We start from the raw sequence: 72,089 nt of genomic DNA, 5'->3' as shown, positions 1-72,089 counted from the left end.
TTCAATGAGTGTCCTGTAAGGTCCAGCAGCAGTTTAGCAGGCCTCCGTCCGTAGCTTATAAAACAAGGGTGAAGCACAAAGCTTCTCCTGCTCTCGAGTTCCCTGAAAATCTCGTTGGCTCCAGTGTGCTTCCCTGTGTCATATGAGGAATAACACTCTGCAGGCAGTGCCTCTTTTTACATAAATGTTTCATTTGTAACATCTCAGAGGAAAGCTACTTATCTTCCTCCTTAATTTCCTTTGGAGCAATTAAAATCAGAGACACATTCTGCATTACCACAGGCTGGATGAGCAGAGTGGGATTAGAGAAAAACAGTAAAATGACAAGAGATTCATATCTCCCTTGGAAAGTTTCTTTGCCAACAGAGCTTAGAAACTTAAGGAATATTTAAGAGACCCTCTGGTGTGACAGTTCCGAAGAAGGCCGAATCTGAAATGGGGAATGGGGCCGAAGTAAGACAAGAGCATCCTCTGGGTGGGTGCTTCTCCAGGTGTGGTCCAGAGAATCCCAGAGGTCTCTGAAACCCTTCCCAAGGATCTACAGATTCAAAATTGGTTTTTATTTCTGTCATGGTAAATATCTATCAACATAACCTATGTAAACAAAAGATTCTTGGGATAGATCCTTAATGATGTTTAATAGTCTAAGGGGATACTGAGAAGAAAAGTTTGAGAACCACTGAACTAGGCCGACTCTGAGTTCCTGGACTTGATAGGCTGTGGATGGAGGATGAGAGGAAAAAAGAGACAAAGAAGGAATGGTCGGGCAGGTAGAAGGAGGGCCAAAATGGAGCAGTATGACCAAGGGAGGACAGGAGGAGAGGAAGAGAGGGCAGTCTATAGAGAGGTGAAGTTGAATGAGGTGTAAGAACTAAACAGAAAGCATAAAGACAACTAAAGTCACTGAAAGAGACAAAGAACACTGGCTTTGGAGGAAAGGAATCGGCAAGAGGGTGGGTGACAGCAAAGGTTACATGTGGGAGAAATTAATCCCATTCTTTTCTTCAGTTAGTTGGTTTCCTTCCTTGCTATTGCAGAGAACAAAGCCCATCTCTTCTGCCTTCAAATGTCTTTAGACATCTTCACAGTTTCTGGAAACCTGTATTTCATAGAACTTTTGCAAAACTGCCTGAGAAACATATCCCCAAACGCTGGAAGACCCGGTCTCTTCCATTCTCTTCTCAAAGCCTCCCTTTCCACCTGGAGCCTTTTGGGAGTTACAAGGTACCATTCCACTTGGGAGCAAATGTCAAAGTGACAGTAAGGGGAGGAGGTATTTCATATTTTAAATGGATCCTGTAGGCTTGTAGTGATATCTCATTCTGTCGCCTACAAAGATGGCAGGAGGAGAAAAGTCAGTAACACTTTTGTTGCTGGGAATTCTGCCCTTCATGTGACAAAGAATACTGCTTTAAGAGTAGAACAGATTATGGACCAATGTCTAAATGTGCCTGGATTTTTGAGATTGCCATGACTTATTGCAATTACCTATCAGATCAGCTTTGGTCTTCACCCACACACAGAACACTCAAAGGAATACTGGCAGCACAAAGTCGGCCTTAACCAGTTAACATGTACTGGAAAATGGAATTTGTATTGTTTCTCTGGAAATTGTTGCCAAGTAACAAATGTCTGAGTGGTTTTGTTTTTACCACGTTATGGCACGAAGATAACCCTGGGTTCAGAAAGGCTGCCCCAGCTGTCTAAAAGGGTCAACCTAGCTGGAAAGGCTGTGTCTAGTGTCTGAGGACTCACCTAATTAAGCAAGGAGATGTCCTGTTTTGTTTTGTTTTTTTTGTTATGGTTCTTTTGCTTGTTTTTACCAAAGTAACCCCCAAAGCATGTAACCCGAAATGGTCCTCAGTTCTCATGGTCCCTCTCTCCTATCTCAGTGTTAGACGAGTAATGGCAAGAAAGAAGGCAGATGTCCAGTTCTTGGCTTATGTCCAACCACTGATTTAACGTTTCATGCACTTAATTTGCCATCTCTTTGCAATGAGCAACTCTCCTGGTGGAGGTGAACCACAGCCCAATGAAATGGAAGACAAAGAGAAGATCCAGTTAAATGGAAGGAAGACAGCTCTCCAAAAATCCTTGGAAGAGCAGATGGAGATGTAGGTTTCTTGGCGGACTCAAAAGCCACAAGCAACATCATCTTGCGGAACACTTGGGCCATCTCACCTTTCAGTGCCCACAACGAGCATACATGAAAAGACCACCATGAAAAAGAACAGCTGAAGACAGCTTAAGAAGCAACAGCTGCTGTCCTCTCAGGCGCTCTCTTGGGCTCTTTTTTCTCTTTCTCAGTGATCTCATCAGCTCCCATAGGTTCAATTATCACGCCTAGCAAGAGGACTCTCAAGTCTCATGTGCCACCCGGCCCTCTTGCCCAGATTCCATTCTCATATCACCAAGTGCTGGCCGGACATCGCCAGCTGGATATGCCCATGGCTTCTCACACTCAACAGCTCCCAGAGTGGGAGTAGGGATAGGGAATCCATATTTTGCACTTCCAGGAATATTCAGAACTGAAACAGAAGAGCCATATGGAGCTTCCTATCCTTTATGGAAATTTGTGTGGGAAACCATTTCAACCAAAGAATGTGGTTAATTCATACGCAAATACACAATGGGTCTGTAATTTCCTGGGGCGGGGTGGGGGTGGGGCTTCTGGTTTGGAAACTCCCATGACTGCCAATAACAATGTGTTTGGCTAAATCCTGGGGCATTTACTGAGGGTCAGGAAGACTAAGTGAGCTGCACAGGGTTATGAAACGAGTCAATATTAGAGGCAGAATCAAACCCAGGTCTCCCTGAATCCAACACCAGCGCTCCATCCAGTATGATAATACAGCCTGGAAAGTTAAATGGTAAACTGGCATTGTCAGGATCCCAAAACACACCTGTAAAGCAAAGCTCTTGGGAAAAACCAGGAATAACTATGATCTGCCAAACTTATTCTTAAACCCCAGGTCTGAATGTCTCTCACACACACATATATACATACAAACACTTCCCAAAGAGGCTTGAGTGGTTCCTTATTTTCGCCTCTAGGGTCAAACAGAGACTCCTCTCTTTGGCTATATTACCTTCCACAATCTGGCTCCAATGTGTCCTTCAAATCTGATTTCCAAACACTCCTCATCCCACTTTTGATGCTCCAGACAAGCTGGAACTGATGCCCACAAACAGCATCTTATCTCCTGCTTTCATGCCTTTGTATGAACTGCCCTCCATACTGGGATGTACCCCCTTCTCGCCCATATCTCTTGGCATTTCTGACTCTATTCAGGACTGACATCCCCTCCTTCAGAAGACTTCTAATCATTTTCTTTATTAGCACAACCCTCCACTGTTCCCCTTCCGCCCCCCCCCCAATTATTTAGTATTTACTTGCCATATATTTGGAATTCATTTATCTATGCACCTGCTCTTTCTCCTCAGCAAAACAGAAGTTCCTTGAAGACAGGGACTTGTGACTTTTGCTTTTATATAACTAGTACCTAGAATAGGCCCACACAAGACAATGAATAAATTAGACTCAAAATTAGACCTATCAACTGGTCCCATATTTTATCTCAAAATTCTACTTTTTCTTAAAAGAAAATTGGACCAAATGCTATGAACTGTTGATCATTTCCACTGAATAATGGGGACCACAAAGGTCTAGCCTTCCAGGATGGAGGATCGGGTGACCACCTAGATGAGGTAGTACACCTTAGCAGAAGCGAGAAGAAAGAGCACAACAGAACCATTGTGGCTTTTCTGACTATTGAAAAGAGAAACTGATTTTCCATTGTACCAGGCAATAATCACCAGGCCAGCTAACCCATATATTCTGATAATAGCCATAATCAATAACAGGAAGGGGAAAATGAATATAGTGGCTACACCAACCATCAGCTACAAAGGAAGAAGCGACATGCTCAGAAACCAAAGGTTATATGTAACTAGAGGTGAGATTATGAACTCTGGCTCCTCTGAGATAAAGCATTTCAGGTAGGAAAAGACTTTCTAAGACATAAACAATATAATCTCTTTCGTGAAAATGATTCCCCATTCCCAAATCCCTTGATGATTTCCCACCAACACTCTGAGGATACCTAGAACTGGTCAAGGACCATATATATCAGTTTCTATTTCAATACTGAGTTACATGAGGAGGGCTGAGTAGTAATATAAAACATGGGACTTATGATGATTGAGTGCATGAATGGATATAAGAATAAATGGATGAGTGAATAAATTAATAAAATTAAGAAATATCATTTACTATGCATTTACCAGAGACCAAACATTATGCTAAGTACTAGAGATATATTTTAAAAATCATCAAGGAGCTTCTATTCTAAAAGATAAAAATGACACAGAAAAAGAAAGAGTAACAAGAGAAGGAAATTTTGTTCTGGGGAAATAGAAAGGAACGTGAAGAGGAGGTAGCAGGCATATGGTCGGCTGACTGAATGGGAGATGGAAATGAAGCCCAGTCTGACAGTGAGGGCCAATCGCCTTCAGCAGCTTACGTTTTCTTTTCCTAGCATCTCATGAAGCCGTGCCATTAAATTCAGAATGACGTAGCGGGAATACCTTTTCCAGTATAGTTTGGACCAGATGGACATGGAGATTTCTTCCAACTCTCAAATTCTGGAATCACCAATCTAGATCTAAAAGGGATTACATAGATCATCTAAGCCAATATTTTCATTTTTCCAAATGAGGAAGTTGTCTCTATGAATTGAAATGGCTTATCATGTAGGGTCACAAAGGCTATTAAGAGGGCAGAGCTATGGTTTGACTTCAGGTCCTCTAAGAAACCAGTATGTTTTCCATCATATAATACCATCTCCTAGATTTTCACTATGTAGACAAATGAACATATGTTTCCTTGCAAGGGGAGGTTTACTTACATGTACCTAACTGATCATGATGCTACTGGGATAAGTTGTGGAATAAAAGCTGCACAGAAAGGAGAGGCAACCAAGACAATCCCAAAAGGCTTGTGATGGAAAATGCCATTCCCATATGCAGAGAAAGAATTAGGGACTCTGGTAAACTGTTTGCACTATTGTCTTTCTACCCATGTTACTTCTACCTTCTGAATCCAATTCTTATTGTACAACAGGAAAATTGGATTTACACATATATATTGTATCTAGGTTATACTGTAACACATGTAAAATGCATGGGATTGCCTGTCATTGGGGGGAGGGAGTGGAGGGAGGGGGGGGAAATTTGGAAAAGTGAATACAAGGGATAATGTTGTAAAAAATTATCCATGCATATATACTGTCAAAAATTATAATTATAAAATTAATTTTAAAAAATAGTGAATGAATTATATAATTATATTCAAATGGAAATATAAATAAACTTAATTTCTAAAAAAAAAGAATTATGGACTCTGAATGCATGTCAAAGCATGCTATTTTTACTTTTTAATTTTTTTTTGCTTTCTCATGGTTTTTCTCTTCTGTTCCGATTCTTCTTTCATGATATGAATAATGTGGAAATACATTTCCTATAATTTTTCATGTATAGCCTAGATCAAACTGCTTGCTGTCTTGGGGAAGGGAGAAGAAAGGGAAGGCGGAGAAGAATTTAGTCCACAAAGTCTTACAAAAAAGAATGCTGAACAATATTTCTGTATATACTTGGAAAAAATCAAATACTATTAAGTAGGGGGGGAAGGAGAGGTAAGTGCAAAGTAAGTTTCTTGAGGAGAAAATTATTTACAGTTTTTCATATCCTCAGCACCTATAACACTGTCCTACACATAATAGTGCTTATGAAATGTCTAGTGAACTTAAGAGTAGCAGTGTGGGGTAATGGAGTGGTATTTGGAGTTACCATGAATTATATTTAAGTTTAATTTAAATTCAAATCCTGGCTTAACTACTCACCACCTGGGTGACCTTGGACAAGTTTCTGTATCTATCCAAATGAAGGGTTGACCTCAGTGATCTCTGTCGTCCCTTCCAGTTCCAGAGATTTCGTCTTGAAAGTAGGTATGTCACAAGGAGAAATCATAGGAGGACTCGAGTGAAGGATAAATCATACCTGAATTTGCTCTTTTCCTAGAACTGTATGAATCTCTCCTTTGATTTTTGAAATTTCTAATTTGCCATTTCATTGGGTTGTTTAAAAATGTATTCCTTTTCCAGTCATACTTTCAAGTGATGTAATCTTTTGTAGAACAATATGAAGAGAATAAAAGGCCATTTCCTATACTGGCTTTAAATCCTCTGACAATTAATTCTGTCCCTCAAGGAATTTATAAGCTGAGAAACACAGGCTGCTGAGGCAAATATTCCATAAACACAGAATCAACAGCCTTCCTCTGAAGCATTAAATTAATACATGAATGAGGGTTAAGTTACAGATATTACCCTCAGGTTACCAGAAATTGAATTCTGCATTAAACACACAAGTAGCCTTGGGGTTAAGGAAAGGGATAGCAATGTTTTATACACTGGAGAAAATCATCCAGTTCAGGGTTTATCCCTGGAAACAGCTGCTTTCTACAGAAGATCAAGTTCCCTAACTTCTGAAGAGGTTGAGAACAGCTTTTTGTGTGGTAAAAGAGCTCTTAGGGCAAATCTGAGCCCCATCGGGAAGGGAAGGGAAGGGCCAGAGGGGAGGCCTCTCTCTGTTTCTGACTTTTACTACATTCTACAGATTGAGTTATGAAGATTTTAATGAACCTCTAGGCTGGGCTGGGGGCTGGGTGGCTGAAAAAGGAGACAATGTTCATGCTAATAATCATCATAACTGTCTTTAAGAGCTTGTACGGATCTTTACAGATCTTATGTCATTAGCGGTTACCTTAATAGTACAGCGATCCCAAGGTAGAGACAACATAGTAGATTAGAGGAAACAACTAAGCGGAATTCACTCAAGGTTCCCTTCCAAGCGACTATGAAAGGATATCTCAAAGCAAATTTTCCAAGTGACAGAGCCAAAAAAAAAGTGACGGTGAGACATTTTTTCTGCCTAAGAAAATTCAGGAAGTTGGCAGAAGTCTGGAGGCTCATCTGGAATACTGAGTTCTCAGGCTCCAAATGGTAAGGGGGTTGGACAGGTTCTAAGAAAGAAGTTATAGGGGACTTTTTGCTGATCATGGATGCAGCTGCCACTCAATGGCAACTCTATTGCCCTACACGGTATTGGGTAATAGAGAGAAGTGCTAGTTACAAGCAAGTGGGGGGTATGATTGCAATCCCAAGGCAAACAGGAGTCGTACTGCTTGTGGCTGCAAATGAACAAGGGACCTAGTCACAGTTTCAGGGCCAAGAGGAACACTGGTGCTTGTGGTTGCAAGAGAGAATGGGTCCTTCTTAGATGAAGATCAGTGCACAGGCCAGGAGAACAGTGACCACATCTCTCTCAGAATCATACTACTTTGGGAGCACCAAAAACTGGCGGAATTCCAGGACTAGCTCTGAAAACAGTAGCATTTAAAAGCTTAAAGTTTGGGATAGCACCTCCCCAAGCCCGGGTGAGCAGAATCCAACTTTAACATAAAATTCCAAGTCAAGAAAAATAAATGAACAGCAACAACAAAAAAAGAACATGACCCTCAAAAGCTAGGATTGTGGCAAAGAAGTCCAAAAGACAAACTCAGAAGACAATAATGCAAGAACAGATATAGGCAAAGCTTACAAGAAAAGTGCTAATTGGAAATAAACCCAACAAATTCCTAGCTAAATAAAGCTAAAAATGAGAAAAGAAAAAAAATAGAGAAAAAAATGAGAGTTGTAAGGAAAAAAATCATGAAAAGGGATTTAACAGCTTGGTTAAAAATGTACAAAAATATTGAGGAAAATAATATCATAAAAAACCTAACTGTGATAAAGAGGCACAAAATTCAATGAATAAAAGAACTCCTTAAAAATTAGAATAAGCCAAATGGAGAAAATGCACTAAATCTCACTGAAAAAAAAACCCAATTTCTTAAAAATTAGTCTTGGGCAAGTGGAATGATCACAAAAAACAAATGAAGGGGTAAGAAAGAGAAATACACTAAAAGAAGGGGAAAAAAAGAAAAATAGAATAGGTAAAAATTTTGCCACACAAAAAAAAGCATGCAAGGAAGTTGCAAGAATGGAACAGAAAGTAGACGGGTAAGGAAATGCTTGAACCTTACTCTCATCAAGAATTAGTTCAAAGAGGGCAGCTAAGTGGCGCAGTGGATAGAGCACCAGCACTGAAGTCAGGAGGACCTTAGTTCAAATATGACCTCAGACACACAACACTTCCTATCTGTGTGACCCTGGGCAAGTCATTTAACCCCAATTACCTCAGCAAAGAAAAAAATAAAAATAAAAAGTGAACATTTACATTAAAAAATACTGATGCTAAGTGAAATAAGCAGAACCAGGAGATCATTTTATATGACAACATGAGTATTTTACAATGATCAATTCTGATGAATGTGACCTTTTCCAGTAATGAGATGATTGATGCCAGTTCCAATGATCTTGTGATGAAGAGAATCATCTACACCCAGAAAGGGGACTGTGGGAAATGAATGTGGATCACAACATAACATTTTCACTCTTGGTTGTTTTTCGCTTGCATTTTGTTTTCTTACTCATTTACTTTCCTTTTTGATCAGATTTTTCTTGTGCAGCAAGAGAACTGTATAAATATGTTTATACATATTGAATTTAACATATATTTTAACATGTTTAACATATATTGGATTGCTTGCCATCTAGGGGAGGGGTGGGGAGAAGGAGGGGAAAATCTGAAAAACAAGGCTGTTCAAGGGTCAATGTTGAAAAATTACCTGTGCATATGTTTTGAAAATAAAGAGCTTGATAAAAAAATTTAAAATTTAAAAAAGAAAAAAATAATTGTTTCAAAGATAGAATAGTACACATACATACTCAGCTGCATAGAGACATGTAACTTATACATTAAGAAAATAGGAATGGAAGGGTATGAGAGAAAAGGAATATAATAAAAAGTCTGGATTAAAGGAAACAGTGATTAGAAGAAAAATAGACTTTTAAGCAGAAACAGAATAAAAAGAGAGAGAGAAAGAAGAACTAGAAGATAATGGGATAGAAGGAAATGCACAGTTAGTAATCATAACTTTGAATGTAAATGGGATGAGATCATCCACAGAAGAAAAGCATATAGCAATAGCAATTAGAAACCAGAATCCAATAATATCTTGTTTACAAGAGATACACTGGAAACAGAAAGACAAATGCAAGAGTTAAAATAAAGAATCTAATATGTTTCAGCTGTAATAAAAAAGACAGGGGTAGCAATCATTATCTCAAAGCAAAAGCAAAAATAAGCCTAATTAAGAGAGATAATCAGGAAAAGAATGTTTTTAAAAAAGCTACCCTAGACAAATAAGCAACTAGGTGGCTATGGGCAAATGGGTAGTACAAAGGATGTAGTGGCAAGTCTGGAATTAGAAAGCCCCAAGTTCAAATCTAGTCTCACACACTTATTAGCTGTGTGATTCTGGGCAAGTCATTTACCCCTGCTTGCCTCAGTTTCCTCATCTGTAAAATACCTGAGAGAAGGAATCAGCAAACCACCCTAGTATCTTTGCCAAGAAAATCCCAAATAGGGTCACAAGGAGTCACACACAACTGAACATCAACAATCCTAGACAATGAAGTAATATCAAATACTTTTACAGCAAGTTTCTCTGCCAAAGGCCTCATTTTCCACATAGTTACTTACTATGAAACTGAGTCAAATTTATAAAAATAAGAACCATTCTTCAAATGATAAATGGTTCAATGGATATGAATAGGTAGCTTTCAAAAAAATAATTAAAAGCTATCTATAATCATATAAAAAGCTCTAAATACCTATTGAATAGAAAAATTAAAATTAAAACAATTATGAGATGCCACCTTACACCTCTCTGAAAAGAATAATATTAGAGCAAATGAGCGGAAATGGGTATCAGGTGAAATAGTTTCAAGAATCCTGTAGAACAGTACAAAATTATATCCAAAATTATCCATACACTGCATATAATTGTGATGAAATACCATTGTACTATAAGAAACAATGAGGAAGAAGGTTTCAGAAAAAAAAGAAAACATGTCAAGACCTATATGAACTGATGTGAAGTAAAATGAGAAAAACTGAAAGCTCAGTGTGATATGAAGCACTAGGCTACTGTGGTCAATACGATGATCCAAGACAAAAAGGATTTATAACGAAAAAATACTATCCACTTCAAGAGAGAGAAGTGCAAATGAATTTTGATTGCAAATTAAAGTTTACTTTTGTCATTTTCTTGATTTTTTGCATTAAAAAAACAGGGCTAATATGGAAATATTGTTTTATATGATTTCACACATAGAACTGATATCCTCTTGCTTCCCTTCTGAGGAGATGGAAGAGGGAGTGGGATGGAAGGAGAGAATTGGAACAGAAAATGAGTTTTGAAATAATGTGTATTTCTTAAGGGGAAGCCTATTTCATCCTATGTCTTTGAGAGTCTAGTATTTAGAATAATGACTGATTCATAGTTGATTGTTGGGTCAATCATTTTTGCCTTTGAACACCCACAAACCAGTTCGACTATTCTTATCTTCTAAGACTTGTAAATAAGGTGAGAGTCAAATATGTGGGTAGCTTGTTGGGAAGAGCATGGCAAAGTGTGCATCAGACAAAAGTTCTCTTGGCCATCCCTTCACACATTCTAATCAACTGTTGTTTTTGCGGCTTCCTATAGGCCTCCCTGAAAGCTTATCTTGCTTCCTTGCACTGCAAGCCCAGTGGAATTTCTTAGGAGATTATTTCACTGTCACTAAAATGCTGTGGTCCAAAACCATTCCTAACATGGTAGCCAAAGTTTTATGGCAGAGTCTATCCTAAGCTAGGCAGGTCAGGCCTATGATGAAAGAGAGAACTATTTAGTCCTTTGCTGTCTGGTGCAGACTCGCAGCCTTACCACAATGCCAGAGGATATGTCCTGTACCTGAGCATGACAAGGCCTGCCAGGCCCAGATGCATTTCTTTCACACGGGGAGGCATCTGTAGCAGATGTCAGTGGTATGGTTCCAGAACAACAGAGAGTTGCTGGAGAGGCTATTCCCCAAAAAGGAGGATTTCAAGTGAAAGGACAAAGGTCCTGGACAGAGAAGATACTCCTAGAATCCTTCCAACCAGAAGAGATGCTAGTGTAAGCAAGCGTCTGACTCAAAGATTCTCAGAACAATTGTTCAGATAACACCACTGGCTAGCAACCGTGCTTTGATTTAAGCCTGAAGTCATCTGTGTTTTGATCCCTGTTATCAGTTTCTCTAAGGAGCTTCCTACTTAACATTACAAAAATGACACTGACCACGTTAATATATGTATTTTTGATGAGCTGATCCTTTGGACTAGAAAGAACATAGGATAAAAGCCCCCAGTTTTTATATGAGCAATACAGACAGTCCCCAGCTCTGCTCATGTGCATTTCAGTACTCCACTCATTGAAGACCAGAGACTCTTAACCACTTACTCACCATTTCTGCCTAGATCTGAACAGATGAGAGCAAAAGCTCCTGCAGAGTTAGAATTGGGCCTTATGACGATCCGCTTTAAGACAACAGTCTTCAGGAATACATTGCATCAGAAAGTGAAGACCACCTAGAGAGAACAGAAATTTATCAAAGTCAAAAGAGTGAACCATTAACATGGAACATAATTGTTTTATGCACTCACAATTTGACAAGTAACCTGGGGGAAAAAAGGCACCCAACTTGGGAACCAAACATCATATACTCTTCAGTCAATGAATGCATTTGTTGTTGCAAATTTTTATAATAATCGCTTTTTATTTTTCAAAATCTATGCAAAGATAATTTTCAACATTTCTCCTTATAAAAGCTTGTATTGCAAAATTTTCTCCCTCCCTTCCACCACTCTCTCCTCTAGACAGCAAATAATCCAATAAAGGTTAAACATTTGTGGCAAATATTTTTTAATAATTTATATATAATCTGCATTTTAGGATTTCGGTCCAACTTCTTCCAAAAACCTATTAAAGGCAATGTAGCTATATAGCTGGACCATCTATAGACATCAACTAATGTTTGGATGGTTTGCTCCATAGCTCATTCACTAATATTTAGGGCCTTAATTATGAGAAAGGGAAAAGGAAAGAAGGAAGGACTGGAAGGGGGGAGGAAAGGAGGAAAGGAGGAAGAAAGTAAATATGAATGCAGGTATTAAGCACCTACTATGTGCCAGAAACAGTGATAAATGTGTCACAAATGTTGTTTCATTTGATCCTCACAACCCTGGGAAGTAGGTTTATTATTATCCCCATTTTTCAGTTGAGAAAACTAAGAGAAGTTATGTGACTTGGCCAGGATCACATAGCTAGGGGACTTCAATATACATATTAATTCTTCTTCAAATAACCTAACCACTCAATTCCTCAACCTCCTTACTCATGTACTATGGGTTGGTCTTCCACCTCATCTTGATCATACACACATGTTCATGCCCTTGATCTTGCCATTTTCCACAAATGTACTCACTCCATGGTTAAGAATTGTGAAAACTGCTTATCTGATCATAATATATTGGCTCCTCACGTTTCCCTCTATCTTCTCTTAGAAAATCCTATTAAATCCACATTATGATCTCTCACTTCTCTTCCAGGTCATGTCCCTTACACTCTTTTCTTCTCCCCATTTTGACCCTTTAGTGTACCAAATCAACTCTATATCAGCCTCCTCTCTCTCATCCCTAACACTCTTATCATATTCCCTGTTTTTTTGTTCAATTCATCACTTCCCTGATCATTTCCATTTTCTCCCCCCACTTCTCCCACTCCTCTGTATCCCTTTTCTTTTTGACCACAAAATAGAAAAACAATGAAAGCAGGTACAGAATCCCCAACAAAGAAGACCTACTTCAAAAGGACCAGGAGATCTCACAAGTCATGGAAGAAAAGGCTGGGTTATGTATTCTTGCCCCAAGTGCAAAAGGGATGAGGGTAAGTTTGGGGGCCCAAGAAGGGGAAGAGGAAAAGGTTCTAGAACAAAGAAAGCAATTTCCCACTACCTATTCTATCATTATGTTAAAGAGAGTCATCTCCACTTATACAATGGGAAAAGAGAGAGAGGCTTATTTCACAGCATAGCTTTTTCACAATTGTCTCTATTCTTTAGTTAGAAGGAAATCTCTAACCCAGATATACCAGGGGTAAGAGTGTTAACCATTTGATTATGACTTGATTCCAAATACCCTAAGCTATTTGGAGTGGCTAGGGTCTCCGTGATTATTGTGTTCTCTCCCTCTTCCTTCCCATGCCCTTCTTCTCTCCAAAGATGTCAAGAGTAAATGATTCTTTGAATTTATATCCAAAATTAAAGCTTCTTTCTTAGTGCCCCACTGTAGAAAATCTCACAGATGGAGAGAGGGGGAGGAAACTTGGGATTAGATCATGATATTTACAAGCTCAGGTTTGTATACATTTTTATGACACGTAAGCAGCTGTGTTTGTGTTTTTTTTATCATTTCAAAATATTTTGAAAAGATATTCAAATCTCTGCCAACCGATGCATCTTGAAGATTCACAGAATCGAGGAAACTGAAATGTTCAGAAAACAAGTTTGTATCTTCAAGTGATTCTATAGCTCTGAGAAAGAAAATGGGATGCATTTGGTAATTATTTGGAAAGAACTATGTGTGGATTTGGGAAGAATTATAATAGCAAGTTAACTTGTGATGAACTGTTTCTGTAGTACAGGTATTTCAATGGATTCTCTAAAGGATTCCTGAACAATTTCAACAGTAATTGAAAAGATTAGAAAACTCATTCCAAAATTCAAGCAAAACCTTCTAAATATGGAGAATGATTCTTTTTTAATAGGCTTATTATAGCTTCTCAAAATTGGAAACCAACAGCAGAACTGCTCTTTTTCTAGATAAAAAGGCTATGCTATTCTCAAAAGGGAAGCTTTCTGATGCTTCCACATGAAGTTTTTTTGTAGATTGGGAAGGCTATCTTGGTACCCTAATGGTAACATTCTGGTGGTAATTTCTTTTATCCCAAAAATGCCCCTGCTTTCATTATTTCTCTCCTCCAGGCGCTATATTTGGTCTTTGGCAATACTTCATTGATTAGTGCAAATAGCACCCCTTTCCAAATTTTCATAGACACTTTGAGGAGTTGCTTTGATTTAAAAAACAAACAAACAAAAAAACAAAAGAAAATTATAATCTAGTGGCTACTTTTCTGACAAAGAGCCTCTAGGCTGAACCTTGGATGGTAGCCATGAAAGTAGTCACCAGAACTATAGTCAAACCCTTTCCAATTTGGTAGAAGTCCTTGAAGTTTAGGCTCCATGTGAGAATCCACACTCACTGCTATGCCATCCCAATCTTCACTATATGATGAACATGACCATCCCATTTCATTTCTCTATTTTTGCAATTTCCAACTCGTGATCATTTTCCATCCTCATCTGAGGGCACTACTTCTCCTCATGCCTTTCTTTGTAATATTCTCAGTTTCTTTTCTTCTTACCTTTATTGCTCCCGTCACTCATCATGCAAGTCATTGAGATGCGCGGCTAACTGCTAGTTTTTATTCTGCCCACTTGTGACAGGGAAACAGCATACTCAGGTAGCCTATCCATCCTTTCCCTTTACCATGCTATTTCATTTTTGGCTAGTAAGCCTCCTCCACTAAAGTCTTACTCAAATGCTTCATGGGGGTATGAAGGTGCCCCCAGGGTCTCCCAACTATGCCAGGGGATCACCATCACAACTGATGGCTTTAACCAAACTGAAAGGGCTTTAGGCATGGTCCCAGAAGCCAATTGTGCCTACTAGCTGACAACCATCATGAAAAGACCACAAGCCATAGGCCAAGGTGATCTACTAGCTGATGAATTTTTAATATATTTTTTGCCATGGCAACCAATTAAACAAGTGAGTAGCTGAGTGAGAGTGTGTGTGTCTCTCTGTGTATATAACTGATTTCATTTGTGTATGGAAACTGCAATGTGAAAACTCTCTTCAGTGATAAAGAACCAGCTCTCCTGTCATGTTAATATCTCCAAGAACTGCCTAGGGCCCTGAGAAATTGAATTACTCTACAATGGTCACACAAGACAGTAGGTGTCAAAGATCAGACTTGAATCATCATTTACCTTCCTCCAAGGCTGGCCTTCTATCCATTATAACACGCTCCTCTCATTAAATTGATAAAAAGATATGAGAGCCTCAGTTCTATATAGTCCCATTCTGCTTTCACCAAAATAGTTGTAGGGGCATGGAAAAGGAATGAAAACAGGCTGAGCATCATCCAGGACTTAAACTATCCATAAGACACGAATACAACTATAACTTCTCTCAGTTTCTAAATTTTATTCCAAACTAATGAGATTATGTATTATTAGTGGAAAGGAACTACCCCCATATGGCCATTGTCATTATATAAGAAAGCAGAAACTGTGAAAATATTATTGCTAAATTGAAAGTAACTGACAAGTTCTTCTCAGGAAGTAGTCAGGAAGTACATGAAGGAGTAACGTTCACACACATATATGTATATGTATATAAACACTTAGACGTATACACACAGGTAATATGTAATCTATACAATGGGTAGCTAAGTGTCCTAGAGTCAGGAAGACCTGAATCCAAATCTGGCCTCAGACACTTACTAGTCATGTGACTGTGGGTAAGTTGCTTCCCTCTCTTTGCCTCAGTTTCCTCATTTGTCAAATGAATTGGAGAAGTAAATGGCAAACCATTCCAGTATCTTTACCAAGAAAACAACAAAAGGGGTCAGGAAGAGTTGGAATGACTGAAAGCAACTAAATGGTAACACAATATACAACAGCAAAGTTGCATGTAATATATGTGTGTGATATAAGTATGTGTTATATATATATATATATATGCACACACATACATATATATATATATGTATATATATATAAATATATACATACACACATATCAAGATCTAAAGGGTCATTTGGTCCTAAAGTAATTTTAAAGAAAAAAGGAATATGGAATAGGATGAACTGAACTAATATTTCTTAGAAAGTCTGGTGGTTTGAAAACCAAAGATGAATGTTTCCAATCTAAGACAAATGAACTATAGCAAATTTGACTATTATCACAGCTAAGAAAGAAAAAGGAAAGTGAGAGGGGACAGATGAAGGGAGAGAGATACAGGAAACACAGAAAGAAAACAAAAGCATACAAGAAAGGAAGAATTCAGGAAAACCAGGAAGAGGGAATTCTGAGAGATGTCAGCACAAGGATTTGATAGTGATTACCTTAAAATAACAACAATAATAATATAATAGAATTCTAGGGAGAGATAAAAAACTGACCAATTATAACTAATAATAGGTAACATTTACATGGGACTTTCATGGAGAATATATACATGTATTATATGCTTATTCTCTTATTTGATCCTTATAACACCCGTATGAGATAGATGCTAATTATCAGCCCTGTTTTGCCAATGAGGACACAGAGACTGAGAGATACAAAGTGACTGATCCAGACATACCCACTTTAGGGTCTGAAGCAAGGATTTGGACTGAAGTCTTCCTGATTCCAAGTCTAACTGGCATTAGATTCACTACAAATATGATACTAAATGTTGATGGAAAATAAACCAGAAGAACATGGTATAATGGATGAGAAAACAGAACCCAACAACTTATTACATAATAGAAGTACGTTTAAACGATAAAGACGTGTGTATAATTAAAATAAAGGAGTGGAATAACTTGTGCTGTGCTTGAGGATAATGTGAGCATCAAAATTTGGGGAAAGCCACAGTTGTTTTATAATATCAATAAATAAAATAATAAGGTGTCATTGCTTATAGGCTTCATAGATAATGAAACAATATCACTACTAAATATAAATTAATAAAATGGCATAGAATCTGTTTCAAAGAAAAGCAAACCAAAATGCAAAAAGCCCCATTAATAAGATAATAATAATAGGTGACTTTTGCATTCTTCTATCAGAGCTAGATAAGTTTAATAGAGAAATAAAAAAAACTATTGGAACAGATTGACTTTTGAATTGTACTGTTGCAAGAGTCTATTGCTTGGAATCATGCAACAGCTTTACGAAGAGTTTATTATGTGTTAGAACAAAAAGACACAAAAAGGTAGGCATAAATATTAATCACATGCTTTCAAGATCAAAATATGATAAAATAATAAAAGAAAAATGAAAAAAAGATGCACACCTAACTAGAGAATAAGAAACTGTATACTGGATGAATAGGGGAAAACAAATCAGAGGAGTTTATAATTGCATTAAAGAAAATTAAAACCTTATAGCAGCACCCTGAAATATTTGAGATGTAGCTAAATAGTCATTAAAGGAAAATTTATACCTCTGAAAACACAGAAACAAAACAGAAAAAGGAAAAAAAATTAAAAACTTAACATGCAATTTGAAAAACACTAGAACACCAACAAATCAACAAACCCAAAACAGGCAAAAAAGAAAATTTGAAAATCAAAGGAGAACTAAACATCAATGATCACTAGATTAGCAAATGGGTAAAACAAAGTCGTTTTTAAAAATCGACAAAAGCAATAAGCTATCGCCAACTTTGCTTTAACAAAAGAGAGAAGAAAAATGAATTGTCAAAAATTATAGTGATCACATGGAATGAACAATGAGCAGAGAATGAGGAAAACTATCAGAAACTCCTAAATCTACCTACATGCAGGGAAACAGAATTTAAAGTAAGCAAATAAATACCTGCAAAATTATGATATACACAAATTAGCATAATTCAATCTCAGAAACATAGTAAAATCATAAACTATTAAAGAGGAAAACAGAGTCCAGAGATATTTTCAAAAGGATCTTATCAAATATTTAGAGGATTATCAAATTCTCTTATCAAATATTACCAAATATTTATCATCCAAGCTATAAAATATTCTTCATAATTGATAACTGAACTAGTTTTTATGAAATATAGTCCTGATATCTACACCTGGAAGAGATAAAGCAGAGAAAGAGTCTGTAGACCAATTTTACAATTGAAAAGTGATACCAGAGAGAGGGCTATCGAGAGAGACCCAAAAATTATTCATTTTGATCAAGTGAGATTTATATCAGGAATGCCAGGTTGCCTCAGAATAATTATTTATATCAGTAAGGAAAAAGCCCACCCCATATGAATACACCAATAAATGACTGAAAAATAATCGACAGACTATGATACTCATGTAAAAACCTCATATGTTGAGATACAGAGGCCCTTTCCTACCCCACTAATGCAAAATGTCATCAGTGTGTTTATTTCCTCTTATTCTACAGATTGGAACCCTTCTACTTTGGCCCTGACTGTGTAACTCATCCACATCCTTCTGAAAATCCCCCACTGAGGGTTCTTCTGATGTATATGAGGCCTTCCTCTACGTGGAAGCATGTAAATACCCCCAGGAAAGCTTGACATTAAACCTCCAACCCACCTTAATCTGAATTAGTAACAAGCAAGTGATATGTTAATGCCATGGTATGGAATGTGGGTTCTGATGAATGGGATAGAGAGGAAGGAGGGGGTCGTTTTAGAGCATCGGGTCCTGCTCAAGGAATAATGCAGAAAGGAGAGATGGAATGCAGGTGACAAGTTTCCCATGCTTCACAAATAAGTTTCTCATGCTTCACAAATTCACCAAGGGCCATGGACAGCTGATGTGATTGACTTCAAGGTCTGTAATTACCCCCTTCACAACATGGGAGAAAATACAGAGCAGACCCCAACAGAATCTGGAATCTGTGACAGTTGAGATCACTAATCCAGCATTTTCTGTCAGTGTTTTCCCAGAAGAGAAAGTGCAGGTCAAAGAAGTTGCAAGATCTTATACAATGGTATTAAAATTTCTTTCTCCCTCATTATTTGTAACTATGATTACACTGACCTGAATGCCTACCCGTATTAGAGTGTCTTGTCTTCCCTCTTTAATTAGAAAGTAAACAAAGCCAACACATGTTATTTTGATGTAGCTGGAATTGAACGTGAAATTATATACTGAAAGTAGCTAAAATCATTATTAACAGTCATTATAAAAACCGACTGTATAAAAATTTAATTTCAATTTTATGTCTTATACATGACATTTGATAAGACTGCTGTTCTTAGTCTGGGCCATAAATCTCCTCTTTGGGAATGCTTTTGTGAGTCTCAGGGTTCAGAGGAGGGAGTTTCCTTTCTTTCTCTGACAAATGACATGAAGGAGTAAACTGTTTATTGAATTAGTTTGTGAAAGGGAATTGAGGATACCTTAGAAGGCAGGAATATAATTCAAAGTGGCCTTGACCAATTAGAGAAAAGGTCCTTTCAAAGCCACCCTGAACTTCAATTAAGGAAAAGTAGTTTATTGTGTGGATTCAATGTAGGGATGTCAAAGAAACTTTTGCCAAAGCAGTATAACGTCACTGGAGTCAAATGAAAAGGGGCATACTCTAAGGATGTAATTTTTGAACTTTTCAAAACCTTTTTCAGCCCTAAGTTTGAAGGGGCAGGACAGTCACTCCTAATACACAGCAACACACTCTCTCTCTCTCTCTCTCTCTCTCTCTCTCTCTCTCTCTCACTCTCTCTCCTCTTTATTCATCCTTCCTTACTTCCTTTTTCTCTTTCTTTGTCTTTGTTTTTCTATGTTGCTTTGTCCCTCCCTCTTTCCCCCCCCCCTCTCTCCCCTTCTTCCTCCCTTCCTTCTTCCCTTCCTCTTTTCACCCCTCACTTCCTTTTCTTTCTTTCTTTCTTCCTCCCTTCTGCCTTTCTTTCTCTTTCTTTCTTCATCTCTTTCTTTCTTGCTTTCTTTCTTCCTTTCTTCCTCCCTCCCTTCCTTCTCTCTTTTTCTCTGTCCCTTCCTCCCTCCCTCCCTCTCTCCTTTCCTTCTTTCCTTCCCTCCCTTCCTCCTTTCGGTTTTTGCATTCCTTTTAACCCACAGTTTCCTCCTGGGGTTCGCATATATTTTCTGTAAGATATAGAAATTAGTTCTTCCCTTCCTAGCTACTTTGAACTTATTTGCATCTATTCACCTCTTATTTATTCTGTATGTACCTAGATGTGGCTTTATAGTCTTCTCCATTAGAATTCCTTGTGAGGTGAGATAAAAGATATCACAGAAGATATATTCAAGGAGATGGGCCATGCAGATAACAAGAGCTATAGATGAGAGAAGGACAGATTGAGCTGTGATAATACTCACAAAAGAATGAAAGAACCAGAGGAAGGGCTCTGGTACCTTAACCAGAGGCTTTGTGGAAGATTTAGGGAAAGATATGGGAAGGGATGCAAAGGAAGACATGGATTGGTGGTGATCCAAAATGGTAGGTTGAATACCTGTACTGATAAAAGCCTTAGCATTCCCAAAGCATGGAACGCTCCTCTGGGTGCAGACTCAAATTTCACCTCATTCTGCCTCCTTAAGCTCTCCCACGTAATCTGATTCTGCATTAAATCCTTCATCAGCAGTATATGGTTTTTTCTGCATGTCTGCAAACAGCTGCCAAGATCCAAGCCCAATGTAGACAATGTGATTCCTGTAAAACATCAAGTCTTTCTCATCTCAACAGCAAACATATTTTAGATGACCTCTGGGGTCTGTCTTGAATCATTTGAAATCCCCAAATTTCTATGACTCTACCAAAAACATACCATTCTTCACTCAACTTGTCGAGTTGAAATGTGATCAAACGCAGGCCAAGTGAACAGTTGGGACCACAAAAAGGCAGTTGATTCCGTTAGCTGCTGGATGTTCCGATTGGCCATCAAGAGTCAGGTTGCTTTGGACACCTCCTCCAGCTCCTTGAAGAAACTCTCCAAAAGAGGGAGCAAAGTTTGGGGCCCAAATTCAGAAACACTTGTATCCCTTAGACACAACCACAGAGACGTGTCTAAACTACACCATGGAGCTTCCATAAACTCAACATTTGCCAAATATTTTAATTTCGAACACAAATTAATATAGTAAAATCTCACTAATTCATCTGCTAATATGGATTGAGAGGAGCTGGATGTGAATTTCAGCTCAATCCCTCTGTAACCTCTCTCTGGGCCTTAATTTCCTTGTCTGCAAAATGACAAGGGAGGCAGGGCTGTTGTTCTAATTGACTTTTAAGAGCCCTTCCGGCTTCCAATTTGTGTTAGTATAATTCATGACAATTACTCTGGAAATTCGGTTTATCTTTCCACTGCTGAGACAATGGTATAATAAGCTAAGAGGTGCTGGGTAGAAGGTTGCCCTTGGGAGTAAATGCAACATAGATTCAAGGTCGAACTCTACCACATGCTGCCTAAGTGACCATGGGAAAGTCACAACTTCTTGTTTCTCCAGATAAACTCCCTAGGACTATAAGTTGCAGAAGAGTTGCTACTCTGCTTTGGGAAAAGAAGTTTTCCTCACCCTAGATCAATAATATGACAGACAGACCAAAATGTAGAAAAAGCAACATCTCTGGTGTCTGTCTGGGTACTTGGCCTGGCTTTGACTATACTTTACTACATGAGCATCTCATCTGCATAAATAAAGTGCTTTGAGGAAGACGCCCACCGAAATCCCTTCCCTCAGAGATGGTACAGAGCGCTGGCAGTCTGAAAACACCTTTTTTAGACTTGCTGGTCTTGGAAACAAGTTCATCTAATCTTGACTAAAACTGTTTTTAGCTATTTGTGCCTAACATGTGATCTATTTGGGATTCAGTTCTCTAGAACTTAGTGATCAAACTTAGTTATCTATCAATCCTATCAAACAGAATAGAGCCGAGAACAAAAAACAACAAGAAAAAAATTTAAACAAATTAGTTCAATTCAGCAGAGAGTTTACTAAGCTTCTGCTTCTGTGTTAGCTATCAGGGCAGCTGTGTGGTGCTGCAGTGGATAGTGGATAGAGTGCTGAGTCTCAAGTCAGGATGACCTTCCTTCTTAAGTTCAAATACAGCTTCAGACATTTCTTAATTGTGTGACCCTGGGTAAATCGTTTCACTCTGTTGCCTTCAGTTTCCCCATCTGTAAAATGAATTGTAAAATGAATGTAAAAAGAAGGAAATGACCAACAACTCTACCATCGTCACCAACAAAACCCCACATGGGTCACGATAAAGCAGATGGGACGGCAATGGCTGAACAACACCATTGAGTATTGGGATACAGAGACAATAACAAAGCAAGCGTGGTCTTCAGAAAGCTCAAATTTTCTTAGGAGTTGGGGTTGGAATGAAACATCTACCCCCAAACTTAGACTATAAGGGCCTGGGAGAAGAGATGGAACAAGGCTAGAGGAAATCAGAAAAGACTCCAGCTTTGCTTCTAACTCCTTTTGGGAGATAGAGAAGGAGAAGCTTTTTAGTAGAAGATAAAGGGAAGGTCAATGGGAGAACTGGAGAACAAGGGAAATGGCCGGCACCTTTTTTACCAAAAGGAAACCTTAAAGAACATGAAAATTGAAGAAATAATAAAAGGATCAAAATGCCACCTGAAGGAGTGGGGTCAAGGATTTCCAACCTGGAGTTAGACTCAGATAGGAACAACCAGCATCCAACTTTTCCCTAACATCTAGCTGAAGCTGGGTATTTCCTTCAATTATATAAAAATATGATTGTGAGAAATAGTCCTTGGACTTCACCAGACTATGCTGGGGTGTCTGTAGCACAAATGGCAAAGAAGAAATTCAAGGTGAACGAGGATTCACATTTGAATTGCAAAGCTGGAGAACCTGAGATTAAAAAAAAAAAAAAAGAAAGAAAAGAAAAGAAAGAAAGAAAGAAAAAAAAAAGAGCCAAAGGTAAAAGTGAAGGATCTAGAATGAAAAGAAGAAGAAGGGGTCAAAGAAGAGGAAAAGAGGAAAGGGACTGGAGGAGGAGAAGTCGAGGGGATGAGGAAGAGGCATTTGCCTGAATCTGACAAGCGCCAAGCAAATGCAAAGGTGGCAAAGCCGCGGAAGGGAAAACAAAGGCCAGGCTGCAGCTGGAGGCTTCCATAAGGAGTTGGCCACAGCACATCTTCATAGCAGCTGCTGGGAAAAATGACTTAGATGTGAAGATGGTAAGTCTAGCAATTACAGAGAGCAGGGAGAACTTTTCAGTGATCTGTCCATACTCTACATGTACTGCTTGTATTTCTGTCCAGTCAAATGACTACTATTTAAGCTCAAAGAACAAATGGACTCAAAGAAGGCCATTCCACTCTCAGAATCATCAGAGAGAATAAAGGGTTTCTTTAAAAAGACTTCAATGTTATCAGTAAACATCATATGTATTAGGGATAAACTGCAACCACTCCTAATAAGATCAGGAGTGAAACAAGGTGGCCCACTATCACCATTACTATTCAATATTGTATTAGAAATGCTAGCTTTGGCAATAAGAGTTGAGAAAGAGTTTCAAGGAATTAGAGTAGGTAATGAGGAAACCAAATTATCACTCTTTGCTGATGATATGATGGTATACTTAAGAGAACCCCAAGGACTCTGCTAAAAAGCTATTAGAAATAATTCAGAATTTTAGCAAAGTTGCAGGATACAAAATAAACCCACATAAATCATCAGCAGTCTTATATGTCACTAACAAAATCCAACAGTTAGAGCTATAGAGAGCAATTCCATTTAAAGTAATTACAGATAGTATAAAATATTTAGGAATCTATCTGCCAAAGGAAAATCAGGCACTATATGAGCAAAACTACAAAACACTTTCCACACAAATTAAGTCTGATCTAACCAGTTGGGAAAAAAATATTAAATGTTCTTAGATAGGGCGAGCAAATATAATATAAAGATGACAATACTACCTAAACAGATCAATTTATTTAGCGCTATACCAATCAGACTCCCAAGAAACAATTTTAATGACCTAGAAAAAATAACAACAAGGTTCATATGGAAAAAAACAAAAGGTCAAGAATTTCAAAGGAACTAATGAAAAAAAATTCAAATGAAGGTGGCCTAGCTGTATCAGATCTAAAATTATATTATAAAGCAGTGGTCCCCCAAACCATTTGGTATTGGCTAAGAAATAGACTAGTTGATCAGTGGAATAGGTTAGGTTCAAAGGACAAAATAATCAATAACTTTAATAATCTAATGTTTGGCAAACCCAAGGTCCTCAGCTTTTGGGATAAGAACTTTCTGTTTGACAAAAATTGCTGGGAAAATTAGAAATTAATATGGCAGAAACTAGGCATTGACCCATACTTAACACCATATATCAAGATAAAGTCAAAATGGGTTCATGACCTAGGCATCAAGAATGAGATTATAAATAAATTAGAGGAACATAGGATAGTTTACCTCTCAGACCTGTGGAAGAGGAAGGAATGTATGTCCAAAGAAGAACTAGAGATCATTATTGATCACAAAGTAGAAAACTTTGATTATATCAAATTGAAAAGTTTTTGTACACACAAAACTAATGCAGATAAGATTAAAAGGGAAACAATAAACTGGAAAAAACATTTTATAGTCAAAGGTTCCTATAAAGGCCTCATTTCCAAAATATATAGAGAATTGACTCTAATTTATAAGAAATCAAGCCATTCTCCAACTGATAAATGGTCCAAGGATACGAACAGACAATTCTCAGATGAAGAAATTTAAACTATTTCTAGCCATATGAAAAGATGCTCCAAGTCATTATTGATCAGAGAAACAACTCTGAGATACCACTACACACCTGTCAGATTGGCTAAGATGACAGGAACAAATAATGATGAATGTTGGAGGGGATGTGGGGAAACTGGGACACTGATGCATTGCTGGAGGAGTTGTGAAAGAATCCAGCCATTCTGGAGAGTAATTTGGAACTATGCTCAAAAAGTTATCAAACTGTGCACACCCTTTGACCCAGCAGTGCTACTACTGGGCTTAAATCCCAAGGAAATACTGAGGACGGGAAAGGAACCTGTATGTGCCAAAATGTTTGTGGCAGCCCTTTTTGTGGTGGCCAGAAACTGGAAACTACATGGATGCCCATCCATTGGAGAATGGCTGAATAAATGGTGGTATATGAATATTATGGAATATTATTATTCTATAAGAAATGACCAGCAGGATGATTTCAGAAAGGCCTGGAGAGACTTACATGAACTGAAGCTGAGTGAAATGAGCAGGACCAGGAGATCGTTGTATACGTCAACAACAATACCATATGAAGATGTATTCTGATGGACGTGACCCTCTTCAACAATGAGATGAACCAAATCAGTTCCAATAAAGTAGTAATGAACTGAACCAGCTGTACCCAGCAAAAGAACTCTGGGAGACGACTATGAACCACTACATGGAATTTCCAATCCCTCTATTTTTTGTCCTCCTGCATTTTGGATTTCCTTCACAGGCTAAATGTACACTATTTCAAAGTCCGATTCTTTTTGTACAGCAAAACAACTGTTTGGTCATGTATACATATATTGTATTTAACTTATACTTTAACATATTTAACATGTATTGGTCAACCTGCCATCTGGGGGGGGAAGGAGGGGAAAAATTAGAACAAAAGGTTTGGTAATTGTCAATGCTGTAAAATTACCCATACATATATCTGGTAAATAAAAACTAATAATAAAAAAAAGAAGAGTTCAATGTGAAAAACAAAGAAGAAAGGGTCCGAAGCTGCAAAGGGAATGCAGGAGGTTAGAGTCTGGGAGAGTGTTGTTCTATGATCAGTTTGAACACAACTAGAATAAGAAGGGAAGCAGCTCATTGAGTGAAAAAAAAAATCCCTGTTCTCAACTATCTCTGATCAGGGTATGACATCCAAGATCTATGGGGAATTAAAAGTATATGTAACCAAAAGTCTCAGTAGATAAGTGTTCAGGGGAAATAAAGAAACATTTCTCAAAAGAATTTACTCCCCTGCAAAAAAAAATCAAGTTAATGACAGCATTGGTACCTCAATGTAGGTAATGACAAGCTAATGGAAAACGAGAGAGTTGGACCAGTTGGCCTCTAGGGAATCGTCCAGCTTCTAAATTCTATCAGCAAATATCCAATTCAGGCAACTGAATCATAAAACATAAGGCTAGAAAGGAATTTAGGGCTCATTTCTTTCAACCCCCTAGTTCCAATTTGGAGATAACATTCAAGATGAGTTTAATATGTTGATCAAGGCCACACAGCAAATTTCTGGCAGTTCTTTGGTTACTGGCTATAAGTTGCCACTGTCACATATAGCTTTGTCCTTATATCACTCTTTGACACATTTTCCTTCCTTTCTCTAAGAAGACAGAGAACACTGATTGTGTTAACACTGTTATCTGCTCGTCCTGCACTTCTTCAAAGATCCTAGCTGGAATCCTTCCTCAACTGTCCATTGCAGAATACAGCTAAGCTCCCAGAGATATCATGTCATTGGGTTCTCAGAACCACACCTTTGCTGTAGGCTGTCACACCAAAGGCCTACAGGTCCAGACTGCAGAGATCTCTGCTACTGTGAAAATTCAGAAACTAAGAGTATAGCATTAGGATTTCAATTTGATTCAGTGTCTTGTGGGGAAAAGCCATCATTATGTACAGGCACTGGCAGCAGTTAAGCAAGTTTGTTTGTGCAAAGGACTTCATTAAGATATTAAAAGTACTCCATTATTTGGGGGCCTCATCAAAAGCAAAGGTCTCTTCTCCAATACATTCTCCACTTCAAGCAAGAAAGGTTGATGTAAATCTGGTCAGTCTGGAAATAGGACAAGGTGGAAAGTTTCCACCATTTCTCCTCTCCTCTTTCTTTACTGTGGAAGAAGGATAAAGAAATGGATGAAATGACTCTAAACTGAGTAGTATGTATCACAGTAAAGGAGTGAGGGGAGATCCATCAGAAAGTTGGAAAGAAAAGATGGAAAGACAAAAAGTGGGAAGGGTCAAGAAGAAGAGGTGGGAGTAGAAGAAATCATTTCGATCCTCACTCACCAAATATGCATCGTGCTCGTTTTCCACCATCTAATATTCCTCCTGAATTATTCTAGTTGAGCTAAGATAAAGAAGTCCTCTGATCCTTGGGACCTGAACCTGTGCTTCCACTGTGTGACAGATCTGGGGCCATCTTTCTTCAGTCCTGGGAAAGCCCTATGAATAAATACTGCTGGCTACCCAGCTGGGACACTCGCAAAGTAAGCAATTTTGGGAGAACGCAACAACACCAGAGGGAGTTGCGGGAAAGGAATTTGATGCAATTATATGCCAAGCTTTGTTAATTCAGATGGGGGGAAAGTGGTATCACTAGGTAATAATGACCAAAGAGGTGGGCAATTATCATCAACCTAAGTTCTTTGAAATCATGGGTGAACTACTGGCTTCCTGTAAGCAGAAATAAAAAACAGTGAATAAATACCCTAGCCATTTGACCAATTTGCTTTGCCTTCAGCCAATTTGCAATCCCAGGCATGCAAATTCGATGTACCCAGCGTAATCCCAGATATGCTTTCAACAGCACCAACATGGGTTTCTGCTCTGTTTCTGAGACAACTTCACTCCACTTACTGCTTGTTTAAGTAACCCAAATCTAGGTAACGTATCAAAGCACACAACATTTAATCAAATTAAAGCAATGTCAGTGGAATTCTCTGGGGTTTAGCAAAATCAATTTTGTCATTTGAACACAGTGTTCTTATTTCAATATACAATGTGGCAAAATATCATTTTCTGCTCTTTGCCTGAAGGAAATTCATTTCTGAATGAATAGGAAATTTTACACAATATATGTGTGTATACCATTCAAGTTCCATAACTTTTATTAAAAGGTAGTGTGCAATGATATCAGGGGACTTAAAAGAATGAATAACAACTCTAACCAATTTAGCCTCATTCCATAGTATATTACAAACTCCAAAGATAAAAATACACAAGCGAATCATTGTACTGTAAGAAGAGGGCTGACCAATCACTTAGAATATGGCACTATGGGTAAAGCTGAAATAGAGATGACGAAGTCATTAGAAGATTCGGCCCAACAAATCTCAGGATAGATCCTCATTAGAGCTTCCAGTTGACATTGGCCTCTCACTACTTTCAGTCTCTGGTTTTCTGGCTTCATTATTTAGCACTACAGATCCCAGGATCACTGATTTAGAGCAAGAAGGGGCTTCCTAGATCATCTACTCTAAATATCCCATTTTCCAGATAATAAAATGGAAGCCCAAGGGAACAACCATGTCCAAGGCCACAATGGTGGTATGCTATAAACAGAGCTGAGATTCAAGGTTGGGGCCTCCAACTCCCCTTCTTCCATGCTGCAGCTTTGTTCTTGTGCTCATGGAAAGAAATTATCAATGAGAAGTATCACAAAGTTGTTGGGACTTCCTATCAGAGGGAGGTCACAAAGATACAGGAATCGGTCATTTGAAAAGGAGTTCAAATCCTTCATTATATTGCTGGCAGAGAATGTCTCATATTCTCTTTTGGTTACTAGTACTAATTTGTCATGGAATCTGATATTGGCTCTAAGGAATTGGTGGTCTAGCGGTCCAGAAGCAGCTGATGAAACCATGACTCTCACCTTACTCCATCCATTTATGGTCTTTTAAACTCAAGCTCTTTCTTTTACACAGGTTTCTTAATACTGAACCACTTTTTTCCCCTGAGACAATTGGGGTTAAGTGACTTGCCCAGGGTCACACAGTTTAGGAAGTGTTAAGTGTGGGAAGCCAGATTTGAGCTCAACTCCTCTTGACTTCAAGGCTGGTACTCTATCCACTGCGGCACTTAGCTGCCCCTGAATTATTTTTCAATATATTTGTGATCATCTTCCCTCATCCTCACTTTTAAAGTGACATCACTGAATAGTCAGGTAATTTGGGGGAGAAGGGAGATTTTAATCAATGTAGAACTCCCAAGGATGAACCTGAACTGATCTAGTTTTTCATCTAATTTCTCAACCTCTCCATTCCCTTCAGCTGATATTGGTGCATAAGTTTGCAATTATCTTCCCGGTGGTCTTTTCCCCAATACGTATTATAAGCCCTGCAATACAAGATTCCCAACACAGCTCTGCCACCTCCTTAATGTGGCTCTGCAAGGAGAGGCTGGGGCTCATCTTTCCTTTGAAAGGAAAGCTATTATTATTTCAGCTTGGGATTTCGGATGCCTAACTCATTATTTGGCATCAAAAGGGAGAGAATAAATAGTGACTGAATTGCAATCGGAAGGATTTGCACAGGTATCATGGAATATGTGCGTGCAAAATCATGCGGTTTTGAACAGGAAGTGGACTTCCTTCCAAATGATCTAGAAGTTCAATGTAAATGCTATCATTTGGACACTAAAATCATAGTTCTATATTGAGACAGGCTGTACCTGGGATTTTATTAGTTCCCTCTACCAAAGAAAATTCCCTTGAACTTCTAGTCTGAAGGAACTTCCCAGAGCACTGAGAGGTTAAAGCTTCTATGTAGCAGAAGTACATGTGGAACAATTGACTCCAAGGCCTCCTAGCCACAGTCAGTTCTAGATCCACCACACTATACTACCTCTTATTACAATTACAATGAATAAGAATTACCTTGAGGGATAAGTAGTAAGGGTTGTTATTACAATCCTTTTACAGAGAGGAAACTGAGTCTCTAAGAAGTGACTTGCCCAAGATAACCAGACTTGTTACAAACAACCTTAACAGATATCCTAATGGTTTTACAGAAGAGTGTCTAAGAAGTTAAGCCACTTGCCCAAGATAACCAAACTCGTTACATCTGTTCTTCTGACTCCAAGTCCAAACACACCACAAAAGAATTATTTTCTAAGATGAAGTTCTATGGACATGACAAATCTTTGTCCCTGGACCAATTCTAATGGAAATTATATTCTTATTTCTCAGTTATGACTACTGCTACTGCTCCTGCTGCTGCTGCCAGTAGTTAGTATACTACCAACATACTATGCTCTCTTCCAGGATGTTGTATGAATACAGAGGGTATTTGCCTTTTCTAGGTTGCTTCTAGTTCTGCTATTTTTAGATTTAATAACACATGAACGTGCCAGATTCTATCATACCAATATGCCAATAACAAAAAGCACACCATACATTGGTTAAGGTGTCTGCAGTCCAAAGCCCTGGCTTGCCTTCACATGGAGACGCTTGCCACCAGGAGACTAGCTACTCATGGACTCGCTTTACTAATGTCTCAGTAAAGTACAAACTTGGAGGGAAACTGGAATCACTGCAGCAGCAAAGTATAGCCTAAGAAATTTCAGCAAGCTGCACCAAATCGTTCTACTCTTTCACGGGGAGTTGCTTCTGAATGAGCTTGGTATGAGCAGCACGGTTTGCACTGGACTATTTATTATTCAAGATGTTGAATAATGCCTTCTTTCATATATATATTTAGCAATGACAGCAAATTATGAGAGAAGTGCAGTCTGCGTAATTGAACTAAATCATCAAGGTTCAGGTTATAAAATTTCTTCCTCTAAAAACATTTACTTCCATAAGATCAACCTCTTGAAATAGTCTAATTTCTCATTAGCAACTCGAGTTTGGTGGAGTGGAAGTGATAGCTAATATCAGGTTGATGATTATACTCACTCCTGTGCCCTTGCTCCAGTGGCCCCCAGCTGGAATGCCTGAGCCTTCCACCCGCTCTCTGTTGTCCACTTGGGACATCTCCTCTTTGTTATCTGTCCTTTGTTTTCTAGAGGATTGATGGCATCGTGGGGTGATGTCCTGACGTGTAGGAATTGGATTTCAATGAAGCAAAGTCATAGGGCTCACTCTCTCTTCCAGAATCACTGAAATCTGGTGGCAGGACAAAAGTCAAGGTGACCGGCAAAGGCCCCAGATGCAAGGGATGATCTCTGCAGCTTTGATGTCTGAGCAAGCTCTGAGCACTCCATGGTACCTTCTTCAGCTGGCCTCCCGGCCTTTGGAACAAACTATTCTCTGCCTATTCTGCCCAGGGAAGTCTTCATATATTTGGGGTAAACATCCCCCTAACTCACTGGAGGGTTTGAGGCCTGTAAGTTACCTTGACCCTGGTTTAGCCTCGCTGCTGAGATGGTTTAGTGGAACTTAGATGCCTTCTCCGCATGCTGGAGCTTTTTGGAGCCACAGGAGAGAGTTGAGGGCCAGGTAGACACCAAAGGCAGATGAGCAGTTCTGAAAAGGACTTAGTGAGCCCTCACACCAGAGACGCTAATCCTCCCTGGACACTTTTGCATCCTTTAAGGATCGTCTTAAGAACTCTTCTTCAGCCTTAGATGAACTAAGTGAAATGAATAGAACCAAAAGAACAGTGTACACAGCAAGAAGATTATGCAATGATCAACGGTGATGGTCATGGCTCTTTTCAAAAATGAGATGATTCAGGCCAGTTCCAACAGACTTGTGATGGGAAGAGCCATCTGCATTCAGAGAAGGGATTATGGGGACTGAATGTGGATTACAACATAGTATTTTCACCTTTTCGTTGGTGTTAGCTTTTTTCCTTTGTCATTTTTTATCTGATTTTTTTTTGTGCAGTGTCATAAATGTGGAAATATAAATAGAAGAACTGTACATGTTTAACATATATTGGATTACTGGCTATCTAAAGGGGATGAGAAGAAGGGAAGGAGAAAAATTTGGAATACAAGTTTTTGCATGGGTGAATGTTGCAAACTATCTTTGAATGTATTCTTTTATTTTTTTATCTTTTTATTTCCAAAATATATGAAGTTTGCCTCATTGCTGAAAAGTGCCAAACAAATGAGAGAAATAAGAAAAAGTTATTTTGAATATAATTAGAACATAACAACAAAATAGCAAAATCTATGGGATGCTGCTTCTTTCTACAAAAGGAAAAATATCTTTCCATATACTTATATTAATCAAAGAAAAAAATAAGGCTCCTGAATTATATAACTAAACACAAATGAGAAAAACAAATTAATCACTCCAGAGCAACAGAAGTGAAAAGTCTGAAAAACTTTTTAACAAGTGCACAGGAAAAAAATACCACTGAGCTGATAAATGAAACAAAGACCCAATTTTAAAGATCATTAAAACTGAGAAATCATTAGCTAATTTGATCCGAGAAACAGAATGATTACTAAGGCCAAAACTGAGGTGAAGGACTCATAACAAATGGAGAAAAAAATAAGAAAAATATCAAAAACTAGTATATCCAATTATAAACCAACAAGATTGAGATGTTAAATAAATGGATGGCTTAATTACAATGAGGCATACTAGAGAAAGGGGCGGCCTTGAAATATATAATAGTTGTAAGCCTTTGTGTCTGTATTTCTTTTAGACTACTAACTAAAGACCAGTGGCAAATGTGAATTAATGGAGAGACTGATGACATCACAGGTTTTGATTACCCCCCAAAAGTTATTGTCTTAAAATATGCATGATCATATATTGTATTTAATTTATACTTTAACATATTGAACATGTATTGGTCAACCTGCCATCTGGGGGAGGGGAGAAGGAGGGGAAAAATTAGAACAAAAGGTTTGGCAATTGTCAGTGTTGTAAAATTACCCATGCATATATCTGGTAAATAAAAACTATAAAAAATTATGCATAATCAGAGAAAGAGATGTTATGCAATTCGGAGGTGGTGGTGGTAAATAACCTGTGCAAACCACAGATAGAAGTCCCAAAGAAGGGGAAAATCTAGTTTGTCTGAATTTACAACTGAATTCTAGGAAATATTTAAAGCATGAATAATTTCTAGGCTACTAAAAATGTTCACAAAAATCAAGAAAAAAAGCCACCTTATTAAACTCTGATGAGACAAAAATATAGCCCTGGTATCTAAATAAATGTGATAAGGCAGAGAAAGCAAATCAGAGACCACTATCATTGAAGAATTAAACAAGTCTAAAAATGAGGTAAAATAGCAGAAGTTATAGTAATATGTTCAATTTGCCTTCCTCACGCCCCTCCCCATTATATGTTGGTTGGATATACACCAGGAATATAAGAATGAAGTATTTTAAAAGTTTAGCATTAACAATAACATTAACAACAAAATATTAACCATCATATGAATATATCATTTGACACAGCAATAATCCAACAGTGTCAACAAAGGAATCCCTGCAATCTCCTTCTGACCAATGGTCCAACCTCCTCACCATCTGGAAGCTGAGACATCAGGAAGCAGCCCCTCTTGGGGTTTCAATTGCCCCAGAGGCCTATGGCTACTTTTCAGAGGCACAGCCTGCACTGGATGAACTTACTTTCCCTCTCACTCAGCTCCAACAGACCTTTCTTGTCGGCCTTCTCAGCTGTCTCACCCTGATTTTTGGTGGGTTCTGCTGCTCTGCAAATTGTTTTAAGGTGTTATATCTGATATTATTTGAAAGGAAACTTGGAGATTGAGGAGAGCTCAGGCAAGTCTCTGCCTTTCACTGAAACTCGGGCTCCTCCCCACTCATTTTTTTTTAAATGAGGCTATTTGCTGAGAGCTCCCTTTTCTACTCTTCCTTCATTCAGTCAGATAGCAACCTCCGCTAGTCTCTTCATTCTTGCCTGTCATGCAAAGGAGACCTTGGCAAGGTGAACCTCTCTGTGATGTACCTTTCATCCCATTCTGATTTTTTTCAGCAGATCACCTCTTGTATCATCCCTTGTCATCTCATCATCGGTCTCTCTCTGGCTACTTCCCAGCTTTCTACAAATATGTCTTTGCCTCCCCCATCCTTAAAACAAAACATCAAAGCTCCTTCCTTGACCCTCTGGGCTAGGTATTGTTCCCCTCTCCTTGTCAGAAAATATTGAGAAAAATATTATACCCATCACCTGTACGGTATCCTCTCTGACTAGATGCCGAAACTCTGAACTTTGGCTTCAACTCCTTTGTTCACTTGTAACTGCTGTCTTCTAACTTACCTTGATTGCAAAGTGCAATAGTCTTTTTGCACTTCTCATCCTTCTCAGCAACCCTGGCCACAGTTGCTCATTCTCTTCCTCCTGATTCTTCTCCCAATCATTTCTCCTTTGTCTTTTTTTTTGCCAGATCTTCCTCCATGTCCTGTTCACTAACTGTGAGTGCCCTCAGAGATCTCTCCCAAGCCCTGCGCCCTTCTCCCTCTCTACTATCTTGTTTTGTGATGTCATCAGCTCCCTAGAATTCAGTTATCTCAATTCAGGAAAATTCCATATTGATATAGCTGGTCCCATCCTCTCCCAAGTTGCAGTCTCAATTTAATCTTTATCTGTTGGACTTCTCAAAGTGGGCACCCTGTAAGCATTCCAACTCAATATACTCATTTAAAAGGATTCATTATATTCTTTCTCTCAATTCTTCTCCTCTTCCAACTCTCTTATTCCTGCTAAAGGTACCTCTGATCTCCCTATAAGTCGGGTTCACAATGTCAGAGTCCCTTTTCTCTCCTCTTTCCCGCATCCCCTGTAGCCAATTTGTTATCAAATCTTGATATGTCAGCCTTCTAGTCATTCTCTTTTCCTATCTCTTCATTCAGTCTCTACTCTGAAGCAGGTCTTAATCAACTCAAGCAATAGTATTATGGTTACTTTCTCTGCATTAAGGGCCTCCTACTCTAATCTACCCTCCACTTAATTGCCAAAGAGATTTTCAAGTACAGTTCTGAGTTTCTGTCATCCCTCCATTCAGTAAACTCCAGCGGCATTTCAAACCCTTCAGAACCTACTATCTTCCTTCTTTTCCAGGCTTCTTAAATAATTTTACACCTTCACCTACTCTATGATGCAGCCAGACTTGTCTACTTGCAATTCTTTGAACTTGATGCTCCATCTCCCATCTCTGCCTTTGCATTAGATGCCCCCTTGCCAGGGATGCTCTGTTCTCTCACTTGTGCTTTTCATTTTGCAACTTCTTTCAAGCGCCAGATCAAATCCCGTCTTCTGTGGATCTCTCTGTCACTCTCACTGCTAGTGATTTCCCTGAGATTTTTAAAAAAATTTACAGTGTATAAACTGTAGAGGTAGTTTTTAAGACATTGTCTCTACCGTAATGATGTGAGCAAGCTGAAAGGAAGGAGCATATTTATCCCTTGTAGTCAGCACAAGGCCCGGCACATTGAAAGTCCTTAAGTAATGCTTATTGACTGAATGACAGGGCCAATGCTAGAGGCTGGAGTTCTTCCATCTCTCTGGAAGGCTTGCCATTGATAATTTCTAGTTCACCTAAGCAGTGTGACTAGCCACGTCACCATGGCCTACACAACTCAGTCTGGACCTCCCAGAGATGATAGGATTTTTACTATTAGGTGATTTCCCTGGAGGGAAGTATGAAGGAAAGATAATTGGTAAGGGTAACCCATGGAAGGTTTTGCTTTTTCATGCCAGGGAGGTATGGATGGGGTCTGGGAGACAGAGTTCATGGGAAGAAATGAAGGAAGTCAGCAGCTGACAACTCCCTATAGCCCGAGTGAAAGGTTCTAGGAGGCCCAAGGCTCCTTTCCTGAAGGGTAGGAGCAAGGCAAAGAGGAAGGGTGCACTGTTGGAAAACTTCAAAGTTAAAAGACACGGCCATTCTTCCTGTTCATGATCAATAATGTGACACGGATATCAGTTGTAAGTATGCTATTACAGTTGTGTTCAACTGCTTTTAAACATTTTTTTTATTTTTTTTTTTGAAGAACAAAGTTAACAGATTTCACACGAAGCACATGTTTCCTTACAAAAGGCAAAAATTTGTATCAGTTTGCAAACTATTACTTACAGCTTACTCTTTTACTTCTGATACGTGAACTTTTGGAATATTTGAACTTTGGAACCTATCAAGTGAACTTTTGGATCTGTTCTGATTATCTATCCCTCTATCATTCTTGTCCTTGAAAATTTTTTTTGTTGTTTTTGGCATCACAATATTTAGTCTCCCTCAGGTAAAGGGTTATAGATGGGGTTGTACAGGTGTTTTGTTGGGAAGTTGCATAGAAAGACAGGAAAGTACGAAGAGGATCATTTCGCAAAATCAATTTCCCAATTAATAATGGAAGCATAGGAAACAAATTTAGATAAAAACCACGGAGGCAGGATTGGCCCAACAACACACAGAAGAGAGTGGGGGAGGCATTATGACAAAGACATGGATTGAAACAGACCTGTATTACTCTAGGACCTTATTTGTACTATCGCTGGCAGGGGAATGACCACATCTGAACTCCCACTTCTCTGTATCTGATGCACCATGTGAAGAAATAGAAACAAATCTAAGCTTCAGAATACCACATTGTCAAAATAGGAGATCAAAGAACTTTAAAAGATAAGCATCCCCACAGAAAACAGAAGAAACTGAGTATATTAAGAATAAGGGAGCCCACCAACTTTAGTGTTACATAAGCAGGGTCAAGAGATTTGGAGAAAGGCTCCAAGCAGACTGGCTGAAATTCCTCTAGCAGACATTTGGCAAAACACGAACAAATCACATAGGATTTGAAGGCACGGATGGACTGTGAGCGGTGATCAAGTGGAGAGAATACCCCTATCGATGAGAAACACAGACAGCAGAATAAGGTGAGTGGATATTACTCAGCTCACAGGAGTCGGATAGTAAGACTAGTGAGTTGATTGATGCGTACATATATCTTAGACAAGCCTTGAATATACACAAAGATCTATACCTGGAGGTGTATAGAAGGAAAAAGAGTACAGGGGACAATGTATGTAGGAAATGGGAAAGCACATGAAATGATCTCAGATACTCCACCATAAAAAGGTCCCTTTTCAACTCCAGCGTTCTCTCAGAAGCTGAATGTCTGCGCATTGTAGAGATCTGTGTATAACAGACGATTCAGGTCCCAGGTGGCTTAAAAGGTGATGAAGAGAGCCGTGGCATGGAGAAGCAGGTAAAGCACAGGACCATCGATGATCCGCCTACAAGAACTGATGGAAAAGGCAGCATTAAAGACATATATGATCAGAAAACATAATGGACTGCTCACACCATGGGCGGGAGGGCTGACACGCTGGCACCTACAAAATACTAAAAGATAGACAATATGTCCTACAAGGGTCCTGGGCTTTGTGAAGGATGTGGAAAAGAAATGTACAGAATAAGCCCGTGTGGATGGGTTCTGGGCCTTTTGAGTACAGGGGAAGGGAATAAATGCTCTCACTCATAAGATCTCATTTTTCCTAGAACATAAAAATCACCTGTTTATAAATTCTGGGAAAGGAGGAACTGTCTCTCCTACCATTGCACCTTTCTTTCTCAATGGCCAGCATTGGGCTTGCACGATGTTTATGATATTGCCCAGTGTGCATTAATAGCAAAGGGCTGTTGACTTTGGTGGGCTTTTTGAAAATTGTGTCAAGATTGATCTAACTTTAACTGGGCATTACCAATGTCTAGCTGCATACACACACGTGAAATCCAAACACTTTTACTGATTAAGAAGTTATTTCTGAGTTTTGGAGCTTGTAACAACTTTTCTCTGCTGCTGACTTTCCACAGTGACACCTGATAAATTAGTGATAGGAGAGGAGGTTATACTCTCTGCTATTTTGGGACACCGTGACTCACATCATGAATCATACTCTAGCACTCCCTAATGAGAGATCAATAATGTTTGCAGAGAGAGACCCTACAGTATTCTATAAATAATGAGAGGTTAGGGTAAAGTGCAGTAGACAACAGTCTAATCATATTTCTATCTGAGGAGTTTTGCTTTGCTTTCCCCCCCCCTAAATCATGCTTTGAATATGATAAATGCACTGAAATAGAAATTCCTAACAAATACTATAATGTCTCATTCAGACATTAGATGCAGTTACTTACCATTGTTAAGGATCTCACTCCCTTAATTATCCTACTTTTTCCTCATTTGTCTTTTCCCAGGAGATCTGCATCTGAAACCCAAATAAAAGTATAGATATTTTGATTAAATTAATTCTGGATTAATGTGGATTCTAATGTGGAATATATTTTATTTTCTTAAGGTCCTTACAAATAGGCTGTCTTTCTATGCAGCGAATGCATGCCAACAATCCTAGGTGTCATTTTGTCATTGGCGGTAGTTTCTATGACCCCTGAGAGGCAATTCGTTGTAGCAGAGGTCATTGGAAATGGTAGGCAGGAACCGTCCATTCTGAAACTCGCTCGGTCTCCAGTGGTCTTTAAGAATACTGGACAACGCATCCACTTATTCTGTCCTGGATGTAGCTTCTCATCTAAAAAACAAAAAGAAAAAAAATTGGTTTGCATTTGATCAGATGTTGTGAATCTCGAAAATCTTTTCTATAATAGGTCCTTCTGGCTGGCTGTAGGAACTGACAGATCTCTTTTCAGAGTAAACTTTTGAAACAAATGAAAGAAATACTAATGTAATTGGTTGTTAATGAAAATAAGGATAAAAGGAAAAAGGTGGAAGGACTTAGATGAACTGATGCTGAATTAAGTGAGCAGAACCAGGAGAACACTGTACACAGTAATAGCAACTTATGTGATGATCAACTATGATAGACTTAGCTCTTCTCAGCAATGCAATGATCCAAGACAATTCCAAAAGACATAAGAAAGAAAATGCTGACCACATCCAAAGAACTACGGAGACTGAAGACAGATTGAAGCATGTTGTTTTCACTTTTTGTGTTTTTCCCTTTTATTCTGAGACTTCTTTCACAACATGACTAATGTGGAAAGATTTTTAACATGATTGAACATGTCTTACCTCAGATTGCTTGCTGTCTTGGGAGCAGGAAGGGTTAGGAGGGACCACGATATCTTCCAAAGATGAATGCTGAAAATCATCTTTACATATAATTGAAAATAAGATAAAATACTATTAATTAAAAAAATCAAAAATCAAAAATAAAAGAGACATGATGATGAAAAAAAGTAACATTTTCTCATTCAAATTTACAGAATCCCTGAAATCTGCCCCAGGACTAGGCTAAAAACACTTCACTAAGTTAGTGTTATCATTATCTTCAGTTGTGATATTCACCAAACAAGGTTAACTCTTGTTTTTGTAGGTTTATTTATATTATCATATGAGAAGAGCAAAACTTTACTTATTGATCAAAAAATTACAACTGGAACCAATAGAAGAAATGTCTAGTAAGATCCAACCTTTAATCACTGAGTTTTAAATAAACTGCAAAGGTCCAGCCCATATGAGAGCAAAGAACAGAGGCATTTCAGGATCAAATGATAGAGACTCAATATCCTTTTGATGAAGAGGGGGGAAAATCAAAACAAAAACAAAACAAAAAATTCTAATCGAGGTTTTTCCTGGCTAGTCTAGAAAAAAATTTCAGGAAACTGGCTTTCATTTTGTCACAGTCTTGTTGCTAAATGAACATTCCTGTGATAAGAATTTTTGTCCTTTAGTTAAAGATGCTATTCATAGATGGAAAGCCATGGATGAAAATATTGGAAATCTCATTCCACTATTCCACTCAATAGCTCTCTAATTGTAATATTTAATTGCCCAGCATGCTATTTTAAGGTGATAAATAATACAAAACTAGCATAGTGGGAAATAAAGCCCTAAAAATAAAAACCCACTCAAAATCTACCTGAGTCTAATATTGTTGAGTTACACTATTTAGGAGAATTCTCAAAGAAGCACTGGGAACATCAAGTTTTTCCAGTCAAAAGGAGACCAAAACAGCCCTTTCCCAAATTTTCCATCTGTGAGTGATTACAAAGCTATTCCACTGGGTTATGCCTAAAACGTTAGAGCAACTGAGTTTTCTTGGCTAGAGTGAGTTCTCTACTTTTGCCCATTTGAGTAGGTAGGAACCTAGAACAGGGTGTAGAATGTGACGAAGTAGAAGTTTTGATAATTCTTTTGCTATTTTTTTTCAAAATTAAGTTTATGACATAGAATATTACATTTAAAAGTCAAAGGTCAGGTGGGCAGAGAGCTGGGAGATGGAAGCCGATCAGTCCAACACCCTCTCTTTAAAGATGAAAGAAATGAACTGACTTGCCTAAGATCACACAGGTAGAAAACAATACGTGTGGAGAACTTTTAGTAGCTCACTGAGGAATGGCAGTCACCTAGAAAACTTTGCCTTCATGATTTCTCAAACTTCTTCAAAATCAGCAATTCAGGGCCAGAAGGGACCTTAGAGATTACCTCGTCAAAACCTATCACGTAACAGAAGAGGCCTGAGAGGTCAAGGGGCTTCCTTAAGCTTATGATGCATTAAGCTCCAGAAATGGAATTCAAATGACAATCTAGTTCTTTCAATTTGAGCTCAGATTCCTGTTTCACTGCCCCATGCTGTATCGCTCAAAGACTATGTGTGTTACCAGAATGCCAATCCTATCCTATCCTATGAATAAGAAAAAGGTGCACTCATGTTTTCAGCTGCAGAACAGACTCATCCTTGGATAAATGTAGCCTTTTTGATATTGACTTGTATTTTCTTGAAGAGAGGCAGCATAACATTGTGAATTCTTTACTACATAGGTATAAAAAAGATGGGTCCACAAGCCCATAATACTAAGTGCTCCAAATCAGACTGAAAAGTACTTGGAGAATAATGAACAAAATGAATAACAATACAAAAAACATAGATGATATGACATTTTAAATGTAAATCACTATGAAGCCCACATAGATCCTTATGTACCAAATTGTGACCGGTTACCATTTGACTTCAAGCCAGGTTATATGCATTCACCTCTAATTTAAGTTAGATTTGTGTTTTTCAATATCTTTGTCTAGCATTAAAAAAAAACAAAACAAAACACAATTGTTTGTCATTATTCCTCTTTTAAGTAAATACTTTGTCCCTATGATTAGTATTTACCCACTATAATACAATCCTATTTCCCCAGACCCTTCCCTCCTTTCTTTCCTTTGCATTTGTTAAATCTCCCCTTTTGTTTTTATCTTCCGAATAGTTAACTCAAAATTCTTCTCCTCCCTTTCAACTTCTGTTATCTTCTTTTTTTCTGCACTGTTTTCTAAGTTTTGCTTTGCATTATTCCTCTCAATTATCTTCCCTTCCTATCTATCCTGAAATTGAAATTTCTTGTGTAATCTCTTTGGATTCCTGATACAGTTAAAGCTTCTTATGTCTCTGGATTGAGCTCATTTTTTCTAACCAATTCCTCTGTTAATACTTTTTTATAGAGCTTGACCCAGCATTTTTTGATTGTCCTTCAATCTTAGAACTATCAGTTCATGAGAAAAACATTGTAGATAGGATGTCTGATACTACCCCATGGGAGACATTATGCTATGTTTCAAACTGTTTGAGCCAATTAAGAGCCTCAGCATTTCCACTGGTGGGGCCTTCTCTTCTGTACTCATGTTCCTTCACAACCTTCTGGGTACCAGATGCTGGCAGGAGTTTGCAAATCCCATTGCCTGGCTCAGGTTATTATTCATGCAGGCATAATGGTCTCTCATAATGCACTAATTCTCCCCAAATTAAATACATCGTGAGATCCCTCATTTCTTACCATAGTCATATACTTTTTCTCCTATGGGAGGGCCTACCCCAAGGCCCTTGCATGATTGAGCCCCCTTATTTCATTTCTCCATTTCAATCCTGTTCCCATTCTCTTATCCATCTTGTTGATCTTATCTTTTGGATATTTTCCCATTGACTTGATAGCCATCCCACCCATTTGTGCCTGTGCTCCTTGGCCTTCTCCCACTATAATTCTGTCCCATAACATAAAATGATTCACCTGTACTGAGGGGTTTAGTCCGTTGGTCTTCAGTTCTGCTCCTCCACTGTCACTTCCACTTCTTGCCATCTCTGCTCCCAGCTTTATCTTCTCACAGCCTTTATGAAACTCGATTTTTTTTTTTTGGTGTGGTGACTATCTACTCTACAAGTCAGTCTTTCTCTTTTTAAAGCAATAAACTCTAAAGGTAGGCTAATTCATTTCATAATCATACTATTCTATACTAAGTTTGATTTTGGAAGGAAGGTAGGAATATCTCAAATGTCTCTCTTTTGATGACTATTTCTCTTTTTGGCGCTGGCTACTATAAGGTTTGTATGGCCTAACATTTTTGATTGTAGATGGAGATTTTTTTCAGAGAAAAAAAAAACAAAATCTATTTCATTGTCTTCTGTAATTTGTAATGGATATGAATAATTTCTTTGCTTTACATTTAAAGTTCTTTTTCCTGCTTACATATTGCATTTATTGTATTAGGACTATTCATTTTAAACACAGTACACCTGGATTTTTTTTTCTGTTGAAGTGAACTGTGAATGCTTTTGATTGAGGCTTGATTTTCAGTGTTAAAAATTTCTGGGTGGCTTTCCTATATTATTTCCTACACTAAGATGATCAGCTTTTGTGGTTTTTCATGTTATTCTGAGAGTCTTTGATCTTTAAATTATCTCTCTTCAAGGTCAATGGTTTTCCTTTATAGAGACTGTATTATTTTAACTTCTTTGCACTTAATGCTTGCCTTGTCAGTTTTTTCCCCTTCACTGTTATTGTAAGCCAAATATGTTCATGTCTCATGTCTTTGGAGATGCTTTCTATGAATAATGACATTTTTTGTTAAGTGAATTTTTCTTTTGAGAGCCAGAAATTCTGTGATATAACCATCTCTCAAGTCATCTCTTATGGATTTCCTCCCTTTTTTGAACCATTCAGGAATCTCTTACTGTTCATGTTGACTTTGAATTCTAGAGACCTCCAGTAGTTTTTATCAGGTATTATTTCATTTCTCTTTTTTAAATCAGGTACTATTTCATTTCTTTTTGATGACTTAGTATTCATTTGTTTTTTATATAATTTTAGAATCTTCTCTTTGGAGTTGGTTATTAGGGTTCTAAGGTTTTAATGAGCTTTATACCTCTTGATATCATATTTGTACCTTAAAAATCAGTCACTTTCTTATTCTTCTCTTTTTAATAGTGGTTATACTGCCTGGGCTGGACTGTAAAACTAGGTCAACCTCAGCCCAAGGTTAGGGACTTAGTGTTCAAAAGTCCTTACCCTCAGCAGCTTCTGGGGGGACGGGGACGACAAGTTAGATTTTCTTTTAAAAGAAAGAGTTTGGAATATGCGATTTTTAAGTCTCTTCCAAGTCTTTTTAGTGTGGATGCAACTGTGTTTAGGGATGAAGGAGGCTCAAGATTTTATTGGCTCCCCGTTGAAAACTACAATAAAAAGGAGACTACGCCAAGGGTCCACATTTATGCTCAAAAACCAGACATAGCTCAGATCCAAGAACAAGTATAATGAACTATATAACTAGAAAAACTGAGTTTTGACTTCAGGTCTGCAGCATTAAGATTAGTTTTGAAGGGAGGCAGGAAAAAGAAATAAAGGAGGTTCAGTGATGTTCACAAAACAGGACTGAGTGAAAAATGTTTTACGTCATTGAAATCACACCAAGATTCAGTTCCTACATCCTGACACTACCTGCCCTTCAATGCGCAGACCTTGATGATCAGTGGAAGAATTAGTCATCAAGAGTAGGCAGCCAGAATGACATGTTAGAACATGCACTGGCAAAAGTCATGAATTTAGGATTGAACTGCAAGCAGGTTATGGGATTTGTGTGTTTCCCATCTAACAGAGCCACCTTAAGTCCAGTTTCTGCATTCCAGACGTGGATCTTACCATCTTCAGAGCCAATCATAATAAACTGAGAATCTGGAGTGAAGGAAGCCTCCAGTGGTAGACCCTGTCTGTTGTTAAACCCTGAAAGTGTATGTATCCCTATTCCATTAAAGGCATCAATCAAGCGAATTACATGGCCATTGGTAGATAAGAGGATGAATTTGCCATCCTGGCTGAACTTTAATCCTGTCCACTCACAGGTACTTTCTTGTGGCATTTTGAAGGTTGCAAATGGTCCTTTATCAAAAGAGCGGAGATCGTAAAGTTTAACCATTTCAGAATTGATCCCAACTGCAAAAATTAATCCTTCTGGGTCAAAAGAACAAACTGGCTTTCCCTGGAGATGCATTAAGCCCTGGCAGTTAGGAGATCGGAGATCCCAGAGTCTGATGGTTTTATCCATAGACCCAGAAATAAAAGTATCATCTACCGGTGACATGGATAATGCCACGACATTCTTGTGGTGCCCAGGGAAGTATCTAATGTATTTGTTCTCATTCACAGCCAGATATCTGATAGTATCATCTATTTTGCTACAGCTATATACTACAGTGTCTTCTTCCCTTGTGTATCTGATAATGTCTACCCCGTATTTCTTACTGTACAGCGTTCTCTTTGGCTTGCCCTCCTGACAGTCGTACACGATGATGACATCATCGGTGCTGCTTGAGATGACAGTCTGGCCAGTGGGACTGAAATCTAAACTCTTGATTTTGTCTGTGTTCTCGCGGAACACCTTGGCTACTCGAAAGCTCCGTATGACAACGTCTGTCAGCTTCATGGTTCTGTAGTCCTGTATGCAAGAAGAAGACCTTGGAGTTAGAGGGAAAAGGTAGCTAGAGCACTTGGTGAAAAAGAAGCAGAATGGCCTAGGAGCAGTAGGAGGATCAGCAATGTGGTTACTAAGCATGAGGGCCTAGGGCTCTGATGGAGCCATCCGTTATTGGCTTCCAAACCACAATTAAATTTTACTTGACTATTTCAACTCAGAAAGTAATTAAGAAAATGTTAATAAACCAAAATGAACTTAAAAGTATCTAAAATTTTTAATAAGGCAGAGTCTGATATATAACTATGAAGCGAAATGTAAAACATTTACAAGTATAAGGCTCCATGAGGTTAGTGAAATAAACCAGGGGCTGTGAAGCCGCTAGCTAGATCGGGGAGAGGCAATAATAGAGTTATAAGATTGGGGACAGCAGGAGGTCATGAGGGGGAGACATAATTAGTTTCTTTGCAGGGGAGGAAAAGGGAATATCAGCAGGTCAAGAGGGGAGAGACATTAGCAATTTTGAGGCAGGGAAGGATGAGGTGGTGGAAGGATGGAATAGGCCCAAAGGAGTGAGGTGAGGTAAAGTGAGAGCAGAATGAGGGAGAAGGAAAGGAGAATGGGAGAATAGAAGAAAGGAGTGAGGGGAGTGAAGTAAATGGAGAACAGGACAGGGAAAGGTAGAGGAGGCAAATGATAGCAGAGGAAGTTGAAAAAAAAGATGAACCATAGTGGTTCATGGGACACTATCTGCTAATTCTAATTTATGATTTTTTATCCTCTGGAGAAACTGATTTGTGACATCATAATTATTGCTAAACTACTGTTTTTGAGGCTTTTAGACTTTTTAAAAATTTAAGTTAAAATCTCGTCTTTTATTAGCATAGAAAGTCAGCATATATAATACAAACTCTGACATACAATCAGAATCATGACTTCTAAAGTCCTTAAGAAAGAAGAACTGATTCCAAGGAAGCTTACCAAAAATCACATAACAAAATAGAGATCTAAATAAGTCTTAGAGAAGATTTAAAAGAATTCACTAGAGAATTAGTTTACAAATCAAAACAGTAAAGGAGGCAAAATAGTGCAATATTTAAAGCAATGGATTTTGTGACAAAAGATGTAGATTTGTGGGGCAGCTAGATGGTCCAGTGGGTAGAGGACAGATCCTGGATCGGGAGGACCTAAGTTCAAACCCAGTCTCAGATCCTTGAGAAATCAGGGGAGGGACCAAACAAGGACTGGGGATGATAGAGAGGAGCAAAACACAGTAGACTAATGGGAATAAACATGCAATAAATGCCTATTGCATGTCAAGCACTGAATTAAGCACTTCAACAAATATTTTTCTAACTTGATTCCTACAACAATGGTCTTATTGAGCACCATTTTACAGCTGATTAAACTGAGATAGGCCAAGATTCCACAAAAAGTGAGGATCTGGGGCCACATTTGAACTCAGTTCTTCCCAACTCCAGTCTTGGAGCTTGAATCACTATGGCCGAGAGGTAGGAATAAGGGAGAAGCAATGGGAACCGCGAACAGAAGAAATGGGAAAGGATATAAAAAAACAAGAAAGGAAAAAAAATAGAACGAAGAAGAAATGAGGAGGGGGGATGAGGTAAACAGGGACCCATAAGGTTGGAGGTGGGGAAAGGAGAAAAGGAGGGGGATGGCAAACAGGACTTAGCCTAAAATATAGGATTGACCAAATGGGGCGAGAAGAATGAGGAAATGTTTGTAGAGGGGTTACTTTACCACACCTGGCAAGACTGGTAAGAATATGAGAGAACGTCAGGGCGTCGGTCTCCGTGGTCTTCTCCTCTCGGCTCGATCAGACTGTCTCCACCAACTTCGACTTCGACTTCGACTCCGACCACGGCAGCGACGGCAACTACGGCGGGCGTCCCACAGTATTGGCTGACTGCAGTTACTGAGGAGGGACAGTAGAGACTAGATGCATTGTGGGAAAGGAAGAGAAAACCGTGAGAGGAGGAGCCTCCTTATACTATCCAATGCAAATAAACCAAGGGAATAGTGGGAGTTGCCTCCTCAAAAGTACCCAATCCAAGGAAAGATGGATTGGGGAAAGATGGATTGGGGAAAGATGGGTTGGGGAAAGATGGGTTGGGGGAAGGGAGTATAGAGACTCCCCACAGAGATAGGTGCATTGTTGAAAAAGGAGGGAAAATATGTGTGAAGAAAAGGCCGAAGAGAAAAAGTGTGAAGAAAAGGCCTAAGAGAAAGGCCTGGAGAGTATATGTATGAGAGAGGAGTTGGAGGGAAACCGCATTAAGAACTGATCTGGAAGCTGGGGGGGAAAAAAAAAAGATGAACCGTAGTGGTTCATAGGAAACCCTCTACTAATTCTAATTTATGGCTTTTTCCCCTGTGGAGAAAATAGTTTGCTCAATTTATGATATAATTATTGCTAAACCACTGTTTTTTGAAGCTTTTAAAAATTTAGTTAAAATCACATCTTTCATTGGCATAGGAAATCAGCACATACAACTCAAATTCTGACATACACTCAGAGTCATGACTTAGAAGGCCCATAAGAAAGAAGAACTGGCTCTAAGGGAGCTTACCAAAAGAATTACAACAGAAAACAGAGATTGAAATAAGCACTGGAGATGATTTAAAAGAAGTCGCTAGATAATTAGTTTGCAAATCAAAACAGTAATGGAGACAAAATGGTGTACTGTTTAGAGCAATGGATGTTGTGCCAAAAGATGTAGGTTTGAGGGGCACCAGGTAAAGAATTTAACTGTCTTAGAAGTCCTCACTTACATCCTACATATAAAGAAAAAACTGGACAAGGATATCTATAAGATCCCATCTGGCTTTAAATCCTATGATGCTTTCTTACATTCTTTCCAGGTGTGAGAATCTATGATTTCTGTGAACATTTAAGATGAAGTAAATTGAGTTGTTTTAAAGGGCTAGGATATTAAGGGAAAGATTCCTGGGCAAGGAGACTTTGGAAATGCTCCTTCAAAAAGGGCACAGAAGGAAGAGATGTGCTCTGTCTGGTCCAGAGTCAAAAAGAACAGAGTTCAAACCCAGCCTCATACACGTAACTAGCTCTGTCACCCTGGGCAAGTAACTGAATTCTGTTTGCCTGAGTTTCCTCATCTGTTTAATGAGATGACAAAGGACATGACAAACCAATCCAGTATTTTTGCCAAGATGACTCCAAGTGGGATCACAAAGTCACAGACATAACAGAAACCACTGAACAACAACAACAGACGAGAAAGGCTAAAATTAGCACAGCCAAGCTGACAATTTCAGAAACTAATAACTTTACAGAGTTCATAAGTTCAATACATTGCAACTTTAATAATGTAAAAGAAAAGCAGACTCATATGATACTTGCAATTTCATGTATTACCTTCTTTTTCATTTTATCTATGGAAATGTCTTTTATTCAGTGTCAAATTCATAATCGACTTATTGAGAAGAATTTCAACAAATCAATTGAATTAGAAAATCTCAATCAACCACCCCTTTAAAAAGTGGAAAAAAAACCCAAAAATATGATACTTGTGGTGCACCCACTTCAGGAGATAGGAACCGCAGTGACTACCTAAAAGAAGGCATTCCATTTCATTACCCTTTGCAAAGATTTTAAAAGAATTTAATCTCTCTGCCTCTGCCTCTCTCTGTCACTGTTTCTGTCTCTTTCTCTCTTTCTGCCTCTCTCTCTCTCTGTTTCTCTCTGTCTCTGTCTGTCCCTGTTTCTCTCTCTTTCCCCCCTCAATCCCTCCTTCCCCCTGCATTGAACAAGATCAGAAGTCCATACCCTTGATCCTTCATCATTTCTTTAGTTAAACCTACACAGAGAATGAACCATTAATATCTGCTCAACCCTGTGTTTATAGTATAAAAAAACCCAAAAACTTAAGCAAACAGTCATTATGCCATTTAAGAGACAAATTTCTCCCTCAATTCTTTAGTAATCCGAGATCATTTCTCTGCCTCACAGAGGAACTCTGAATTTTCAGGTCAAACCCAATTTGAAATGTTAAAATTTGACCAGAGTGTAAGAAAGCTAACATTATTTACATTCAACTTTGCAGACACACATGTCTGCAAACTCAGAAGTACCTACAACTCGGCCATCCACCTGAGTCTCCCAATATCAAATCATCAAAGTTGATGACTTTTTCTCTACAACTTCAGTTCCCTCCATCCCCTTACCAAAAATCATGCCGGTGCCATCACAGTCGAGATCTTCATCCCCTCCTTCCTGGACCACTGCAAAAGGCTCGTAAGCAGGATTCCCTTCTTTCAATCAGTTCTTGGCAAAATTCTAGAGAGCATTATGAAAGGGATGGTTAGCAGACAACTGTAAAAAAAAAGAAACAATTGTGACAAAAAAAAGGAAATGCATTACTTCATCAAGGACAGGTCACACAAGATTCATTTTACTTCTTTTTTAGCAAAGATACTCAAGCTGAAGTTTGCCACAATTCTTAAGAAGGTTTAATAAAATCTCTCATGATATTCTGCAGAAAAGATAGGTCTAGGTTAGCCTATAAAGGGCCACTTCGATGAGTGGGCTTCAACCTTTTTTTTTGGGATTTCAGTTTTACTCCTAACATTCAGAAAAAATTGCCCTTAAGGTTTATCAGCTGCCCCCATTTATTTTTTCTCAAATGCCATTCTTTTCCTGACTGAAAAATATATACACAAACCAGCTCTTTATATAATTGGGGAGCTCAACTCGTTCCTGAACGAGTCTCTTCTCTAGAAATCTCAAGAAGAGCTCACTCAGGCTTCACTTGAAGACCTTGAACCCACCATGTTTCTTAAGGCAGTTTGGGGATAGTTTTGATTGTTTAGAAGTTTTTCCTGATATCATTTCTGATCATTATGCATCTTAGTTCATTATATAGCTATAATACATAATAATACAATAACAACATATTATATATATGTTTAAGCATCCTTCTTTTCAAAAGAAATTCTAATTTTCTAAAATATATATCAAAGTACAGAGCCATCTTTAGAAGGAAAACAGTAAGAAAATACTACTCAATTATAACCCACATTTCTTTGATGAAATGGCCATATACTCCTGTCATTTAAAAAAAATGAAACTTCCTAGGGAAAAATAGACCATAAAAACAGATGAGCGTACATTGGATTACTTGCTATCTAAGAGTGAGGAGAGGAGTGGTGGGAGGGAAAAATTGAGAAGACAAGGTTTTGCAAGGATAAATGTTGAAAACTCTCTTTGCATGTATTATGAAAAATAAAAATCTATTCTTAAAATAAGTAGATAATCAAATCTTCAGTCACTTCAAAATCACAATCAAGAAAAAATATGTTTAGCAATGAAAGATTTTATAACTTCCCATTAATCCATCATCTTTATTTAACAATATGTCTTTCCCATGGTTCTACTCTTGGTAACAAAGTTTAGGGGATTAAAACCAATTCAGGCATTTCTTTGTTGATTTTAAAGTCTGAAAAATATGAAAACTAGCATGTCTCATCAGCACAAAATGAACTATGTCAAGAATGGGGATGATAGCAAGGACATGATAGAGTTTAAATATGAAATGCCAGGAGATGAGGGCTGACTGGACATGAAGACCAATATTTGGGCATCAGCAAAATGCCAACTGTTTAACAGACAGCTGTTCCATAATGAACATAGATCATTATGAAGCATCTGCTTCTAATACAAACCAAATATTCTTTTCATTTTAACATTCTAGCCACAAGTCAAGGCCCACTTAAAATGCTTATTGAGCTTTTTGAATTCTGCTAGGATCACATAACAACTAAATGGGAACACTAGAAAGAATCTTAGCTGCCACCTAGTCCAACTCACACATGGAAGGAATCCCCAGTGCTCATGCCCCGTCTCTACGTGGCTACAAGTACAGATAACCAACCAGATCTCTATGGTGGGACCATTCTACTTTGCGACAGCTCTATTTGTTTCTCATCCTGACATCAGAGCCTAAACTATCCTCTTGTATAGTTTTCATTTATTGCTACTACTTCTGTTTTTAGATTAGGTTCCTTTTTACCCCCTACCCACCTAATTCCCAATTTAGAAACAGTTTTTTTTCCTAAATCCTTTGTCTACTGAACATCTGATACAGAATACTTAAAGCTGACAGCCCTTCCAGTGGCTATCTTTAAAGTTGTTGCCATTTTTAAAAACTATTTCTTAATAGATTATTTTAGATATCCAATATCTCAATGAAATCTCACGATCCAGATAGGGGGCTGCTTCATGTATCACTTATTCCCATTTTAAAGAGAAGAAAACTAAGGCTAAGGGACATAAAGTTACTCACTTAAAGTCAGACAATTGGAAAGGATTAGAGACAAGAGTTGAACCTAAGTCTTATATTCTAGACAGGGTGTCTCATACTGCCAAATCAACTACATCAGGCAAAAAAAGATGTGAATTATTGTACTCTTGTTTTTCTCCAAAAGTAGTTTCTGCAAAAAAAAAAAAAAAAAAAAAAAAAAAAGTATTGATTAGAGAGGAGTGGGGTAAGGCCCTAAATTTTAGAAGAGTCATGTTGATCTTTCCTCATTAACTGAGGTCTTAGAGTAGAGCCATATTACCAGAATGAAGTCAAGTCAGCAAGTATTTAGTAATACCTACTACGTGCTTGGTATCGTGCTAACATGTTAGGGATACAACAAAGGGCCAAAACCAAACCAAACAAAACAAAACAGTCCTTGCTCTCAAGGAATTCATAGGCTAAAGGGGGAGATGAAAATCTAAATGACTGTGTATAAAAAGAATACATACAGGATAAGTGGAGTACAGCTCAGAGTGAAGGCCTAAAGTTTAGGGAAGAGGGAGAAAAGGCAGGTCTAGAGCTGAGCCTTGATGGAAACCATGGAAGTCAGAGGAGAAAATCAGAAGGGCAAGGCTTCCAGGCATTGGGGGTGGACAATTTCAAATGAATGCTCCTTTCTTATCCTTTCAAAGGGAAAGGGTAACTAGTGAAAATGATCAGAAGTAGGTATAAGCAGAAAGGTTTGCCACATATTCAACAGAAAGGTTTCAGGTGGCTTGTTCCCCGATGTCACAGGCATCAAAAAGCAACCTGTGCACAACGCTGACGGTGGGGGAATTTTGTAAAGACCTGTCAGTGGTAAATGAATTTTGTAAACTTTGAGCACGTTTCAGCCAACACCGATGGAGCTGACAGAACAAAACATCTTTTTTTTTCCCCCACAGGTATAATTTGGGATCTCACATTTATATTCAGAAAAACTGAAGGCATAATTAGCTAATTATACAATGAGCGCTGTGGCTTCTGCTTGCTCAGAGGAGACCAACGTAAAATTTGACCCTGAAATCTTTACCCATTTCAAGTAGTCAGGGAAAAAAAACACAACAACAACTTCTAGCACATGGACACCTTCCAATTATTAATATAATCAGTAAGGATAAATATTTGGACTCAGATGTTATATGAAATGTACTTGAGGATTTTAAAATATTCTATTCTAGTTAGCGGGGGGGGGGGAAAGTTTCATCAATAAATTGGGGATCTGGTTTATTTTCAACAAGAGGACCCCAAAGTGAAAATTCTCTCCAGAAAAAAGGTATAAAATGAATACATTAACCACTTTCATTCTGGGAAGAGAGGGGTAGAATATATAGGTACTAAATGAAGGCTACTTTGTCAGACACAGCTGATATGGTGATTTGCTTCAATCAACTGTCCAATTTCCTTCTGAGGGGAGGTTCTGGGTTAGGGGGGAATTGCTAAGGAATGAGACCAATTTAATAGAAAAATCATTAATAAAATACATACTTTATAAATAAATATGAAAATATAGCCAATGCGGCAAGAGAGTTCTGGGCCTGGAATCTACAAGACCTGAGTTCATATATGACCTACTAAGTGTGCAACATTCAGTTTATTCAGATGTAAAATGGGAACAATAACAGCATCTATCAGGAATGCTGATAGATATGCAATAATATTTGTTAAGTATTTAGCACAGGAGCAACTAGATGGCACAGTGGATAGAGCACCTGGCCCTGAAATTTGAACACTGAGTTCAAAACTGGCTTCAGACACTTAACACTTCCTAGCTGTATGACCCTGGGCCACATACAAATCACTTAACCCCAATTGCCTCAGGGGAGAAAAGTATTTAGCACAGGATCTGGCACATAGTAGTAGATAAATGCTATTATCATTACTATTACTATTGTATAAATATCATATGGCATAATACATCACATTATTGTCCATAATATATTGTCTAAATAGTATAGTATCAGTAGTTCCTTTATATTTGAATAGCTTTTCTTTGTAGAAATTTCACTTTCTTGGATGATAACTTGTGTTACTGGCAAACTGGCTAAATTCTACAAACTCTTAAATTAACAATCCTTTCTTATCATGGTATTTCATTTGCTGTGATATAATACAATAAGCATTAATTACATACCTTCTGTATGCCCAGTACTGTGCTGTGAATATAATTTAAAAAAAGAAACCTGATCCCTGCCTTCAAGGGGTTTATAATCTAAGGGGAAAGTCAGTACTCAAAAGGAAATTTCAAAAGGGGGAAGAGAGGTCTCCTCCCATGACATCCTACCATGTTGGATGGTAGCCTAAGAGAGGGATGATGAAGATGATGATAGAGGTGAAATCAAGCAGAGAAGCAGGTGGCAAATGCCGAGAGGGCTTCATCTTAATAGTGCTCTACTCGGATTACCAAGTGCATATTCAGTTAACTCCCTGGCTCGTTTGCCATAGGGGGATAGAAAAGAAGCCTGTACTTGGCCTTCTGTCAACAACACAGTGATTCAAAGAAATGCCAAATGATGTGTGATGGGAAGTGCCATTCACATCCAGAGAGATCATGGAGTCTGAATGTGGATCAAGGCAGTGTTTTCATTTTCTTCTTATTTGTTTGTCTGCTTGGTTTTTTTCCCCTTTTGATCTGATTTTTCTCGTGCAGCATGACACACGAATATGGAGATACGTTTAGAAAAACTGCCCATATTTAACCTATAGCAGATTGATTGATTTCTGTCTTAGGGAAGGAGGACAGGGGAGAGAGAGGAAGAAAAATGTGGAACACAAGATTTGGCAAAGGTAAATGTTGAGAAGTATCTGAGTGTACTTGGGAAAAAAAGAAAATACTTTAAAAAAAGGAAAGGAGCCTGAAACTTGGTTCCTCCCATTAAGGAAGAGAAGTTGTGCATTCAGGTTCCTCTCAGGCCTGTAATGAACTAACATTTAATTCACCATCTCCAAATCCTACGCTTCTTTTATGGTTCTTCAGAGAAGCCTTCCCTGATGTTCTCACTGGTTGGAGCTATTGTATATCTCAGAAATATTGTATCTCTCAAGTGGAACAGAAGGGCTTGAAGTAAGGGACTTTATTGATTTGTCTTCACATCGCCAGCCTCTTTTAGTTCATTTCACTGAAATTCAACCTTTATTAATTGCCTACTATGTACAAGGGGTTGTGCTGCATCCTTGGGACTGAGGGAGCAAACAAATACAGTTACTGTCTTAGATGAGCTGACGTTCACTGGAAAGAAACAATATGGAGACAAATAAGAATAGTACAAGAGAAACTGAGGCAAGAAAGCACCAACCACTGTGGGAAGTAGGGGAAACTTCTTGAAGATGGTACATGAATGGAGATAAGGATTTGGAGGATGAGGCAAATGTTTGTTGAAATGAAATCAATACCAAATCCAATACCAAATAGAGCAGTGTGCACTCATAATTTTGGATGAGAGATTTCAGTGGGAAGTGAGAGTAGTAAGGAAAGCTTTATAGAAGGGGGGCTGGTAGGATTTGGATAGGGTGAGGGAAGAACAAATTATTTCAATAGCTGTGATTATACAAAATCTTGCCTAGGAATATCCTATAGGAGCCTATGAAAATGAATATGTTTTTTTCCTGGTTTACTGTCCCTATTCTAGGGAATGGCACGTATTTATTCCTCACATTTTTCTAGGATCCGTTAACGTGGAACCCCCAAGGATTCTGCATTCTTTTGGCATCCACAATGACTGCAGAACTCTGCTGAGAGCCGCAATTTGGTTTGTATCCTCTATTTGAACTATTCAGTATATGAAAACCAAATAGTTTCCTTCCAAATTTTCAGGCTTGCAATCAATCTCTTAAAATCCCTTTGGAATTAAAAGTGTATTTCAAAGTATGGTTCCAATGCTCTACCTCCAGGGGACCATAAAGGCGAAGCCAGTTCAGCCCAAGGCCAGAATGCTTCATCAGGAGGGAAAGATTCTGAGGAGAGGTTCAGCAAAAAAGGCTCTTGTGAACCATGAAGCCACCTGGTTAACTATAGGCTGCTACTCTAGAGAAAGAGAAGCACAATCATCAGAGGGCTGGCTACTTCCTAATTACCGGTTTGGACATGAAAACACATGAAATGAATCCCAACACCAAAATGGGTTTTGGTCTTTGTCATATGATTGCTTCTCTTCCACTTCCCCAGGGGTAAAATGGGTAAAAAGGGGTTACAAAGAATTAAATGAGGGGCAGCTAGGTGGTGCAATGGATAGAACACCAGCCCTGAAGTCAGGAGGACCCGAGTTCAAATCTGGTCTCCAACACTTAACATTTCCTGGCTGTGTGACTCTGGGCAAGTCACTTAACTCCAGTTGCCTCAGCAGAAAAACAAAAATGAAAACAAAAATACTCAAAGGATCAGATGATACTTATAGTATCCAAAATCTCATTTTTTTGAGCTCTGATATTCTCCTAATTCATTATTTATGGCTGTAAAGCATGGAACACCATAATGTACAAATTACATTTATGTATAAAGAAGCAAAATCACAGAAGCCAGGTGATCCAATGGACAACAGAAAGATACCTAATAGAAATAGGACACAACATTTAAACAATGATGATGACAACCATAGAAGGAGGGCCATACTGTATACTTTGGATGGGCATAGAATGTGGTATCATCATGTAACAGAAATAATGTGTATCATGTGAGAAGACTAAGTGCTGTAGTCTCAGCAGATAACATTTGAGGAAAAAAATAAATCTTCCCTCCCATTTGGAAGACACTGTGTGATATTCACAGAGTGACATAAACAAAAATCACACAGGATGCTAACTATGGGTGGGATCTGTATCAGTGAAGGGAATAGTGACATCAATAATAAAGATCCATCTAAGTATCCAAAGTGATGGGGGCAAAAACCTCCAAGTGGAAACCCACTTTCATTCCACTTTGAGAAGGTAAATTTGAACATCTGTGGCCATCATCTTAAAGTACTGACCAATGAGAGTAAAATCTGAGATGAAAAAACTTTTCTCTAAGCTAACTGTCATTTTTTGAAGTCCAGAACATTTTCACATATATTACTGGGGAAATACTTAGCAGAAACCTCATCTTTAGTTGGAGGATAACACTGTAAATTTCTAAAGTTGCCACCTGCCTTTTTATTTCTAGAAAAAGTGCTCAACAGATGAGTAACATTATTTTGGAAAACATATTGAATGTTCCTCTTATGTCCCAAATTTCAAACTTTCAATCTTTGGAGGCGAGGTGTTAAACATAATACCACTCCTACTCTAACATATTTAGTAAAAATACTAATTAGTTGTAGTACTTTTCATTCTTAAATTTTATGCTTTTGCAAAATATATCTCATTCGGTCTATGGAAATGTATCAACGGATAGTCTCTTGTCCCCATAAGAATCTGGTCAAGGGAATTTTCCATTCTGTCCTTCAAGCCATCACCCATGATGCTGGCTCTGAAGTGGTTGAAAGGCAGTCATAGGAATTCATTTGCTTCAAGATTGGGTGAACTAGGATGTCTAAACCTAATAGGAAAATTTATAATCAAATATGTGTCCATTTTTATGCGCATATCTGCCTGAAAGATAGTTGATGTGAGTTTATTTCTGTATTATCATTTATCAGTATCTCTATACCAAAAGAAAAAATGCAAATATCTCTTTGAAAACAATAAACCTAACTCTAATATGACATTTATTAGACTTGTATAAGAGTCGATTTATAGTTGCTATTATGCTAATGATATATATTTTTAAAAAAAAAACCTACTTCCAAGGGGTAACCCAATTAGCCAATTATACATCAAAATTTAGGCTGGATATTCAACATCCAAGTTAATTATCAGCAAAAGAGTTATCAGGGGTGTCAGCAGGAAATAAAGAAATGATGTGTTAGCTGAAGAACACAGATTAGAGTCCCTTCAAGACCTAGGTCTATAATTTTTTAATCACTCACACACACATTTCTTCTATTATTCTTGCACACAATTTATTAATCCCCAAATGCATTTCAATGTTTTTATATACTAGGGCTTTGTATTTTTGCTATTAACTTTAGAAAAACTGGGAATTTATTTCTACCTCCTAGAGCACACAATGAATAATGAAGTCATTGCCCCCATAAGTACTAGCCCGCTGATAGATGATGAGGAAGTAGGCCCAGATCACCTTGAGTGGAAATGTTGAGCTCCACAGAAATAAGAACAATGTATTATGGCATATCTAATGATCCTTGGTCTGAGGGTATAGCTCCTCAGAGCTTTGCAATGGGTATTTAAAAACCCAATGCATTTCACAGTAAACTATAATGACTACAAAAAAAGTATATCGGCTCAAAAAGACATTTCATAAAGTCACCAAATATGTATTAAGAGAACATTTGCAATATTTACATGCTTTAGGTAATAAAGTTACCTTGAAAATGTCCCTCAATTAAATATAAACTATATTTTTATTCAATGTGGATTAAAATTAGGTTGACATAGAATGAGGACAACGTGTTTTCTCAGTTATTCTTCCAGCTCACATTGGGAATAACCTAATATTCATGGATATTTATATTTATACTCCAGTCACATGTTTGATGGAACAAGGCAAATGTCTCCAGGTCAACCGAAGCTCTGTCCTTAGATTCGAGTCTAAGTGGAGAAGAACAAGAGAACAAGGAAATGGCTAAAAGACGTCACTGATTCACTGTGGACCAAGAAAGCTGTACTCAGTAGTGTTCCAGCGGGATCTGGCTATTAGTACAGTTATTCTTCTTACTATTATTTAATGGTCTGATGACATCCTGGATCTGGGGACTAAAATTAACTAGAGAGAATGAAGTTTGCCTTCTAGACCCCATTTAGCAACCACGCATGAGTCACTGTGGATGAGCTGTAGCTTTCCATTTTCTCCTCTACCAATTGAGCCTAAATGTAATGATCTTGGAGGCCTGAAAACCTATGATTCCATGAGTGTACAGATGAAAATTGCCTTTTCTAGATTTACTAGTAGGTAGACAATTCAATCTAAGCCACAAAGGATATTTAAGCACTTTATAAATGTTAAACATAAAGGTAGCAGGATAGATAGAATATAGTGCTGGCCTGAGTCAGGAAGACCTGGTTCAAACCCCACTTTTGACATTTAACAGCTATGTCACCCTGGGTGAGACATTTAATATCTATGTGCCCCAAGCAACTCAATATGACATCTTTAAGTCAGAGACAGATATGGTTTGTGCTGTAGGGAGGGTGATCCCACACTAAGAGTTTCCCAAATTAAAGAAATCACAGATCCTTAAGGGAAAAAATGTTCAAGGGCGCATTGTTAGATCCCGGGGATCCAAAAGCATAGGTTCCAAAGGTGTGGCCCCTCAGGAGACTCATATTCTAGTTAGGGATACAACATGTTCACGTATAAGTAACTAGAAGATAATTTGCTAAGAGAAATCAACAACAATCAGAAGGATGAGGCTACGTCAGAGAGTGAGAGTTTTAGCTTCCCAAACATGATGGCTGATCCAAAGAGGTCTGTCTACCTAGGGAAGAAGTAGCTGATCAGCAACCTTGGCTGCCTCAAGAGGTCTGCCAGCACGCACTGGTTGTGGCAGATGGCTGTTCTCTTCCAGTCCCAGTAGGACTAGAAGGCCAATTTAAAGGTTCTGTGATTCAGTCATTGGAAAGAATAAAAGCAAAGCAGGGATGGGTAGGCAATGTGATACAATGGAAGTAAATTAGCTTTGGAATCAGGGGATCTGAGTTCAAATCTTGTTCTGCCACTTAATTCTTGAAAGACCTGAGGCAAGTAACTTCATTTCTCTGGGACTGTTCTTTTTCTAGGTCCTACCTTCTTAAACTGTGCTTTACAACGCCACGTGAGGTTGGAGAATTCTTATTGTCAATAAATGTTTGATTTGTATATAGATTTGATATTCCTATATACCTGGAGTCATCTCAAAAGTTTTTGTTAATTTCTTTACATGCTGCTCAAGATAACAAAGGGGCAAGAATAGATATAGGTCCCCAAAGTTGCTTCCAGCTCTAAATATGAAATTTGATGAGTTACCAATATCTGAAATGGTTAGACCAGAACTTCCCCTGACTTTGATTCAATGGAGAAACAGCTTTCCAAATCATGGTGGCCTTTATAAGAATCCAGATTGGAAATAACGGTAATCCTTTGCTACTTCACTGGGGCTGTGAGTTCACTTGTTTCAGTACTCCTCTCCACCAAACCCTTCTGACTTGAGAGGTGAGCTTTAAGGCTTGCTGAGAGAGGAAAATTCATCACCATGTCATCAATCCCTGAAACATCCCTGAAGTTGCTTTGTGAGGCTTTTATGAAGGAATAATAACAACGTCATATTTCTCAAAGTCTTAAACGTTCCCAATGTTACTTTCCTCCAAGGGACTCTGAGGTAGGTAAGCCACAGGTGATTTCCCCCGTTTTGCTTGTGAAGAAACAAAGGTTCAGGTTTCCCTGGCTGTAGAAATGAGCCGTCTGTCCAGGTGTTTGGATTCCTAGACTATGATCCAAAGAAAGAGATGGGGGACAGTGGACAATTTCTGAAGCCCCCACCCCCATTCTGTGCTATTATTTCGAGAGTTACTCTAAACCTAGCTACTTGCAGTGTTCTGTCTGATATAACAAGTCCAATGCATAATCTCTATTCTCCTCATTTCTCTTATGAGTAATTTATTTTCCTTAAACTAGAATAAAGTTGATCCCAGCAGGCATCCATCTCAGGGCTCCCATGATAACCAAAAGACTTTGGAGAAGAAAAATGTTACATCGGGCCAAAAAGGAACATGTCAGAATTTTAGGAACTGAGTCTAAAAGACTGCTCCTCCTTGGTCTGATTACTCTGGTATTTCCCCCCTTAGAAATATATTTTTTTTCCATATCATGGCAAAGGAAAATCAGTAGTCACCTCCAACTTGAAGCTGCATTCTAGGCAGAGAAAGAAAGTTTTTCCATTCCCTCATGCACCTTCACCTTCTGCTACAAGGTCACAGTCTAATACTTCTTACATGTGAGATTAAAACTCTTGGAGTGCTTATTTTCCAAACTTTCTGCTGTTTTTAACTTAAGCTCTTTACTTTTTATTTTAGCCTTTTTAAAGACTTTCATTTTATAATTTATTTCAAAAGATCAGAACAAAAACAAATATGTAACAATAGCACTGATTTTGTGAAGAGTCCCTTATTATATAGAAAAGGATGAATAGCTGAGATCCATATGGACCAAAATACAATGAAAAGAAATGAACTTTGTACAGCAGCTTGAGAGATTGTGGGAATCCATAGGAAGGGACATCCAAACAACAAGGGCAAGGAAACAATAGAAAGAGAGGCTGAGAATAGGGAGAGTGGTCAGAGGAGGCCCAGTTTGTGTGGAAGGCCAGGTCTGTAACTGAGAGAATATCGAGCCCACCGTACATTCAATCTGCTGAGAATCAGGTAGGAAATGACAGCAACTTTTGAGCTGGGGAAGTAGTAGGAGAGAAGGTAGGGAAAAGTACCACCAGGCCTACTGAGGTTTTCAGGCTAGGACTAAGGAAACTTCACTGAGATTGGAAGAAGGGAAGAGGTGGGGGAAGACAGCCAGCAATTACATCAAAGCGGGGTGGAAGACTCACAGGTATTACTTATACTAACATGGGCAATTCTATAAGAGTCAATGAACATTTATTAAGTGCCTACTTATGGATAGGAGCTGGGATGAAGCAGTGCAAAGGCTAGCACACTGGGCCTGAAATGGAGAAGACCTGAGTTCAAATGATTATTTGAATAATCATTTATCTATCTATCTATCTATCTATCTATCTATCTATCTATCTACTTATTTGTTTGTTTGTTTGTTTGTTTGTTTATTTATTAATTAGCAGTGTGACTTTGGGCAACTCACACGGCCTCTGCCTCAGTTTCTTCAAGAATAAAATAGCAGCATCTTCTTTCCCAGGGTAGTTGTGAAGAGCAAATTAATATTTAGAAAGTGTGTATATGCATATGTGTGTGTGCATGTGCACAGAGTCTGGCATGTAATAAGTACAAGATAAAATACTTTCCCTTTCCATTTCCCTCTCTATTCTGTGCAAGGCAATGCATGGAAAATATGCCAGGGGATCCACCAGGTGTTCCTTTGGGTCAAGAGCAGCGTTCACTTACCATGGGGCGCTAAGAGGTGTAACTGCTACTAAACCTAGACATAGAACCATAAGCACAAGGACACAGTGATGACTTTGAAGGAGTCCAAGATCAAAGTGAGTAAGGTAGCTGAAACGTCTGCCATTCCCCCCAGAGCCAGCCTCCTTGACAGCACCCCTCAAACATATGTTCAAACACAGTGCCGAGTGTGACTCCCACTAATTCTTGAGGGAATTCTAAGCCCTGTAATCAGGGGATATCACCTTCCAGACTGGGCAAAGCAAGAAAATAGACCATGGAGGGGGATGATTTCAACTTAGCTTACTTTCTGTTGGGAAACAATTTGACTTCTAGCTATTTGCCAGAGGCTGACACAGGGCCTGGCACAGAGAAGGGACTTAATAAATGCTTGGGAAAATGAATGAAACGGAGTCCTTTGGGGGCAACAAATGGTCGTGTGGAGGTGAAGGGGACCAGCGAGTGACATTTGCTGGGATTTTCAGGGAGACTTTGAAAAATATTCCTCTTCTACTACTAGTAGGCTATTTCTTTAAAGAGTCAATGTGGGATTGGAAGTCGATGTGGAAATGAAAAAATTATGGAAGTTTCTGCTCAGGATTGTTGCAAAAGCCAAGCAAGCAGCAAAGGGATTAGGAGAGCAGTGAGTTCATGACAAGTTTTTGGAAAAAGTAGGAAATTAATGATCTGAACACCGGAACCTGGTGGGAAACCTGACCAAGCTTCTAGAAAGGGCTGCTGCTGAGATGGCTGATGGCCTTCCAACCCAAACCCCGAGAGAACCCGAAGACTGCCACCCTGAAACTCTGGCAAAGGGCTTTCATAAAATATGGGGATGGAAAGGGAAAGCTGTAATCACTATAGAGAGACCACCAAGTAGACAAAAGATATAAGGAACTGGAGCCAGCTGGGGCTTCAGGGAGAGTTCTGGTACAGGGGTTAGCAGAAGGTATGTAGAAGGAGACAGGAGGCATGCAGGCTAGCCATAACAGGAGGCAAAGAGCAGACTGTCTGGCGATGTTAACAGAACTCCTCCTGCATGTCAAAGGGAAAAGATGGAAAACTCATTTTGCTTAAGTCTCAACTTGGAAATAAACTCCTACTGAATCAGCTACAGGGATTTTTCAAAAACCGAGAGGACACAAAATCACTCAAATGTGGGCTGCCCGGGCAGACTTAAGAAGCTTCGATGTTTGGTGAGGTCTGGTCCCCAGAGAGATTTACTTGATAATAACAATCACTGTACTCATACAGAGTTTTCCAGAGATCATCCTCATTTGGTCCTCATGAGGACCCAGAGAGGCAGGTATAAAGAGTGTGGACTACCATGCCTAGAGATAGATGAGGGAAGTGAAACTCACATTCAATGAACCATTGCTAGCCCCACAGCTAGTCAGTGTCAGAGGTGACACTGGAAATCCGACTCCAAACCCAGTACGTTCTGACTTTATCCTGCGTCAGCCTTTTGTATTTTGTCTCTGATAATGTTGAAAAGATGTACAAAAAATGACACAAATTACAATGTAGACAAAACTCACGGCTTTGCCACAAAATGTGTATATGGGGGAAGATGATAATAACAGGCAAAGGAATGTGAAAGAGGAAAGGGAGGAAATTCTACAATGTGGGAGAATTTGTCAAGGATCGCTGGCAAAGAGCCCCACTACTTATATCTCTTTTCTGTCATCGGGAGGTACAGACTGAATAGGGAAGACAGCTCGGGGGGGGATGTGATAGCTGGGTGGGGGATAGAGTGCAAAGGAAAAATTACTTTGAAGTTCTTGAAAGAGGGCAAGGAGGGAGCAAGAGCTCAAGAATGGATCAAAAGACGTACCCTGAAAGATGATTCTATAGCAGCCGAGATTGGAGGATTCAAAAAAAAGGGGGGGGGGGAAGGGCCAGCATAAAGTCTAATGGAGTAAATAATTTTATTATAGCTTTTTATTGACAAAACATATGCATGGGGAATTTTTCAACACTGACCCTTGTAAAACCTTTTGTTTCAGCTTTTCCCCTCCTTCCCCCCACCCCTTCCCCTACTTGGCAGGCAGTCCCATACATGTTAAATATGTTATAGTATATGTTAAATCCTATATATGTATACAGATTTCTACAGTTATCTTGTTGCAGAAGGAACATCAGATTTAGAAAGAAGGCAAAAATAAGCCGGGAAGAAAACCAAAAAGCAAGAAAACAATAACAGAAAGACTGGTAATGCTATGTTGTGGTCCACATATGGAATAAATAATGAAGGCGATATAGAAAGAGAAAAATTAGAGCAAAAGAAAGCATCGGGACCTGCATTTTGCAACGAGCCTATGATTCACATAGAAAGCAAAGAAAGGTCAAGGGAATGAATGTGCTTGAGAGGAGGGTGGGAAGCTCCAGAAATGCAAAAACATCTGCTCTGACACTGTGCAACTATAAAAGAATGTTGGCCACGAAAGGACCGGCCGCTGGAGAAAAAGATTAGGAAACCATGTATCTAAGGAAGGGGCATATGGGAGTGCCCTCCCACAATTCCTCATCCCTCCCCTCATTACCACCCCCCAAACTAAGCAAATCAGCAAATTATTTAGTGCTTAGGAAAATGAAAAAAAATCAGCAAATTAGTTCTGAGAGTAATGCAAAGAGTAGGAGAAAAAGAATGACAATTTCCTTTTACAAAGAAAAATGTTAAAACACTTCACCCCCCCAAAAAAGAACTTTGGTATATGTGAGAAAAAAAATTCTAGGCCAAAAATCTATGATTAAAAAGGAAAGCAGTTAAATTCTGAGTATAAAATTATTGTTTTAGATGTTTTTCATTAAAAATGTAAATATATTTTGCCACCCCCAAACCAAGGAATAACCTTCAGATATTAAGCTACTTGAATGATTAAACGAATGAATGATATTAATGAAAAATGACTTTAAATCATTTCTATGTGCCAAGCACTGTGTTAACTTCTAGGGATATAGATGTAAATCGAAAAGTGAGAAAGTTCTTGGCTCCAAGGAAATGACATTTTAATAAGGGACATTACTTGCTAAAAACAACATCACTAAAATATTTTGGAAACATAGGTAAAGCAAAAAGGAATTTGAAAAAAACACACTTTTTTTTTTGTATTTGCAGGTAAGGATGTACTCAGCTTTCCAAAATATAAAAGGCAGAAGTATAAACACATGGCTGAGGATTTAATGGCTTTTTTGAGGCAACAGAAGCAACAGCAGGAAAAGCAAAATGGAGGCAATCACTGACAAAGAAATACATATGCTATAACTAACAACAAAATATTCTAAAATGTCACAAGCAGGACAGAATAATAGAAAGTTCACAGAATAATAGAAAATAAAAGTTCACAGAATAATAGAAAGTTCACAAATCAGGATCTATGTATAGTATTTTGGTTATGAAGCTTTCAACTTAAAGAATTGTTTCATTCTTGGAAATTGCACATTTAGTATGTATCCCTGTTGGGAAATTACATATGTTCAGATACTCCAACATATTTTCATTTACTCTTAAGCATTCATAATTAAATAATTAAAGCAGAACAGCTATTTTGAGAACAAATAATGTTATGAATTGAAATGAAAATATAACCCTAATCAATAACAGTTTGGCTACTATTTGTGCCTGCTGCTGATGTTGACAAAATGTCAGGGTTAGAAAGGACCTCGGAGATCATCGGGTCTACCCAGGACCTGAGGGTGACTAAACATCCCCAGCTACCGGTCGGTCACCTGGCCTCCTATTTAACTTCAATTGAAGAGGTGGTCACCATTCCTGAATCTATCCTCCAGGAAGAAACAAGGGTCCTTTGAATATCCCCCACTTGTGGCACCAGCCCTTTGTCATACTTAGGGGGCTCAAGAGTCAACATGGCTATAGACCATGTCACAAAGAGCTGGCAAAGAAGTGAATCTAAGCTGGGCATCTCAGTGCCCGATGCCCTAGTACCAGCCTAGCTAATTTTGAAAAGTCTGCCATCAGGTCGTGAATCTTTCTGACCACACAAACTCATGCGACTCAAATGGCTGTTCAGGCTAAGACGTGGAGCTCAGGAAACAAAATGAAGGAGGAATCTTCGGTGAAAAGATAGAACTCGATTGTTGTTAAAAGTCTGTGTGATATCTTCCCTGAGGCAAAAATCTTTTGAAATAGAAGGAACTATGGAAAAGTTACTATGAATACACACATATGTGAGTGTGTATGTGTGTGTGTGTATATATATATATATATATATATATATATATATATATATATATATATTCACACATATAGATATACATGCACACCCTCCTGAAAGCAGAAGGATGAATTTAATGACCTCAAAAGCTTGCTCCTAGGCTAGAGTCTTCTCACAATCTTTGATGTAACCAGTGTTAGCTGAACAGGTAGCTAGCTCAGGTGTCCCCAAAGGTTAATCAGATGCGCAAACATATCATCCACAGAGGATATGTGTTGAAATTGGGTGGTCTGAATCTCATTTTTAATTTGCATGCACTTAAGGTGCTGAATTGTACCCCTGGGGCATTTACCATCCCTCAGAAACAATTTAATTATATTTGGAATTTGGTTTAGAAATCTCCCTGGTCTATTTAAAGGCAGATTACTAAGCACATAATTAAACCTGTTCAGTGTGTATGTCAGCCCACTTAGAGACAGTGGAAGGTGGTGCATGCATGCTTGTTCCATGCTAGAGTCGTGCTGTGACCCAGGGTCCCATCTTTAAAGGAAATATTCCCGCAAATCCACATCTAGGTATTCTGCCTACTTACTGGCTGCTTTCCTACAATCACAGAACGGCTCAAAGGTCAGACAGTGAAACTTCTCTGCACATTTACATGGTAAATTTCTTGGGAGCAGGGTTTGTTTTGTAATTATTTCTATAATTCCCACACTAAGTAGTATTTCATACATGATGAAGGACTGAAACAACTTGCCCTGAAGATATCCTTGGTTCCTCCCAGTTCCTCCAAGTTTCCTAGTTTGGGAGCCTACACTGGAGAAGAAAGACTTAAAATGCTCTTTGCCAAAGTCCTACCCAGTGGGGTCATTGTGTCACAGCAGGCAGGTGGAGAGAGCTGGAGTCAGGAAGTCTTAGATTCAAATCCCACGGCTGTTCCTTCCTAGCTGGGTCACCCTGTTCTTGGGACTTAATTCCACAGTGGTCCACAGTTTTTTCTGCTGTTGAATGGGGATGATAATAGCCATTTCTCAGTGATGCTAAAAGGTTTAAACAACAGAATATACGGAAAGCATTTCATCAACTTCGGAACAGTGTAGAAGTCTTAGTTTACATTGTTTTCAACTAATGATTGCACAGGTAGGGATAGGGATTGGTTCAATGATGTCACTGATCTAAGAAACTTCCTGGGTAAGCAAACCAATAATGCAGCTGAGCACTCTCTCTGCAACTGCTACTCAGAGTTGCCCTTCTGGGCAAGTAAGAGGCAAAATGCTTTGCATGTGCATGTATGTATGTGCAACTCAGATGTTCTCAGCATTTAAGGTCATCTCTCTATCTATGCTGACTTCTAATTATGGTTCTAGCTGGGTATAATTTTTTAAAATCAGCATCAGGAGGTCTAAGTACCAAAGGATGCTCATTGGAAACCTGCTCAGTAGACAATGAATCCACGAACACCATGGAGATGTAACAAAAACAAAGGTCAATAAAAGCTGCTCAGAGGGTGTCTACGGTTTCTGGACCTACAGGTCCATTGTTATTTCACTTTTTAAAAATTTCAAGTTAAGACTGATCATCTATCTGCCTTTGGCAGATACCTTCAGCTCATTCTGCTTCCATTAGATTTTTTGATTTCACCCAGAGATGGTAGATCTTTACAGATTGCTGCATTTTAATTTTTTCCTGTGCTTTTTACACAATTATAATTCCTCTCAGGCATGCTTTGTGTTTATTTAATTATTGGATCACACAGCCATCAATGAAACATTTTGGTATTTAAGTAATGAAACCTATGAAATTCAAATCATCGAGCTGCTGTTAAAAAAAATTAGTTCTAAGCATATAGATAGCCTAGGCAAAAATATATTGCCACAGGATTCAGTTGGCTAATTAGAATCAAGAAAGGAGAACCAGTGGGTTGTGGTACAAAATGGGCCTTCTCTGAAAATAATTCAGTCTCTCCCTTTTTGTTTCTAGTTGAGTTCAACTCATAAGAAGCAGCTCAAAGTCAAACTTCTAAGAAGCTTCTTTGGCCTAAGTCCAGCCTGAGAAACCCTTAGATTTCTGAAATGTGTAACACTTAAAACAACCTGATGAGAAGTGAACATAACATGCACGGAGGAAGAGGACATGATGTTCAAGGCCCAGAGTTGTACAACTCTGCCCAAAAGGGCTGAGAGGCTCTCAAGATGCAGTGCTAAAGACCCAAAAGAAAATGATGCTAATGGCCAACTGGCCACATGGCAAATACATCAGCCAACTGAGATTTTGTAAAAGCAAGGGGAGATCAGAGCAAGGGGAAATAAGATCAAGGGACTACAAAAGAATTCATCTTCCTAGAAGAAACCTGTCTAGAGCACTACACTAAGGAATCTTTTATAATTTTTTTTCATAAAGCTTTTTTTATTTTTCAAAACATATGTGTGGACAATTCTTCAACATTAGCCCTTGCAAAATGTTGTCTTCCAATTTTCCCTCCCTTCCTCCACCCTCTATCCTTGATGGCAAGTAATCCAATATGTGTTATACATGTTAAAATATATGTTAAATCCAATATATGGAAACATATTTATACAATTATCTTGCACAAGAAAAATCAGATCAAAAATGGAAAAAATGAGTAAGAAAACAAAATGCAAGCAAACAACACCACAAAGAGTAAGAATGCTATGTTGTGATCTGCCCTCAGTTTCCCCAGTCCTCTCTCTGGGTGCAGATGGCTCTCTCCATCACAAGACCATTGGAACTGCCCTGAATCATCTCACTGTTGGAAGGAGTCACGTCCATCAGATAAACTAAAGAATCTTAAAAACAATAAGAAGTGTGTATGTATGCTTGTAAATGTGTGTCTGTGTATATGTGTGTGTATATTGGATATGTCTTCGTGTATATATGTATAAGCACATATATATGTGCAGGCATGCAGGTATATAGGTTTGTGTGTATGCTGGGGAACAAGAGAGAAGAAAAAAACAGAGGGCAATGTTACTGGGGACAGTGTTCAAAGACAGCCGCATGGCTTCTGTTTTCTCACCAGCCTATCTCACCTATCGATGGATCAGGAGGGATAGAGCAAAGGGTTAGGGAGAGTTGAGAACAAGGGAAGTAAGAAGAGATACATGTATACATAGATGCCCAGGGATGGAACCTGTGAGTTAACTACCAGATGAGGAAATTTCTTATAGCAATAGCGGTCACTATATTCTTTGCACATATATATGTATGTATTCATACAGGTATCACACTAATATAATATTCAAATATTCACATGAACATGTGTGTATGGACATACAGGTTAGTGTATATAGAAATACATGTGTGTGTGTGTGGAAAGAGAGAGAGAGGGGGGGGGAGAGAGAGAGAGAGAGGAAGGCACATACATACAGGAGAAAAGCCCAGGACCTGCCAACATCTGTTGAGTAAGTCGTCAGAGGGAAGGTGGGAAGGGGCTTAGGTGATTTCCACATGGCCAACACAACCTCCCCCTGCTCATATTTACATGTCACACTTTGAGACTTCTACCTTCTGCGACCCCATCTTCTCTCCATTCTGAGGTAAGAAGAAGAACAGCAAGAGGTCCCTTCTTTCTTTTGCCATGGGGTGTCCCCCAAAGGAGCAACATCCATCTGGATCAATACAAGGCCACTTGCACCTGCTGCTTCCACACTATGGGACTGGAGATGGCTCTGTCCCAATTTCAAAGAAGGGAGAGTCTATAACGTAATATAAGCTTTTGAAGGGAAGGTAAAGTTGCCGCAAAAAAGATTGGCTGAGGAAGTCAAGAAACTAAGATTAGCTATCCCAGAGAAGAGCATACTTATGAGGGACATGATAGCTATGTTCAAATTAGTTAACTAGTGAAAATGCAATTAGATTTCTTTTTTGGCCTAAGGGAAGATCTACAAGTGATGATCAGATGTTCCAGCAAAACGGCTATGTCCTTTATTCAAGGAAAGACATCTCAATGGCTGCCATCCAAAAGGGGAATGGACTGCCTCAGGAGAAAGCAGATTCTTGCCCTTCCACTGGAGGTGTTCCAGTGGAGCTTAGACAGCCACCATCTCCAGAGATGCTTGCTCAGGCACGGGATGAACTAGGCAATCTTGGCAATTTCTTCCAGTTCTAAAATTCTGTGGTGGACTAGCTACCATTCTCTGCCCCCCCCCGAACTGTGAGTCTCTGAGAGCAATAAAAGAGAAAGTGGGCAAAGGAGTCTCTAAAGAAAACACTTAAGGGACGGGATGTGGAAGATGAACCGGTGAAAGACATTGGTTGAGAGGTCACCCAGACTGACTAAGAACTGGGAGAAGACAAAGAACTGATGGAGCACGAATGCAGACTGCAGCACACTTTGTGTTTGCTTTCTTTCTCTTTACTTTTCTGTCTGTGTTTCCTTTCCCAGCACAACCTATTTAGAAATAAGATTTGTATAACTGCATGGGTCATACTGCTTGCCCTGTTGGTGGGGGTTGGGCAGGAGAAGGAGGGAAGGAAGAAACTGGGAACGCCAAACCTTTTGAAAATGAATGTTAACATTTTTTTCTTACCTCTAATTGGAGGAAAATAAATGATTAAATAACAAAGAACTAGGAGAACAGAGAGGCCAAGGAGAGAAAGAGTATCAAGAGGTAATAGTGGTTACCAGTGCTTAATGCCATACCGAATTCAAGGGGGACGAGAACTGAGAAAAAGCCAGTAATATTTAAGAGTTTATACAATTATAAGATTTACAGCTGGAAGAGACCTCAGAGATAATCTATTTCAATTTTCTCATTTTACAGATGGGGAAAAAACATCCAGGAAGTTTATGTAATTTCTCTAAGGACATAAAGATAATAGAAATCAGAGACAAGATTTGAATTAAGGTTCTCTTAGGAGATCCTAGGCAACGTTAAAGAATGCGGTTTCATAGGCTTCATCTCCTTTTTTTCTCAGGTCTTCTCATTTCTGCCCAAGTCTTTATTCTTACACTTTCTTGCATATTTCATGCTTTACATGAATACAAAAAAAGGTCACACTTAACGGCGATGTTCAAAATGGAGAAAACATTCTGGGGTTCCAAATTGATTTATAGGTCTTCTGAGAAGGCAGTACAATAACCTACACCTATGGTCAGACTTGAGTTTGTACTGAGCTCCCACATAGAGCTTTTCAGATGGCATACAATGTAACTTCACACTGTATTTTTTAAAAAATCCTTTTTATCTGCAAATGGGTTCCTCTGAGATCATTATGTCCTCCATTAGAAATTCTTAGATTCTGATCTCGTTACAAATAACATTTCTGATATCCCTGAAGAGAAAAAAGGCTGTGGTGTAATTTGAGAAAGGGAGAAAACCAGAAAGATAAAAGGTAGTTAATGAAGTAATTTGAAAACAATTTCCTTTAAATGTCATTAGTAATGTTTTGTCATTTACGCATCTTTACAGCAACATTTACAGAAACAAATACCTCTCTCTGTTTGCTTTCCAAATTACTTTTCCTTGAAAGCTGAGGCTGGATGATCTGGGGAGTTGGATTTGGAAATGACCCTTGATCCATAACCCATTCCCACTGTGAAGGGGTTAACCAGAGAGCTTTTATCCCACCGTGTGTACCACCAGCTGGAGGAACTAGTCTAACAATCCCCCAAATCAGAAAAAAAGGGACATTTGCCATCCCTAAGTCATTATTAGAAGTATCATGCAACAGTGAATTTGATAAAATTTTAATGAAACCAAAGGAGAGATGACAGCCTCTCTTTATCACAGAACACTTTATCAGTGATACTGATAACAGTTCCACTTGCCTAATACTTTCAAAGTGCAAATCATGAAAATGGTGAGGTATCCTTAGAACAAAGGGGGGGGGGACAGACGGACTTCAGCTACCTGGCCACATGCTGGGAGCCTTCCTCCACTAAAAGCAGGACAACTAATAGTCTGTACTTGTACCTTGCTGACAAGTCCAGTTCTCAGAATGATGAAGAACGAGGAGGAGCAATGTTCAGATGGACCTAATTCAAATGTTGAAAAAGTGGTCAGTGAGGTGGAAATAATAGGAACATCAGGAAAGAGTGATCACGTCATCTTCAAATTTATAAAAGGTTAAAGAAGAGAATACAGAGCACAGTCAGATGAGTACCCTAGATTTTGCAAAGAGAGACTTCATATACCAGGGAGAAATTAAGTAAGATCTTCAGGCCTAAGAGTCTCCAAGTGAAGAGAGACAGGAAGTCATAAATAATGAAATGCTGATAACAGGATAGCATTGCAAATGAGCCTAATAAAGAAGCAAAAGATCTAAAGAAAATAATGTGGTTGCACAGGGAACTCTCTCATGAGCTCCCAGATAAAAAAGAAGAGAGACTCAAAGATGAGGAGGAATAGAAAAGACTGGTCTAATACTGAGAAAATAATGTATCTTAGGAAAATACCATCCGCCATCTGAGAATTATCTTTTCAGTGTTCTTAATCTTATCAGAAGCAGTCAGTCAGGTGGCACAGAGGAGAGACTGTTGAGCTTGGAGTATGAAGGGCCTGAGTTAAAATCCAGCTTCAGATACTTACTAGCTGTATGACTTTGAGTGGGTCACTTAAGCTCCTCTGCCTCAGTTTATTCAACTGTAAAATGGAGGCAATAACAGCATCTACATCCTAATGTTGGTATGAATATAAAATGAGATGCATGGTGCTTAGCACTGTGCTTTTGAAGGAGTAGGTATATGCAAGCTCTCTCTATCATGACCGTTAGAACAAAAAGTGTGAGTTTAGTCTGTAAGAATTTTTTGAGTGTGTTTTCTTCAAGGTAAAATTGTAAGGAGAGGGTTCTGAGAGATCATTCATGTAGAGTGACATGAGTCTTGGAAGAGTACCTGAACAAGGAGGTATGCTGGCAACCTGCTATCAAAGGCCTCTTGCAGCTCATACAACTAGCTAAGAGTTGCAGCTGTCTCTTAGCTAGAAAGTAAGAACTTAAATACAAACTAGGTACACCAGTTTTGAAACAGAAAGGGAAAGAAGTCTACTGCTGTTATACTGATATGAGCCATACTGCGGAAAAAGCAAGCCACAGGACTGGAATGACTGGCCCTGTCCAAGCCAACATTTTTTAATCAATGACATGGATGAAATTGTAGATGTCATGCTTATCAAATTTGATGACGGCACAGCGCCTGTGAGTGTCATTAATCAACTGGGTGACAGAATTTGAATTTTTAAATATCTTCAGGCTAGAAAAAAGGGTCAAACTTAATG

The 72,089-nt window shown here is 38.6% G+C and overlaps 1 pseudogene; it reads right to left on the bottom strand.

The window, feature by feature from the left end:
* Positions 1 to 36,550: 36,550 nt before the first annotated feature.
* Positions 36,551 to 46,133, bottom strand: LOC141548526 (WD repeat-containing protein 82 pseudogene; annotated as a pseudogene).
* Positions 46,134 to 72,089: the final 25,956 nt, after the last annotated feature.

This window comes from Sminthopsis crassicaudata, chromosome X, assembly GCF_048593235.1.
Source record: "Sminthopsis crassicaudata isolate SCR6 chromosome X, ASM4859323v1, whole genome shotgun sequence".
Lineage (NCBI taxonomy): Eukaryota > Metazoa > Chordata > Mammalia > Dasyuromorphia > Dasyuridae > Sminthopsis > Sminthopsis crassicaudata.
Note: the sequence above shows the minus strand (reverse complement) of the source record. Positions and strands in the feature narration are given on the sequence as shown.